This window comes from Corvus hawaiiensis, chromosome Z, assembly GCF_020740725.1.
Source record: "Corvus hawaiiensis isolate bCorHaw1 chromosome Z, bCorHaw1.pri.cur, whole genome shotgun sequence".
Classification (NCBI taxonomy): domain Eukaryota; kingdom Metazoa; phylum Chordata; class Aves; order Passeriformes; family Corvidae; genus Corvus; species Corvus hawaiiensis.
In genome coordinates, this window is record NC_063255.1 from 4,384,509 (window position 1) to 4,456,597 (window position 72,089).

General features: G+C 40.4%; 1 long non-coding RNA gene across 1 annotated transcript; it reads right to left on the reverse strand.

Moving 5' to 3' along the window:
- Window positions 1-2,274: 2,274 nt before the first annotated feature.
- LOC125320314 lies at window positions 2,275-29,833 on the reverse strand. Its single transcript, XR_007201072.1, has 4 exons — window positions 29,746-29,833; window positions 12,865-12,976; window positions 4,228-4,339; window positions 2,275-3,086 (listed from the first exon to the last, which is right to left on the reverse strand). It is a non-coding gene; the product is annotated as an uncharacterized LOC125320314 (long non-coding RNA).
- Between the last annotated feature and the right edge of the window lie 42,256 nt (window positions 29,834-72,089).

The window sequence follows — 72,089 nt, forward strand, 5'->3', positions numbered from 1 at the left end:
ATCCACATTATTTCCTCTCCAGCTGACAGTGGCAGAAAAAGAGTTGTTCTTTTTTCTGGCACAATAGCGATAATGGGCAGTTTAAATTCCAAACAGGAGAGGGTGAAAAAAATAAAATGAGAAAAGTAATGTAAGGTATATGCAGGCTGTTGGCAACTAAAAAACTATGCCAGCAACTGGCCTTGAAGTCTTCTCAAGCTCAGCCTTATTCATGTGATACGAGTAGCTTCTGTCTATGACTCATTTTAGATCTGTAGGTAGTCAAACTACTCTAATCCCCAATAGGTGTCAAGGCACAGCATGAGGTGATCCTGGCAGATCCTTTTATATCTCAGCATAAAAAGAAAAGGAACTTGTACCAGCTGATGGTGGGCCGTTATGGAGGTTAAAGGCTTCTCTTGCATGAACAGTGTTCAGGTTGCAAACAGACATTGAAACCACTTCTCAGCTACCAGTCAGTTTACCCTTTCAGACAGAGCTCTCATGTTTCTCACATGCACAAATTTTTCTGGTATCACAAACTGCATGCTGATTACTGTGAGGCTATGTTAATTAGTCCTCAGTAACAAAGTGAAGTTAGTTCCACCATTTCCACAGGCTTAATATCATTTTATGCAACATCTCTTTCGGTTTGTTTTTTCTCACAGTGTGCGGAACAATCCATCATGCCTTACTGTACTGTCACAGTACTACAGAGTCTTGGGGTGACTTTATGATGCTGTACCCCTTTCGCCTGCTTATTGACCAGACATGAATCCTGTACCTTTCTGTGCCTTTAAGGCAGATCCAAGAAGGGGGTCAGGAAAGGTGGTGGAATTCCTTCGGCGGCTGTGTTCAAAAATGCAGATAACTCTCTTGCTCTCACCTCAGCTCTTGGCTCCGCAGCAGGGAAGATAGTTGCATTCCTTTGCTTTTTAGCTAGCTTGTTGTTCATTTAGCTGAGGGAAGAATTTTTCCTGGGACTGTGGTTTCTTCTTCTTCTCCTGTTCAGCTTTGCTCTGGTCCAGAACACCATCACCAGGAGGCCCCACACTGTGGCCCAGAGGGGCCCACGCCACACCCCACCTCTGGAGAGAGCAGAGCCACACACATAAAGAGGTTTTATTTATTTAACATTATTCAACATTATTCATTCTCTAGTGCCTGCGTGCACCCTGCTTGTTAAATAAACAGCTTTTTTTCACCTTCCTCCAAGAAATTTCTTTCCTAACCTGGTGAGGGAGGGGCTGCTGAAACCTGCCTTCTATTAGAGGATACGTTCATTTCAGCCGTTTCCTCCTATTTGTCTCAAACCGAGATAATAATAATAATTAATAATTAATAATAATAATAATAATATCTGAGTATCTGAAACCCAGAGTTTATGCTGAATATGACATAATTACAGCAAGGATTATAGAAGGAGTTCATGGTTGTATTAAAAATTTAGCACACACAGTAGTAAGAATTAGGATCTTTTAATTTTGTCATACACTGAACTTATAGTCATAACTGTTGATTTTGTGGATACAAATTTCAGAAAAGAGAGGTTATTATTTAGTCAGAGTTAATATTTGGTACAAATATGTAGTTTTCAATACAGTATTCCTACTGATTTTCTAGGAGAAGAGAACAACCATAACCTGTGCAGTGAATCCATCTATAATAGATGTTCTAGAGCAATTATTTGCAGTGGTTTTCTAGCAGAATGCAGTGAATACATCTAGAGATTAAAACAAAAAATATCATCAGATCATGTTGTTCTAAAATTTAACCATGTAAAATACATATATAGGTTTTAGACCAGCATTAATTTATTTTACTAACCCTCTTCTGTGGCAGTTGAAAAAGACAAAAAAATATATAAAACTAAGAATAGATGCTGACTTTACAGGGATAGATTTTACTTGCTGAGTAAAAACTTAATTTAATTTCTATTAGATTGGTTCAGGTGGAAAAGACCTATAACAATCATCTAGTCCAACTGCGTGATCACTTCTATATATATTATGGAAATACATGAAACACCCAAAAAGACAGAAACACCAGGTAACATCAACAGAATACTTTAAACTGAAATAAAGAAAACAAAAAAAGGGGTACCACCTTGAATTTCATTAAAAGAAACACAGATTAGACTTCTTGGAAAATCATTCTTTCCTGAAAATGAAAATTTTAGGATCATTTTCACCCTCCAATATGTCTTGCAGGCCACCACACATATTTCACATGTATCCTAGAAAGAAAATTCAAGTGAAATTGTTTAGTTGGTCACTGGGTAGCAGCAGGCAGCTTTGTCCTACAGTCAATCCAGCTCCCAGACCACAGCTGGAGAAGAGGAACACTGTCACACCTTCAGCAGCCAGACAAGAAGCAGTACCCAGCATCTGACTGGTATTTGACTCTTCAGTTACTACTGGTATCAATTTGTGTGATAGCAACATTTTGGAGGTTTTAATTAATTAATCTGTGAATAAAAAAAAAAAAAAAGAAAAAAAAGAAAGCTCAGTTCCTCTGGCTCTTGACCCCAGCTATGAGTCATATCAGGGTATTGATTATTTAAAGCAAAACCTGTGCTGTTATTGCAAATATCTCTCAGGTTTTTTTCCCACATCTTTATTTTTTGACAAATTAATAAAAATAGACTGCTGATTATTTAAAATATGAGCACGGAAATGCTGCTGCTTTGGTGAGTCAGCTACACATAAAGAAGCTAATACCATTTTGGCTAGAAAATGAAGAGGTAAGATTAGAGACCAAAATAGTATCTTTAATCTCATTTTTCACTGCAATAGTATATGTATTTGAAGTCTTAGATATGATCTTTTTCTTTAATTATTGCTCTAAAACACTTTAGAAGCTGAAAAGGGCATATGACTCTCATAAATATGCAGAATTGCAAGCAAATGAAAGTTTAAAATCTCCAAGACTTGAAAGCCTTTTTCACGGATTGGCAGAACAATACAAATGATAAGTATACTTTATAAAGTTAAAGATCACTTAGATTTGTCTTCCCTTTGAATGCCTATCCTGGAAAAGGTACAGCAATAATCTCTGATCTACAGGTGTATTTCTGGAAGATGGGAACCAGCAAAAGATTTTAGGGTCTAAAACAAAGCAGAAAAGAAGAAATGTTTACAAAATATGAACATGACAGTGAAAAACAAAACCAGGTAGCAATATTATCTTTCGTAAAATACCCATGGATGATACTAAAATGTAAGTATCAATTTTATTTTTCCATATTAGTACCTTTCCAAGTCTATAAATACAGTGGACTATGCTTTTACATTTAAATTCTTATTCCACTGTAATCTATAAAGAAAACAAAGTTAGACGTTACAAGCATTTATAGTCAAATCAGGCGTATCTACTTTTTCTTTTTACTAAAACTGGACAATCAACTTTAGAAAAAATAGTCTGGATTTTACATAACCCATCCAAAATGTTCTCCTTTTCCACTGCAAACCTCAACAATTCCTATTTGAGTAGGTAAACGTTCAGTACAAAATGCAAGCAAGATCAGTAGACCGCAAAATAGGTACAGAGTAATATACAAAGAGATATTTAAGTAATTATTAAATTTCTTGGGCCTGATTTAGAGCACCTTAACTCTATCTCTTGGATTTACAGAATATCTTAACAGATTTCCAACTTTATTTTCCCAGAATTCAAGCTTCTCAACTTAATATCCTGATATAATAAACACATCTATAGCAGTGTCTCAGCTGCAAATATAATCTAAGCATGAAAAATTGTATAACTGAATGGCATATAACTCTGAGTAGTGCAAACTGCCTCTAAAGCTTTATTACTAGAGCAATTTAAAAGAAAAATTGCTGATTGAGTGTTTCAGACTTTAATGACCATTCAACATTTCTTTAATGACCTCTAATATGCTTCAAAGTGAGCATCTTTAAACCCTGGCCTAGATCACTGTACATCAGCTGTAAGGAACATTTCCTGTCAAGGTGGTTTATGAATTTGGTGACTGTTACAATAACATACATCTTAGCACTAGCTAATAGTAATGTGAAAAAAATAATTGAGATTCACCTTTAATGCATAAACAGGATGGACAACTTTCAGTGGTTGTGCCAGATCGAAAATAGTGCACCAAATTAATTTGAGTGAAAAAGCACAGGTTTTGACTAAGCCTGCTTTAGGCAGTGGTGAACTACAGCTACCCCAGATTTATATTACCTTCTTTTCCACTGATGCAGTTATTGAGCCAGTGTAACCACTTACTTGACAGCAGAGGTGAATCTCAGAATCAGGAATTCTCTCTTTCTCCATGGTCCATGATGGAAGTGGATTATCTTCTACTGCAGCCCCAGCACCTGTATGTACAGCCTAGATTCTGACAACAGACCAAATAAAGCTGTCCTCATTTTTTTATAGCTCTCTATTCACTGTATGCTTAATTACAATAGCTTAACAACATCATTTCATACCCCAAGGACAACCAACAATACCCTTGAATTTTTAATAGGCTTTGTCTTCAAACAGAGATGTTTCTCAACATCAGTTTCACCTCTTGTTGCAGTTCTTATACCTGGAGAATCAGCTTCCCACATTCTTACTGAATTTAAGGCAGATCTCGGCAGATTCTTCTAAGGGTCAAAAATCAGACACCATTAAAATTACTCCTTCCAACCCTAGTGGCTGGCTCTGATAATGAAAAGAGCCTCTGTCATGTAAAAATGATGCAGAAAGGATGTTAAAAGACAAGTTTATTTGCACTCTTGTGTTCTCTTCCTTTAAATGGGAATAACCCTATTAATTTTCAATGGTGATACCAAGATTAAATTTATTGAGGTGGATGACCAGGAGAATTTAATTAGAAGTCACATTGCAATAAAGCAAAACAATAGTTATCTTGGACTAGAGTTATGATTGCAATTAATCTCCAATGACTCTGCTCTCTAATAAGCACTGCATCCTTCAGCTGCTCCAAACATAATACCTTTGCAACTGAAATGCATTTTTTTTAAAGCACAAATTCCTGCTAGGGTAGCTCAAAACTTCATTTTGTGTAACATTTTTACATATTTCTTAAGAAGGTAAAGCAAACTTTGTGTTCTGCACAATTCTTAAGGACTTTGTTCTAGATGCAGTTAGTTCTAGGTACAGTGTGTAGATTAGCAAAACTAGGCAAGATCAATCCTATTGAAGCTGGCACTGAACCTGGCAAGGGATGCAAAGTGTCACAGGAAGGGCTTCTACAGATATTTAGTCAGAAAAGGAAGATGAAAGAAAATGTACCACCCAATAACGCTGTTAAATTGTTAAAGACAGAAGAAGACTGAGGCACTCAGTAATTTTTTTTGCCTCAGTCTTCAATGGCAGTCTCTCTTCCCATACCTCACGCATGGATGGACAGCAGGATGGGGACTGAAGGAGCAAAGTCCCTCTTAGTGTAAGTAAAGATCAGGTTCATGACCATCTGAGGAACTTGAGCATACATGAGTCTATGGGACCTGGTGAAATGCTTCCCAGTGTCCTCAGGAAATTGGATAATGTAGCTCCCAAGCCACTCTCCATGGTACTAGAAAATTTGTGGCAGTCAGGAGAACTCCCGATGACTGGATAAGGGGACACATTGTACCCATCCTTAAAAAGGTTAGAAAGGAGAATACAATGAACTACCAACCTGTCAGCCTCACCTCTGTGCCTGGGAAGATGATGGAACAGATCTTTGTAGAAGCTGTGCTAAGGCACATGGAGGACAGGGATGTGACAGCCAAGGATAAGTCTTGTCTGACCAACCCAGCGGCCTTCTATGATTGGGTGACTCCATCAGTGGACAAGGGAAGAGTTACAGACGTTATTTATCTGGACTCTCTAAAGCCTTTGATACAGTCCCCCACAACATCCTTCTCTCCAAATTGGAGAGATGGATTCAGTGGGCTGTTAGGTGAAAAAGAAAGTGGTCGTATGGTCACATGCAGAGGGTAGTGCTCAATGACTCAGGGTGGACATCAGTGACAAGCAGTTTCCCTTGGGGCTCTATACTGGGACAACAGTTATTCAATATCTTCATCAGTGACACAGACAAGGGGATCAAATGCATCCTCAGCAGATTTACAGTTGGCCCCAAGCTGAGTGGTGCAGCTGACATTCCTGAAGGATGGGATGTCATCCAGAGGGACCTGGACAAGCTGGAGAAGTGGCCCATGGGAACCTCATGAGGTTTAACAAACCAAGTGCTGGCGCTGTACCTGAGTCAGAGCAAACCCCAGTATCAATCCAGGCTGGGGATGGACAGGTCAGAGCAGCCCTGCCCAGAAGGACTTGGGGGTGCTGGTGGGTGAGAGGCTGGACATGACCCAGCCATCGGCACTCACAGCCCAAAGAGCCAAACGTGTCCTGGGCTGCATCCAAAGCAGCACGGCCAGCAGGGCCAGGGAGGGGATTCTGCCCATCTGCTCTGCTCTGCTGAGACCCCACCTGCAGTGCTGCATCCAGCTCTGGGGTCCCAGCACAGGAAGGACATGGAACTGCTGGAGTGGCTCCAGAGGAGGGCCAGAAAAATAATCAGAGGGGTGGAACCTCTCTCCTACGAGGAAAGGCTGAAAGAACTGGGATTGTTCAGCCTAGAAAAAGAAGTCTTTGGGGTGACCTATTTGTGGCCTAGCAGAAACTGAAGGGAACCTACAATGAAGATGGAGAGAGACTATTTACAAGACCATGTAGTGACAGAACAACAGGGAATCAATTTAAACTGAAAGAGCCTAGGTTTAGATTAGGTATTAGAAAAAAATTCTTGACTGTGAGGGTGCTGAGGCACTGGAACAGGTTGCCCAGAGAAGCTGTGGATGCCCCATCCTTGGAGGTGTTCAAGGCCAGGCTGGATGAGGCTCTGAGCGACCTGGTCTGGTTAAAGGTTTCCCTGCCCATGGCAGGAGGGTTGGAAGGAGATGATCTTTAAGGTCTTTTCCAACCCAAGCCATTCTATGATCCTACATTTTTATTTTCCTGGACATAGCAGAAATCTCATATGAGTCCTGAAAAACACTTTGTTGATTATCTCTTCTGATATGCCATCCACAGCTTTTGCCACACAAATGGGCAATTTAGCTTTACTTTACAATGTGAGAGAAAAGAAATATTTCAGAATTGCAATAGTAGCCATAATCTGAAATCATCAGCTTTTAACAATATATACAACACAATTATATAGTGGCTTTAATCCAGTAATAATTACTGATATCACAAGAGGAAAATATCAGCATTAGAAAGAAAAATGGCATGACTTTACATGACTTGCAATTTTAGCAAGATTGCCTAAGGTACCAAACTCTCCACAGGCTGACCCTTAGCAACAGAGATGTGCCATGTTCTTGAAGAGATACAGATTTTTGTTAAAAAAAAAACAAAACAAAAGAAGAATGTCATCAGACAATCCTCAGAAAAAGAAGAACACTGATCTGGGCACAAAATGAGTCAGCACTCTCCAACATTAAAATATCAATTAACAAATATCAAGATGTCAGTAAATCCATTTCTATGCTACAAATAGATGTAGCCAAGCTTGCTCAAACCTGTCCTTCCTGAGAGAGAGTGGGGACTCTGGTAATTAGTTTTGAAATAAATTTTTATTTTTATTCACTGCATGTCAATAGGAATTCAAGTTAAGCCTCACACAATTAAAGCAATATAACACTGCACAAGTTATTGAATTTCTGCAGGGATACTTAATAGTCTATATATTACAGTGTAGAAAGGACGTAATGTATCATATCATTCCAAAGTACAGGCAAATTTTAAAGGGCATTATTTCTGCAAATAGAAAGTATAACTATTTTTTTAACTACTGAAAGAAAAATAATTCTCTCTGTGTGTATATGTGTTATAAAGTATATTTCTATGTTTACATAACTGTAATATTTTTGGGCACTATTTCTCATAAACTAGATCCAGACACAGAATTCTGTTCTAGGAAATCTCCATGGATTCCCCTGAATAGTTCTGGTCTTCTCTGTGCATACAAAATTCTGCAATGTGGAAACCTTCCCTCCTTCCTTTATAAGAGTAGGATCTGAAGCATTTATCTCAAATTTAAAGACAAGATTCATGAATATGATAGTGAAGTTTATTCAGGGTGGGGAGGGTGAGTAGATCAGTTAGAAGGATTTATGAAACTAATAATGTTCTGCTGCTCAGTTTAAATTCTATTGTGCTATGGGCTTACACAAAATTTCTGGTACATATTGAAATAAATTTCATAGATTAGAAGAAATTACGAAGCTGCTGCTGTGATGCAGACTTAAAAAATAAAAATAATAACTCAAGAAACAGTGTATAAAGATTTGACTAGAAAGTAAAATTGTAGGCAATAAAGATGTAGAGGTAGTAAATACTTTGCCTTATTTTCAGTCTGCTATTCTCCATGCAATGAAGAACAGTACAAGGGCAAGTGCTGAAGGGCTACAGAGTACTGAGGTAGGAATAGTTAAATATCACCCTGTAGTCACATCAATCACAACAAAGTTCCACAGATCAAGGAGAGCTATTTAGAAGATGTGGTATATTTACTTTTCAAGCCTAAACTAAATCAGTTTGCTGAATTGTAAGTGAAAATTTGAAATGATAGATTTTTGAAGTGCTCAACTTGATCTGACAAGAACATACAGACGTAGAAAAGTTTTAGAGATGTGTTATTGAGTCACTGGAGGTGCTCAGGGTGTGATATCCTTTTGCACATGAGACAGGATATGTGCTTATCCATAGAGACCTCCTGTGCTAGCATTAATATCCCTCTATCACTTGGTATGCAGGCTGGGGCCAAATCTTCACCTTCTCTTCCTCTCCACTGAAGACTCCAGGAGACAGTTTCTGCCTTCCTCATGGAAGGGAGAGTGGGAGAGCTGGGACTGTTTTGTAGGTGGTTTGTCCCACAGAGCCTCCAGATCAGGCTCTGGGCAGAACTCAAGGTTTCCTTCTAAACATCTCAGTCACAAGGGCGTGGGATTCTCTTAGGGATCTCAGTACTGAGCCCACAACCCTTTTGAGTCCGCTCTAAAGAAAAGTCTCTGTATGATGTCAGAGGTGGGAACTGACACACATGAACCATGGGAAGGAGTAAAACCATCACAGGAGTGGATCCCAGGCTGATCAAGAAGTTCACACCGACAGAAACTGACTTTTGGTTGTAAGAGAGTAACTCTACACCAAGCCAGATGTGAGCCTCACATGTTCAGCAATTTATACCTCCTGTAGCTGCTGAGCAAGTATGAGAACACACCCTCTCCAGGCAAAGTTTTTGCCTTTGTGTATATACACACTGCATAAAAAACAAGTGTGTTTTTCCTGAATTTCTTGCAGTTATTTAAAGAATTTAAAATATGAGTATGTTGTTTTGTTTGTTCTAGCTCATGAGAGAATGAGAATACCAAAAAGCTACTGCCTTATTTTACTTTTGACTGAAAATGTAGGAAACAAAGAAATGTCATAATCCAAAAAGCATATCTAAAAAGCATGGTGACCACAAACAGTCAGTAATATGTGTCAATTAACTTTTTTTTTAAATTTAATATGCCTACTAGCTTTATATGCTATGTTCATTTTCATAAATGTACCTTTTTCTGTCTATATATATTTAAGATATCTTTCCTGAAGCTCTTGCAGTAATTTTAACAATTTTCAGTTCATTTTAATGGTTCTCCAACATAAACCAAATGTAAGCAGACAAATATTCATAAATATATTCATAAATAAGCCACTAATAATCTGAAAAATAAATATTCAATTTCTCATTTTAAACACAAACTGTGAAATTTTATAATTTTAGTAAATACTTGCTGAAGTAAATATATAATGATTCTGTATAACCTTGTGCTTACCAAAAATTACTGCAGTTATTATAAAGTATAAAATGATTCTGTATGAAATGATGGTTACCAAAAATTACTGCGGTTATTATAAAGGCAGTATTTAACTTGAAATCAATACATCTTTATAGCTATCAATCAAGTTTTGTAAGCAAACACTTTAATGACAAGATGCAAAGCAAGATTGAAATTGATGTTGCTGATGTAAATCAGTCAAAGACTGACAAAATCCTTTTGGCAGCGTTACACAGCAATCACTTGTGTAACTCCCTCTGAGTCTTTCTGCAAGATGAAGCATTTGGTGCTGATTTTCAGTGCTCAGTCATCTCTCCAGAAAGCACTTAAGAGCAGCAATTGGCTTTGCAGTTATTTCTGTCACTGTCTTTCAAAGCGATCTTAATGGACCATGTGTTCTCAGTAAAGGGCTTATTTCTCTTCAGAATTCCTCTGCATACTGAGGAAGGATTATCCTGTCACATCACTGGGAATTATAACAGAGTCTCATAAGCAATCAAAACCCAGGTGTCTCCAGCATTTTCTTCCACACCCAAGAGACAAGGTCGTATCTACCAGATTACACTAAAGGGACTTGCAGTGGAGCAGCATTGCTCATGGAGTCCCTTAGTCCCAGGTACAGAGCAGTACCACAGTTAGAGCTCTGCTATCTGCCAAAAATCACCCTGAAGGACATATTTGGCCAGTTCAGTGACAGCTGTCCCCACTTGAATATGAGAAGTAGCATGTTCCTCACCAAATACAAATTTATTTTTTCTTGACACAAAATGTATTGATTATTCACATAGTTTTCTGCAGCCTTTCTTGCTTGCCTTGGCCTTACATGCAGCTTGGCATCTTCCCTCTTCTCCAAAACTTCCCAACAAGAGACAAGAGCCTACCCTAACCAAAGCAAGCCCTGTAGGGATCCAGCTACAGAGATCACATCTGCAAAATGCGGTATCATTTCTAGCGATTGTAGAACTTCTCAGTAAGAAACAGTGTGAGTGTGTAGAGGAAATCTTAACTACCATCTTGTTTTCTAACTTCAACTTATCAGCAACTTAACTCTTTTCCAGAGCTTAGAGAGCAAATGTATATATTTAATCACCATTTATGTATATTCAGTTGGTAATTTCCTGGTATATGATAATTTTGACTATGTTAATGACAGCTGTAACTTGCATAATATGTCTGAATTAAGAAAATCTGTTTATTTAGCTATATATGTACTTTCCATAAATTACACTCCCAAGAGTGGGGATACTGGTCTAATGCAAATATATCTCACAGGGGAGTTATCTGCATATTTGATTATGCTTTTGGTTTTTTTTGGTTTTTTTCCTAAGACAGAGGCTTTTCTTAAGCAATCTGCCTAAATTATTACATTATGCTTAATGTGATAAAATTTGGTTACAAAACTCACATGAAATCTATATCACTAGATGTGTTCAAGTTAGTGTCTTAATGTAAGTCTTTCAGAAACCCTGGGGACCAGATCTTTACAGGTTGCTCCACTCAGCTCAGTGACACGTGAACTCCTGCCCTACTAATGCCAAAGAGCACTTTCCGTGCTGGGGAGACTCCAGTCCCTGCCATGCAATGGGAAGAGGGAAGCAGGAGCTGCAGCAAACCTGCTTGTGAGGAGCTGCACAAGCAAAGCTCAAAGGAGAGAAAAGCACTCAGGAATGGGAAGGGTGCACTGGATTTCAGGGGAGGAAGATAGAAGAGGAAGAATCTGCAGACAGATTCCAGAGCATGTGCATGGCCTGGGTTCAGATGCTTGCCTGCTGGGCATCCCAGCAGAATGCATCCTCTGGAGCAGTCAGAACCTGGAGCCATACAGGAACAGCCAAATCACCCTCCTGACTGTAGTTTTGCAGCCCTTGATAGTGTCTGAGCAAGAGAAAACACTTGGCTCTTTCATGAAGAATGAAAGAAAACTCCTGTTGGGCTTGACAAAACCTTTACTTTGCTGATTTTAAATTAAATATTTTGTTACCTGTTTCAGGATTTATAATCAAAGGGCTTATTTATTTTTTCCTTTTTTCCCCCCTTTTTTTCCTTTATTTTTTTTTTTTCCTTTCTTTTTTTACACAAATTTGAAAACATTTGTGGTATCCCACTACTTCTAATTTGGTACATAAAATGTTTAGAATCAATTGCCCAGCCCTAGCGGTAACAGGCAGGGGAAAAAATTCTTCAGCAATGGTAGGGATATTAACAGCAAGGCCCTAGAAAAAAAGTAAAAAAAAAAAAAAATCATGATGCTATGCTCCTTTGTGAGGATATTTGCAGACAGCAAAATGCAGATAAGGCTGCAGTGGCACCTGGCTTTAGTTAGGATAGGCACTGATGGCAGTGAAGACACTTGCACAGACTTTTGCTTCTACTGGCAGACACTCCTACCTTCTGTGTGTTTGCTCTCCTGTCACAGGTGTTGCATGGCTTTATTGGCTATTACTCATCCCACAGTGCTGTTTCTTCAGGGATGTTCTTTTACCCAAATGAAGCACAAGCTAGCTATCATGATACAGATAGTTTTATGTGCCATTGACCCACCTATCCTGCCTCACTACTGGAATCACTTACCTGACATACTTCTCCTGTCTCCCAAGGGTATTTTGACAATTAATTACTTTGAATTTGCAAACACTTTCACCCCCATTTTTTTATCATTTATGATGGAATTGCATATATATCTGAGAATGGTGCAGTGCCTGTAAAACCTGTCAATGCTCTGATTTCTGTGATTACTCAATAACATGCTTACACTACAGCTATCAAGACCCTAATTTTCTGAAGCAGAGGGCTTGCTGTTGTAAATCTGAAATAGGAATTTGAAAAACATTCACTTAAGTTGTCACAGTGTTTAGATAGCTGTTGATCAGGCTGTTCGCTCCATATATTTTAACAGCAGTGTTCTTCAGCAAGCAAACTCAACAAGCCAGAGACCTTCACACTCTTCCCTTTGAGTAGCACTCTCATGTTGCAGCACCAGTAAGCTCAGTTTACATCCCCTTACCAAAGTATAAGATCCAGATCCAATAGCACTTACCTCTTTGGAGTACTATGTTGCATTCATCGAGTCTCCTGATTCGTGAACCCTCCAAATGCCATGATAGGCAAGGTGTGAGATGCAGAGCCCTTCTGCCAGCAGAGCCAGTTTTCTGGAAGAATAAAATAGCATATCTGAGCACCAGCTTCCAGATGAGGCAAAACAAATGATATTTACACTTAGAGAACTACTCCAGCTCCCTTCTGTTGTTTGCAAAACACTTCCATAGGAAAGAATAAGAGAGAAGTATTGAAGAGGAATATAGAAAAATTAAATATTTTAGCTGCTTAACTTATATCATTATAATTAATCATTATTTAACATAGTTTTATATCATGTTAGCAGTCTGCAGCCTTTGTCACGAACAGCTGTTCATTATACTAATCACTCAAAGCAGAGCTAAAAGTAGTTGCCATTTGAATGAGATTTGGAGTGCTGATGGGGAAAAGGAGGCTGTAGTGGAAGAAGTGGAAAATGGTGGTACTATCAATGCTGGAGAAGTTACCACAGTCCATTTGGTATCTGATATCTGAAAAAGTGAATTATATGGAATATGCAGCCATATGCAAACAACATGTTCTGCGTTGCAACCAGCACATCCTAGCACAGTTCTCCTGGAATACTTCTGCAGCTGCCTTTTACCAGAAGCCACTGAAGGCAGCTTGAAAAAGGGATTTCAGCTGCTATTTTTCTTTCTTTTTTGTGTACTTATTTTTTTGTCTGTTCTGAAGAAAACCAGAATGCTTTCGTATTGAACAATGATATATATTTCTTCACATAAAATAAAAGCCTTTTTGGTATTTTCTACAGATTGCTTGGCTTCAAAGCCCAGCTTCAAGATTCCCAGTTGTTTCAGCTGGTGTAACAACCCTTTCTCATTTCCCTTAGCATGCTACTATTTTTCCTTGTCAGGGAATTGCTTTGAAAATAAGCAAAAATAAACAATTTTTTTTTCTTCCCCCATTGAGTCATCTGAATGGCCAAGTCACAGCCCTTTGTCAACCCTATTGAATATTTGTCCTTCAGTATTTGCTCTCACTGAAGGCAAACATGATATTGCTAACTTCTTCTGGTAACAGCAATGTTTGATGCTTCACATAAAGGCACAAAAATCTCATTCCGGAGGACAGATCCTCAGCCAAAAACACTGGGTGTTCTTCCCAGCACTTATGGCACATATAAATAATTATAGAGAGCTGGTGTTTCCAACTTTATCCCGCATCCCTTAAGAGCCTGTAATTTTGTAAAAGGTAAAATGACAAGTGCCAAGACAGTATCATTCTTTTAGGCTTTCTCCAGCCACAAAGACTAATTTATGGAATAGAGGTGAGCTACTACAACTGTGCAAGGAATATTTCTTGGGAAGACTCTGTGGCATCTGAATTCCTATCAAAGACACACGTCCTAGATAATGAGGCCACAGAAACACAGTTCTTACGATTCTGGTAACTAGAAAAAGAAGCAGAATTTCAGTGTTCGGTATTTCTGACAATACAGAACTAAAAAGAATAACTCTAAAGTGCTAGTGTGTTTTCTTAGTGCCATGAATGTTATGATAATTGCATTACCCCAAAAGATCACTTTACTCAGACCATAATTTTCTATGCAATTTTGCATTTTGCTGATAATAGAGATTCATATATAATAGAGACTGTTATTAACTGCAGGGAAATGTCATGCCTTTCATTGCCACACGACATCAGAACAGAAAGGGAGAACAGCATTGTGACAGGGAATTTAAACATTCTGGGTACCAGGTTCACAAATCTGAGGCATATTGTGCAGAGTTTGTCAAATTATTTCAGATCTAGTGCCTTGCTTCTTTTCATAATGTCCTATAAAATTCTAGCCAATTTTAAAAGTATAAATTATTCCTCAACAATGAGGTAAGAATCACTTCAGAAGGGTAAAAATTGAGCTATTCAAGCTTAGATATATGGCCTATGGGAACCTTTTGGATCAAACATTTGATTGAAAATCACTATGATCAGCTCTTAACCACTTGAGACTGGTCTGTCCATGCTGTGGACAGGCACCCACTACAGACATATCATGCAAACTGGAGCCAGGTATGTTACCATTGCAAGTACGGTACAAAAGCTGCCTTGCCTCCAGAGCCACCTCCCAAAATGCCACAAGAAGAGACACAATGGAGAAGGGGGCTCACAGGAAGGAATCAGGGAGGAGAACAGGGGGCCTTTGGTACAAGCCAGGCCAGACTCAGGTCCAAGGAGGAGCTTGGCTGATGGGCAAGTGAAGGGAGGGGTGATTGCCCACAGACTGGTGGAGAGGATGGCAGAGATCATCAGACCCAGTAGGGAAAGGACACCATAGAGGACATGAGCGCTGCAGAGAACAGCCCAAAACTTAAGCCAGCTAAAGGTTAAGACTTCATCCTGAGTTTTGGTGTAGTGACTGCTATAATGAAGTGCTAGGGATTTCAGACCATTTCCAGTGTAATTCTACATGACTGAATCCAAGGAGAGTTTACCTGACTTTTAAAAACAAAATAGCAAACGAAAAGTATTCCCTTATTAAGACAATAGTAATAAAGTGGAATCCCTGCAGAACACCTTGGTTAGATAAACCAAACAATAATCAAACATCTTAAACCACCCACCCCAGTGTGCACAGCCTTTAATTTAACCCATTGAGACTGACTGAATTTGTGCTTATGCCCTTGCCAAGAGACTGGAAACAGACTGCTGCAAGAAAAGCAATTAGTAAGATGACATAAAACCCAGCCTTTCATTTCCTGGAGAGTAATGTAGACTAATACAGAGTGGAAAAAAATCACAGGTGGAATAATTCTGTTGTCACCCACAGCAGAAGTAAAAAAGCAAAACAATAAAAAATGATATTTAGAGGAAAATCAGAAGAAAATCCTGCACTTCCTCCCACACTAAAGTAAGCCAACAGAAATAAAAATAATACTTATAAATGCTTTATTGCATCTTTTGGATGCCACCCCTATCTCCTCTTTATCAATAACTGGTTTGACACTGGCACTCAGAATTTTCCATGAATCTGTCTACAGACAGGCAGTTCTTTTGTCCTCAACTCTGCAATCCTCCCTGCTTGTTCATTTGCACTGAGGGAATCCTATAGTCTTTTTTCCCATTCATTCTGCAGTGAGGTATTGTTTTTATTCTGGAAAGGAAAACCTGTCAGAATCAGTACAAAATGGAAAAATGTCAGGTGACAAAATCATAAGGAATATAGGGTAAGGGAAAGCTAAAATATTTTAAAGTGTGTTAAACACTTAGCAGCCCATTGGCAGCCACTTAAAAAACAAACAAACAAACAAACAAACAAAACAATAAAACAACAGATTAGTCTGTTGCTTAGAAGATGTTTTAAACTGTAACATAAATTGAATATAACTTATTTTCCCCTTGTCTGAAGCAAACAAGTTTATGATCCCCAGGGTAGATCAGTTATAAATAAACCAGCTTCAACACTTGCTCACCAGAAACTGCAGAGATCATCACTTTGCGAGCAAAATCCCTCTAGGTATTATCAATTAAGCAATGAAGCTCAGAAAAGTAAGAAGATCAGTGGGTCACAGAAGAAGTGGGGTTATTTTTGAAAAACTGAGATTTCTCAAGGATGTTTCACAGGAAGATTTTTTTAGACTGAGAGGGAAGTAATGCCAGAAGAGCTAATCATTCAGCAGTGTAGGATAGCAGGTAAGCTGGCTCCTTCTGTACAGAAAGCCTCCATTTACAGTCTGATGATGTGCCATAAAACAGTGTTCTTGTTTATCAGCCAACCTTTCTCCCAAAATAAGTACCAAGTTGGAGACATCAGGTTAACTTTTCTGAGTTACTGTTACTTTGAGATCAAGATCAGAGTGCCACTTGAAAGTATTTCTGAAGATTAAAGTAAAATTTAAAAATTCTGAGGGTGATCAGAGTGTCCTGACCAATTTGAATTATTTTATTGAAAAAGAGCCTGGAAATATGAACAGGACAAAAGGTGATTCCTTTCCTTCTATTTTAAAAATAGTATCAAAGGGATTTCAGACAAAACAATTACAGAAAAATAGATGTTCAACTTTGTAAATGTTCCACTTGTTTAATGTAAAAATTAACCACTACTTAGATGTTTCTAGGTGTATTTGAGCTACAGATCACAGCAATGAGCACAGTGCCTATTTTCAATAGGCAGAAAGGAAACAAAGATTTTTTTCATTTAATTCATCATTTATAGCTTGCTTCAGAGATTCCACAAAGAAATGTGTTCTGGCCATCCATGCTGATACCGAGAAGAGCAGCCCCTGCATGCCAGACTCTTACTGACTTTGCAACTCAGTATATCACAAGCTGCAATGACTTTTGCCCATAGCAGAAAATAAGAAATGGAGTCTTAGGTCTGGCTTGTTAGTTTCTCTCTACTCACAAATTGTGGGTGTGTTTTATTCAACTTCACTACTGATGCCGCAAAAACTTTGTCCTTGCTCTCATCAGCTGTTGTGTGTACAAACCTGAACACCTCTGACACTGCTGCAGTGACCCAAACCCTAGCAAAGCTCAGCGTGTCAGAGCAGGAAAAAAAAGTAACAAGAAAATAAAATGGTCTCCTCCAGAACAGAAGAGACAGGACCTGATCTCTTCTGCAGTGTCCAGCCCAGGGACTTGGTAGCTGCTCAGGGACAGAGTGGTGGCAGAGCTGTTCAGTCCCAGGAGCTGAAGCCGAGACACTAAGCAATGACAGTCCCCTACATACCTCTTCTGTGGCATTTCCCATTGAGACACCAGTCATGGGACTTCCACTGGCTGATTCTTCTTTTCAGGTGTAAGTCTAAAAGCAGACGGGGCAGGGGGTAAAGGGCTGAACAGGCAGGCAGAGCAGGTTTCCAAACCCTCCTGTATTTCACAGGAAAGTGTCTAGTGTCACTGGTGTTCATGTGCTTTTTTTCAGGTCCCTTTTCAACATATTTTCGCCAAACCAGCCTGTCAGACCTCTAGTTTCTAACTTGTCTCAGATAAGTCACTTTTTGAAACAGGATGACAGAAAAGTAATAAAAATGCAGAGCCAGAAGGGACTTTAAGTCCTATCCTGTCCATCCTTCTGTAAGAGTAAATTGCAACCAAGCCACCTCAGAGCAATGCTTTTTTGCTGTGATTTCTCTGCATGGCTTGTTCTAGTGCACTGTTTCTTGGCAGCAGGAATCTTTTTCTTAACAATTCTTTTATTCCCCAGATAAACTCAGTTTTGTCTTGTACTATCCCACCAGAATTAGTCTTTCTTTCCTTCTATAATAAACTTTGATAAATCAGAAAACAAAACAAGGTCTTGTAGGTTTGTTCATTCTGCTTTTCTCCAGAGACAGCTTTTCCTACCACGTGTTGTTTTTTCTCAGACTGTCTCTATTTGCCCATATTTTTCTTTGACTATACTCCTCAAAACTTAGGAAACTTTTTGAATAAGTCTTCTCTACTTCCAAGATTATGTTATGTGAGCTGCTCCATATATACTTCCCTGCTGAACTCCTGCCAATAACTCCAGTTATTCCCAGTTCTATACCTGAAAAGTAATTTTTTTGTCTGTCAGTTGCAGTTGTCCTCTCTGAATTTCATCTTCTTCATGTCATCTCTCCAGATTATGAAGCTTATATGTCATCTAGCCCTGTTCCCTATTCTTCTTCAGAAAGGCTCTCACTTTGGTGTCAGCTTGCAAGTCACTCTCTGGACATAAATCAGGACATATAACCTGTGGTGCCCACTTGAATTCTCCTGTAGACAGCTTTCTTCAAGTACTTTCCCTGTTAACTTGTGAAGTCATTCATACTGAGTTACCTTTTGCACCTATTTTTCAAGTCTCTCTTTTTCACAATGTCATATGAGACAGTATGCAGAGCCTCTCCAGTGCCTGTTTCTGCCCATCTAGTACTGTAACACTGGTGGGCAGTGAACAACCTGTGCTGGCTTCCATCTTTAGTTTATTGGCACCAAAGTTCTCTTGAAATGATTGAAAGTACTGGAAAAAATATTATACCGCATACTGAAAACAGGCAGACTGACTGTCATCCTTCTGTTACTGCTAATCTTTGACACTTCATCCCTTGAAACTAACACAGCCGTAAAGACTTTCCTATGCATTTTTTTCTCCAAATCGTCAAAACAAAAAATTAGTATCCCAAGACCTGCCTTGCATGGAGAAAAATGGACTCTCAAACTCCAACAAACCCATAGCAAAAAATTGTATTACATTACTCTGTAATGTGACAGTTCAAAGGTGCTATGCAGAAACTATGACTCAGATTTGAGTTTATCAATTCTATGCCTAAACCAGCAATGCAATAATACACACAGTGTGTGTGCTGAAAAGAAGCTAGAGAACAAACAGAAAAGATCCTAATTTCTGTGAATCACCACAGCCAATGAAGCTTTCAGAGGAAACATACAGAGTTTGACAAAAAGGAACTTCCTTCAAGCAGAGTAAAAATCATTAGGAATTAGTGGTTTCATTAGAAAAAGGGGATTCAGAAAAATGGAGGAAGATGATTACTGAACAGGAAAACAATATTAGGGAAAAAGAAAACAAAAACAAACCAGAGAAGAATTGGAAGAGGGTAGCACTGAAGGTATCTGAGAGAAGAGTGCCCACAGTTGCTCGGCATCAGTGACATTGTCTGGGCTCTGTGAAGTCCAAGCTGCAAAGTTAACACACACTTTAAAAAATATTAATGGCAATTAAATGTTCTGAACAAAGCAAAGATAGCAAGTTCATGGGGTTTTGTGTCATATAGAGCATTCAACCTTCTATCTCTTTTGAAACAACACTACATCAGCTCCATTTCTTCCCACTTTCTACAATGTGATAACATCTATCTAGCTCTTATAGCTTACTCTCCTCAGGCTCTCAGTTAAGGATGTACAGCAAATCAAACCTTCTCTGTTGGTCTTCAGTTCTTTTGTGTTTGACACACAGACATGCACGATTTTGGATAAAGAGTCAGACATCTTCCTCCTTACTGAATGCATAGTGAACACCTAAACTGTGGGTTAGGTGAATTACAATAAACTGAAACATCCAGTACCTGGTTGTTCTTTTTTTTAATGGTTCAGACAAATTCAGTGGTACTTGTTATCTGGTAACTATAAAATTCTGTATTTTCATTCTAAGAGATGGTGATGTACACCAGGTCACATTCAGTCTGCAGTTGCCCCACAATACAAGCAGTGTCTCTGGTATCTTCAAGTTCATCAAAGCAGCACTTTTAGAGCAAGAAACACTTCAGTACTATTACAGGGTACTTGTACAAAAGTTGTGCCCAGAAGTTCAGGGACGTACATGAACCAAATCAGTTTTCTTCATGAAGACCTTGTGCCATGAGAGAAAGACAAACAACGTAGAAGAAAGGGATAAGGCAACAGAAGCAACTAATACAGGAATCCTCCTAGCTGAGCAAATGCAGGAAACTCCATGATTTTCTGTAGGTAGAATTAAGCTAAAGTAAATTATTATATTGGTATAAAAAGAGCTGGAGGATGGCAGAACAGCCATTTGTACAAGGTAATGGAACACAGGTGAAAATATATTCAATAATGTGAGAAGAGGCAGGATAGACAAGGAAATCATACAGCTATTTGCATGGTGCACATGCGGTTAACCCACAGATACATGACTGCAGAACATTTATATACATGTGTGTGTACATGTGTGTGTACATGTGTGTGTTTGTGTTATATACATGTATATATGTGTATGTATTTGTACAACTCCATTTCCTTTAAAGAAATGATTCTCCATTTAAAATATTACACACACAGCAGCAAGATAACAGCATGTGCATTATTCTGAAAGTGAAGGCATATAAGATCTTCACTGTCCTTTCTTGGTTTGGAAGAGTATCTTTACTAGCGACCATGCTGGACCTGTGGCACACTGAGAAGGTGGTGCCTCTTCCTATGAAAATCCCCTACAGCCCCATGCACTTTCGAAGTCTGCCTGTTTCTCTTCTACTGAAATTTCAAATCTGCACAGCACCATATTAACTACTCAATGACAGTTTAAGAAGTGCAAATGGTACTAGCTGCAGGGGTCAACAGGCTTCACACTTGGGACCAAGTGCTTACTGAAATCTGCAAGAAGGAAGTTAAATAAGTAAATTCGAGCTCTGACACTGCAGTGCACCTCAGCCCTGCTGAAAGGCTACAGGACAAATCCTGTGGTAAAGCCACACACAGAGATAGCAGCCTTTTAACTTAAGAGGGAAGTTTTGAGGGGCACCTTTCAGCTCCTGTTCTACAGATCTTACTCCCTGTCTCACCTTCCCTGCTGAAAGCCTGTGAGTGCTCAGGCAGCAAAAGCAGGAACCAAGGCATAGCCACCTTCTGCTGTTAAGCCAATCTCAAAAGACTTTTTTCCCCTTCCCTTTGTCTCCAAAGCAATAGTTGAGCTTCAACAGATATTCCCAATGAGCAGGGATTTCTGAGGACAATAACTTGCAGTAAGTCAGGCTGCAGGGATTGTAGCTGTGCTACCCTAAAGCCTGTAAAGTGAGGGGCTCAGTGGGCAAGCCCTACTGTAACTTAGTGGAATCTACAGTGACTGAAAGCACAAGGAAAAACATCCTGCAAATCACAGGTCTGGAAAAGTGGATATAGAACACAAGCAAGAGACAAGAACCTGAAATGTTCACCCTTTTTCTCCATAGGTTTGGAAAGTAGAGCATATACTAACATGAGCAGACAGGTTCCCATACACCTGCATAATTCTTGAAGAATTTCACATAATTCCAGAGGAGGCTAAGGAGATCTGAGTGTGCTCTAACCACCCAGATCACCCCTGGAAGTTGAGTGCATTCAGCACCTGAAAGATTAGTTCTCCCTTCTTCTCCCTAGGGATGCAATCAGTCCTTGAGTTTGCAGTTTCTCAACTGGCGTTTTAATAAACAGAATAGAGAGGCACCTTCTTTTTTCTTAAACATAGTTGTGCTAGATAAATGATATTAAGCACTCATCTGTGTGAAGCTAGGAATAAATCTCCACAACTGGTTAGCCAGGAAAAAATAGTTCAAAATAGTGCATTATGAGACTATACAGAACACTCTGATTGCTTATCACTGTCATGGTGTAGTGGTTTGGTCCAAAATACTCATTACTGTTTACCTTCTGTGAGGTAAGAATTAGGAGAAACGCAAAGCAGGCACCAAACTTGAAAGAATATAAAGAAGTTTATAGACCTAAAAGACCTAAAAGAAGAAAAAAAAATCATACCACACCTTCAGAACACTTCTCCTTCCCCCACCTTTCTCCCTTTCTCAATGACAATGTAAAAAAGACAACCCTTGAGATGTTCAGTCTGTTTACCACTTCCATAACAACCTTGTTCAGTCCATTTAGGAAGAGGAGTCTCTCTTGCCCATGCTATGAAAACATTATCACAACGAGACAGCTGCCCAGGTTGGTTCTCTGCTCGCATGTGATTCCTTCCCACGACTTGCAGCTTTTCCCACAACTGCTTTCCAGGGTCCACTCTTGAATTACTGGGGTACAATTTTAAGGTTGAGCCATTCAGAAACAAAAGTTCTCTTCACCCATATCTGGGAGCATTTCATCTCTAACAGAGGCTCTTCTCCTTCCCTGGGAGCAAAGGGTCCTCATCTTCATCTCTAGGACTATCTCTGGGAGCATCTCTAGGAACAGAGGTCTTCTCCTTTTCCATTTGGAGCAAAAGTCCTCATCGCTTCCATCTCTCCCTGTTCAAACTTCTCATGAAATTACAGCTGCTTCAGCATCTGCCTATCTCAGCGCAGGTGCTTTTGCTCACAAATACAAGTTGAATGCTCCACCCCCCATGCCTTCATGAAATTACAATGGGTACTCGGATGCATCATAGCTTTACAACAGAATTTCAGCTTTAAGTATCTCCTCTTTCTTCTCCCTCAGGTTTTCAGCTCTTCACAGCACTAAAAGGGTCAATCTCACCTAGCCCTTGCAGCTGGAATGTCGATTATCGCTGTTGGTCACATGATCTGTGCCGGGCAGCGGTGCAGCTTCAGCTGAATCTTGGCTGCCCTGGAGAGGGGGAGCTGAACCGCTCCGGCTGCCCACAGCAGGGCTGTGGGGGGGTTCCGCGGGTGGAACAGGGCCCATCGGCTCCAGGATGGCCGTGGCCTGGCCCCCGCACGGGGCCCGCAGCCACCTGTCCCAGCACCGGAAACGAGAGAGAGCTGTGGGGGGGGTTTGTCTATTCTTAAATGTGGATCACAGAGGTGGTCACAATTTTAAGTGGCTTAAAGAATTGTCCATATTCAAACTGGCCAGCTGATAGGTTCTGTCAGGTCACAGAGGAAGCTGTAAGCACCCCTTTGCAAGAACATCACTTCCAGGACTATGCTTGCTAACCCATGACAAATGGTGTAGCATAGTTTGGGTCAGCCGTGGCCAGGTCAGCCATGGCGTGGCTTGGCTGAGTTCTCAGCCGCTTCTGCTCGCTGGACACCTGGCACAGCCCCCTCAGTGCAAGCCGGGCTGGCCAGGAGACAGCCACCCCGGAGCCCCCGCAGCCCTGTTCCATCCGCAGTCCTGCTCCGTGCAGGTGGCCCTGCGGCTCAACCAGCCCCTCCCACTGCAGCTGCTGAAATAAAATGCTACACCAAAATGAGCTGCAGCCGCCACCTGGCAGAAATTAGGTGACCAACAGCAAAAGACGAATTCCAGCTGCAAGGCCCGGGTGAGATTCACTCTCTTAGTCCCGAAAAGACGAAGCCTGTAGACATCAATCCTCTCCCAAGTCAGAGGAAGAGGAAAGGTGAAGGCACATGAAGAAAACTCCATAAAGACACCAAAGTCACTGAAGCAGGAAGAGCTGAAATCCTGAGGGAGGAGAAAGAGGAGATGCTTCAAACCTGGAAGCTGAAATGCTGTTGTAAAGCTGTGGTGAGGGACTATGATACATCAGAGTACCCACTGTAATTTCATGAAAGCATAGGGTGGTTGGAGCATTCAAATTGCAATTGTGAGCAAAAGTATCTGTGCTGAAACAAGCAAATGACTGTAACTGTGAGCAAAAGTACCTGTGCTGAAATGAGCAAATGTTGAAGTAGCTGTGATTTGATGAGAAGCTCCAACAGAGAGAGATGAAAGTGATGAAGACCCTTGCTCCCAGGGAAGAAGAAGACCTCTCTTCCTAGAGATGAAGATGCTCCCAGAGATAGGTGAAGAGAACCTTTGCTTCTAAACAGCTCATCCTTAAAAGGGTACCCCAGTAGCTCAAGATTAGACCCTCAAAAGCAGTTGTGAGGAAAGCTGTAAGTCAGGGGAAGGGACTCTGTCTCGGTTTTGAAAGACAGGTGTCTGCTAAGGAAGGCAGAGGCCCCCCTTGAAGTGGCAGATATAACCCCTTTTCCCTCCAAGTTATTATATTTTGAAATCAAGGGCCTTTAGGCAAAGATGTGGGAAATAGGAATAACAGTTCTTTACTATATATATATATGTATATAACCAGTCAAACAAAACAACAACAACTCTGGCAGTAACAGCAATCACAAACCCAGTCCCAGCCTTCTCGGCTGCCGGGCCCTTTCCCCTCGGGTGCAGTTCCGCTCGCAGCCGGCAGGGGCGCTGGCGGCTCCCGGTGAGCAGGGCAGGTGCGATGGTTCCCCCGCGGCTGCAGGGGGCGCTCCGGAGCGAGCTCGGGAAACCCGCGGCTCTGGTGCCCTGGGATCCCGGGAAGGATGGAACAAAGGCTTCACAAACCCCTGGGCAGCTGATCCCGGGCTCTCAGGAACAGCAGGCTGGAATGGCAGGGACGAACGCAAATCCCGGGTGGCAGGCGAGATGTATCCAGATGGGAGAACCCCACGGAGGCCCAGGCAGGCAGAGCGAGCAGGGCTACAGCGTAGCGAAAGCTCGAAGCAGCAGCGGGGCAGGGCAGCCACAGCCCGGTCTCCAGCAGGGCAGGGAAAGCGGCTTTTGGGGTCCCGGCGTTGTTTCCAGCAGGAAGAAAGAACGGCCAAAAAGAAAGAAGCAGCAGCTCCTTTCTCTGCAGCTTCTCTCTCCGGACGCTCAGAGCGAACTGCCCCCACACCCAGGTGTAGACAAAGGAGTAGCCAGGCCCGCCCCACTCCCCTTTTTGTCTTTCTTAAGTACAGCTATTTGTCCCCTAGCAACATGCATATGGGAGAAAATTCCTTTAACAGGAAAACCTAAGACTAAACTAAAACCCCAACAGACTCTCACATGTGAGCAGAGAACCAACCCAGGCGGCTGTCTCGCTGTGATACTGAAGCCATGAGAGAACTGTTTCTTGTGGAGATGTCTCCATAGCATGAGCAAGAGAGACTCCTCTCCCTAAGTGAACTGAAAAATATTATTATAGAGGTGGTAAACTGACCGAAAATCTCAAGGGTTGTCTTTTTACGTTGTCAGTGGAGGAAAGGAGAAAGGTGGGGGGAGGAGAAATGTTCTGAAGGTTTAGTCTGACTTTTTTTTTCTTCCTTTTAGTTCTGTTAATAAAGTTCTTTATATTCTTTTAAGTTTTGTGCCTGCTTTGCTTTCTCCTAATTCTTATCTCACAGAAGCAAAGTAAGTAAATAATGGATTTTGAACCAAAACCACTACAATCACACATGAAGTTTCTTCTTCTCCAGAAAATTCAAGAACTAGTGCTTTGCCTGCCCTGCCAAAACAACTTCATCTCTTGAGGTGTATTTGTTACATTCCAGAGCTTATAACTGATGTAAAGATAGGTTAAGAGTTTTGAATAGACACAGTAGAGGTAAGAATGAATGACGATCAAAAAACCTAATTAAACTGTTTTGGGAAAAGTGACAACTTGAAAGGGAAAATGATAATTTTTCAGCAATTTAACATGCTATTGTGATGAAAATTGCATTCTACATAAGATGAGAGAAGTAATTTTCAAATAAAAAACATCACTGAAGTATCAAAGCTTTCAATATCTGAAATGTAATTTATTTTTTCCATCTGATAACAGAGCATATTTGATCTTGTTGTTTGGAATATGATTCTATCTCAGTTAAAAATATCCTTTTGTTGAGGATTTATTCTTGAAAGATTAAGAGGATTTCAATCAGTTTTGTGGCAAATATTAAGACTTCCTTTTTTCTTTTCTTATCAATATTGTAATGATCTGCCCTGGTCATATCTGCACACCGGAAGACACTGGGCTATCTGCAATGCTGTCCATTATCTACATTTAGACTTGAAAGAGAAAACCCAGCTGTTTTGTCTCCCATTTAGGCATGGAAAACACTGTTACAATCTACTGGACACCAGCAACACAGAGGAAAACATTAATTGATGGAACCCTGTTTTAGGCTAATGCTACTGCTTTGTTTCCACAAAAGATGTGGTTTCTGCCTGCCCATTCAGGAGGCTGCTATGCTTCAGGAGATTGAGCCACCACTGCCCTGAGCTACCTACTACAAGGCTGAATTTCACCCACCTTGGAACATGGCTTTGACTAGATCCCTTTTTTTTCTTAAACAAGTTAAAATGTCCTGCTTCCCCGTATGGACTTTTATGGGTTGGCAGTGCCAGTGTCACCATACAAAGAAATACACTCTACCATGACATAGCCTGCCAAGACTTACCACCTGACATGACCTTCCAAAGGATCCTTGCTCTTCCCTAGAGCTGTGGCTGCTTTCTCTAGAGCAGCTTAGCGGATGACACACACTCCTGAAGGGCCAAGAGAGGCACTGTGACAGCAAACTGCTTGTTGATGTGAGCTACTGGAATCTCCTAGAGGAAGGGAGAGTTTGGTATGAAAGCTAGGTACACGCAATGAGTATGTGGATCTCTGCTATGGCAATGCAAACATAGCAGTCAAATATTCAACAAGAAAAATTCTTTTCTGTCATGAAATATCTAAAAAAACTTTATCTTTCATGACATTTTAATGAGCACTGTTTTGCAATTCCCTTCTAGTCCTAATCTCATAGAATCGTAGAATCATCAACATTGGAAGATACCTACAATATCATTAAGTCCAACCATCCACCCAGAACCACCACTGTAACCCCTAAACCATCACCCAGCACTGGATCCAGATACGCCCTGAAACACCTCAAGGGATGGTGACTCCACCCTCTCCTTGGGAAACCTATTCCAATGCCTGACCACCCTAACAGTGGAAAAATGTTTTCTAATATCTAATCTGAATCTCCCCTGTCTCAGCTTAAGGCCATTTCCTCTAGACCTCTCACTGCAGGCACTGTAGGAGAGACCAGCCCCCACCTGGCTACACCCTCCTTTCAGGGGATTGTAGAGAGCGATGATGTCTCCTCAGAACCTCCTTTTCTCTGAGCTGTCCTTTATGAGACATATTTTCTAGACCCTTCATGAGCCTTACTGCCCTTTGCTGGACGCTCTCCAGGAACTCAAAGACTTTCTTGTCATGAGGGACCCAGAACTGGACACAGGACTTGAGGTGCAGCCTCACCAGTACGAAGTACAGTGCCAAGATGATCACCTCCCTAGTCCTGCTGGCCCCACTAGAGGCCAAGATGTCACTGGCTGGGCACACCCTGGCTCATGTTCAGCCACTGTCAAGCACCACCCCCAAGTCCCTTTCTGTCCAACAGCTCTCAAGCCACTCCTCCCCAGCCTATGGAGCTGCCTGGGGTTGCTGTGACCCAATGCAGGACCCTGCACTGGGCCTTGTTGAACCTCCTGCAGCTGAGACCTCATCCCACTGACAGAGTCTGTCCAGATCTCTCTGCAGAGCCTTCCTACCCTCAAGCAGATCAACACTCCCACCCAAGTCGGTCTTGTCTGCAAATTTACTGAGGGTGCACTTAATTACCACATCAAAATCATCCATAAAGATGTAAAACAGGAATGGCGCTGATGCCTTAGATTTTAGCTTTCATATTTTTCAAATCCTGTACTGCCTAGAGTGTAACTCTGAAGTTTCTTGTAGCCTGTTAACTTCTGCTCTCTCATACTAGGTAGACATAACAAAGCCTCTCCAGGCCTGCTCTCAAGGGACACTCAGTCCGTCCCAGGCCCAAAAAGTATAAACCAAAAGCCTCTAAAGGCGGGGCAAGCTTGGGGAAATTACATCATTCACTGAAGCTTTACTTGGAGAATTAACCCTGATATGCAAATGAACCAAACTTACAAAAGTGCAAAGAACGCATGTCCTGTCATCCATTTTGGGGTCCATCTTGGCAGTAGCCTCTGGCTCCCCAGGGTGTACGTTTGAAGGCCTTTCAAATAAATACCTTCCTTTATTCCCTTATTCTTGTCTAGCCTCTGTTTTCAGGTGGCCTCTCAAGGCATCAGACCCAAAACTGAGCTTCCAGCTCCTCCTGTTTATTACCCTTACTGCATGCATTGGTGTAGATGCTTTTATTATGCATTTTTTTTCTGAAATGGTATTTCTGTCTTCTCTCTGGAGATTCCTACCCACATCTGGAACTGCTAATCCCACAAACCTCTGCTTGCTATTTGACTGGTTTAGAAAAATTTAGTGAAGGAGTGTCTTCCAACATGACACTGCCTAAAAGTCTTGTAAACATGATTAGTATTTATGAGATTATTGTCCCTCTGTAAATTAAAATATATTCCATATATATATGACATTTGAATCATAAATCAGCTCCTCTTTATCTGTATTGTCACATACAAAAGGAGAACATTAAAGACCATTTCCACATAAATAGCAAATTATGGGGCAAAAAAACCCTATGCCACTTCAAAATAAATGAACTCAAGCAGGATCTGTGTGCCAGTTTCATCAAATCTTTTAACTGTTGGACTCATTTCAGGAGATGCAGTAAAACAGCAAATGCCATACACACTCTTAGGTGACCTTCTAGATGCTGGAACGACATGTTTGAAGCCCTTCCTTTGACAGGTGAGGAACAACAAAGCCAGAACATACATCTTCCTCATCAGTGGGACTGTCTGTCTGTGGGGATATGCCAATTCAGAACTCCAGCTGCTTGGGAAGACAGACAGGGCTCTCATCCTTGGGCAGCGGTGGGTGTAAATGCACACAGCAAAAGCCATCAGCACTTTTTGATCATTCTTGCTATAGTTGCACAGGATCCTCATCAGAAACATGACACTGTCAAATAGTCTAGCAGCTTCCCTTGTACATCAGTGGGGCAGACAGAAGTTCCCCTGATACTAGACAGTTCTCTCTTTGATATTATTCATGCTGGCATCTGCTCTGGCCTTCATCCCTTGCTTCCCTGCAGTGATCTCTTTTTGGTCCATTTGTCTTGAGGCCTTGTGTCTTTGGGCAGTACATGGCAGAACTGCCTATCTCTGGGATAGTGCTGCCAGCCCCAGAGGAGCCATCGGCTCTGGGTGAGACAGGCCTGTGCCCACAAATGCTAAGGGCAGCTGTCATGGTCTGCATGCAGACCATGACAATAGCTCCTTGGCTGTTGACTTCAGTGATATTTCATCTCTCCCTATCTTTCTGCTTAAGGCCTCACCTATCAAGGTCCTGCTGCAAACGGTTCTGTAGGCATCCTCCACCTGGCTTGCACAAAGGGAGCCCATATGCCTTGGACAACTCTAAAGACAGTATCTTCCTATCGCCACTGAAATCGTCTTCCCTGTTCCCTCCTATTCGCATGGTCAAAGTAAAACAAAAGGAGACTATTAAGGTGAGCTGTAATGGCTCTACTGGACACACTGTTGATTCCCACTCCCTTGGCATTACCATTGCTCAGCATCAGTACTAATGACTGTGTTACCAAATTGACCAGTTTCCCACTACCTGTAAATAAGCTTGAAGTCCCATCTGAAACATATATCAGGAACCCTTCTTTACAATGAAGAGAATCATGCAATATCTTTCACTCATTTTGTGAGCCTTCTGCGCTCTGCTGTGGTGATAGTTTTTCTGCAGGAAGTTTTCCCAAAAGCTGGGGCAGTCTCTCACCGTGTTTTTTGTTATGCCACCTGGGTGCTCTCTCAGGATGCTGGACTTACGCCAATGTCAGATGGTTTGCCCAGTCCGAGGTTCCTGGCACTCCCTAACCAGGAGAAGAAAAAACGAGTGAGACCATTAGCATGAGCATTAGCATGAATGTGGCCAACTCTTACAACCTCACTCACTCTCTTTCATTCTCACAGGCACACCCAGACCCGTTGCCCTTTCCAACCACACACCAACATGCAGACACATGCACACACTCACTCCTGTTTCCTGGGTATTTGCTTAATGCATTCTATGACTTTCAAATGCCCCTTAATGTGGCAAAGGCACAAATGTTCCACTATCTTCACCCAGAAAACCCTCGCCCTTCTCACATACAGGCTTTGAGAATACATTTTGGGTATGTTTTTAAATACTGTATTCAAACAGGTAACCTTTTCGCACCATACTTGATAAATGAACACTCATTATCATTTTGTCTCATCCATGAGAACAAATTTCTTACAGGGTTGCCACTTCCTTCTATTTCCTCAGTGCCTAAATATGATGGGAATTCAAATGTTATACAGGACCTTTTCCCATATTATTAACCTGCTCATTCCTGAGACTCCTCAAAATAGCAGGAGGAAAGGAATAAACACTGCTCATTCCTCAGACCCCCTGCAACAGAGCAGCAAGAGAAAAGGACTGAACACTTGTTTTGTAACACCTCATCCATTCAGCTAAGTCTTAAGTCATGGGAGAAGAAGAAATCCAGATGAAGTCTGGAGTACTGGATCATCAAAGGATGGGCAAAACAGCTTCATGACAAAATAAACTGTAGAAGAGCAGAAAGTTTTGAGATAGAGGAGGAAGAGGAACTGCAGTATTGGGGGATAGAGACCAGTTCAAAGGACATGACTGAAGTGGAACAGCAGTGCTTTTTTTTAACTTCTCAATAATCTTTTTCAGGATCATAAAAATCATAGAATACTTTGGGTTGGAAGGGACCTTAAAGATCATCTAGTTCTAATCCTCTTGTTGCCATGGGTGGGGGCACCTTCCACTAGACCTGGTTGCTCAAGTGACCCGGAAGAAATTCATATATTGTTGTCCTTGTTCATCTCTTCAAATACTGTTAAGTAGACTGTAATATGTGAGCCGATATGGAGGTCAGAAAATTTAGGCCTGGCTTAATATATTTTTGTTTTTCAAGTCCCTTCTTAGTGTCTCTGCTGCTAATGATGTTAGTATTGGAAAGAGATAGATCAACACAAGGAAAATATAGCATCCATCTAGGAGTTCTTTTAAGGATCTCACGAGGTCCCCCTGTGAAAACTGGAAAAGATACATTTAAGGATTAGATTTCCTTAGATGCACATTCTACAGCTTCTGATATAACTCCCAAGCTCATGATGTTAATATAGTTTCATCAACAATATTATAAATGTCAGTGTAAAATCTTAAAATAAGAAAAAAAGCCACATCCCCCATTCGACAGACTGGTTTTTTCCTGAATTTCTGAGTCAGGAAATTGAGCTTCCTTCCAATATTTTGCTTTCAGCCAAATACTTCTACCTGAGATAAGAGAAAGATGCTGAGTTTGTTTCTACAACTTTGTTACATTGTTCAGAAAAAACATATACAAACCCAATATGTTTTAAGGGTTGAAGGCTTTTTTTGTATTTATTATGGCAACAAGTACCAAAGAGAGGGATATTTAAGTCTTTCTCTGGAGTGGATTTTCTCTGGAACACACACTCCCGTTCACAGACTGTGCCTTGAACTTTTGCAGACTAGCAGTGAAAGTCAAAATTTCTAGAGTGAGCAGCAGGAATCCATTTACCATCAATAAACATTATAAATCTCTTGTGCACCTCTACCAGACTCCACTGAAATAACATAGCTGGATAGCTTGGAAAAAAAATCCTGCAAGTATTCATTACTATATTTGCCTCTACACAAGCAGGAAAAATTCACAATAATATTTCCAGACCTGTTGATTAATTTTGACTAAACTATTACATGGTGTGGGTTTTATTAAACTTTGTCCATTTGGAAAATTAAATTGCTCTTCCCAATATAACGTCAAGTTTGCACCTGTAATCCACTTTTGAAATTCGTTGGACACAAGCCCTCTTTTAATGATAATACATTTAATGGGAATATTTCTCTTTTTCTTCAAAGACACACACATTAGACTAATTATTGCAATGACTATGAAAGAATAAATGCATTGCCAGCAATATGGAAAAATTGTGTTTCTACTAAAGAACATACTTAAAATATCTTAAAGTTTATTCACAAACATACTTCTAAATATTACTCTATATTTTTACATTTCAGAATGTATTTGGGGATAAGTCAGTGATGTTATTGTATATGCAAACTGTTGTGTTTTTGTTGTTTCTGAGTTACTGCAGGAAGAACACCACATGGAACCGTTTGAACTACTTGCCAAAAAGCAGTATTTTTCTGGTCTGTACTTTTTTTTTTTAGCTTATTTCAAAAATTAAAGAACTAGCAGAGATCTGACTGGAGCAAGCTGAGTTCAAGACTGTACAGCCAATAAACATGGTCCAGATCTATACAGTTTGCAGCAGGATGTCAGTACATATCTGTGCCTGAATTTCCCTGATAAGGACCCTGTGGGGAGAATCCTGACTGGATTGTTAAACCAGCAAAACAGAAAGAACTCAGTACAGAATTCAACAGCAGTATTCTGCATAACATGAAAGACTACTTCACTGGTCAGATGTCAGTGCAAAACAGAAGTTGAGAACTTGAACTATCTACTTCTGAAACTTCCTGCCCTCTTTGAAGTCATCCAGTGAAGATTATTCTGCAGCACTAATTATGTTCATGTTACAGGTGAAACTAGTAATTTAAAATTCTGAAGAAGTATTCTAAGAAACAAGGGGTGAATTTCTATCAAATCTCCACGATGTTATTAACCCATGCTCCCATTTTGCAGCTTTATAGGATGAACAGAATAATCCCCAGGCACACACACAAAATAATCTACAGCACATCTGCAGCAGGATAATATGCTATATTTCACTGATGTAATAGCAAGGAGTACTGAGCAACACCAATATATTCCACTTTATTCAAGAAACATGCTGCTGCCAAACTAGGATATTGCATTTCAACCCAAATAGGGCCACAGCACATCAATCATGATGAATGCTAACTTTATTTATCTCTCTGTATTGCTGATGACTGTTCCTAAGGGTATTTTTTCTCAAGTAATTTCTCTGAAATTCCCCAGGGCCTTACTAATTAGGTTTAGTGCATTTGATGGCAACTTCTTTTGATAGAGGAGCTACTTTTAGTGGTAGGATTCTTTCCTCTAAAGTCAGAAGTTCTCCTTCAAGATGGGTGAGATGGTGAAACAACAGGCAAAATTGTTATGGTAATAAATTAGGTTTGTTTGGGGCTTTTTTGCCACAAATATTTCAGCAATGAAGAACTTAATGTGAAAAATAGTCTACCCTCACCCTCAATAACTGAACAAAAAGTACAGGATATTAGGTTTGTAATGCATGGGATTCAGAGGTTTTCAGATAATCCCCATTATTAAAATGACAAGAAAAAGGTTTTGACCTTATATCAACACAGACAGTAAGTCGTGTTACAGTGGTATATTTTGTGATAACATAACATTTTGTACTTTATTATTATCTAATGTGTTTTATTTTAGTATAACTGTATGTTTCAGGAAGAGCTGTTGAGATTAATGCAAAAAAAGCTCACTGATGACAGCAGGAATTATATAATATAAAGCACAAAGCACTCATGCTATGTTACAAAAGAGGAGCCCACTCACAAATGGAAGTTTTTAGGAATGGAAGTAAAAATATATAAATATTTTTACTATCACACAACAGAAAAGGTACCAAAAATGCACAACACCTCCACACCTGTGTTTGCTTTCTCACTGAAAAGCAGACTTCATGCAGCTAAAGTTTGTCTCCCATTCCACTGATTACTCTCCAGTTGCCTTACAAACAAAACAAAATTGAGCCTGAATCAGGCAATGTCTTCTTCTTAAATGTGAAAGTTATGTCTATTTGTTTCCACTCTTTCTTTTCATTAATGGCTTTGCACTGCCTGAAGCTGACTGACAAGTACTCCTAGATACACCATTTTATCTCAGTGTTCCCTTCTGATTTGTATACGTGCAAAATAAACTATCCTGATACACATGTGAGAAGTGATGGTGAATTGGAGGAGAGGCACCAGGCTTTAATGCCACAGTTCCTCAGGGTACTGTCAGAAAACGTGCAACCGATCACACTCTGCCATCATGATTATGCTATGAGTATTTCAATTACAATTTAACTTTCATCTACAAATCAAAACATAATTTAAAGAGTAATTTCCAAACCATTTCAAGTCTCTCATTAAATGCTATTATCTCTCTCCTTTGTTCATTTACAGCTCAGTGCCTTCAGCTTCATTTCAACCAAAGCTCAAGTGGTATATTTCACTCCTATGAAACCTTCTACAGAATTCAATGGATTCATTCTGAAATGCCATCCCTCTGCATCTCTGTGCTCCATCTGAGTAATTCCTTGTTACAACTGCATAGCTCAAGCTACAGGATACAACTTTAGCCCTTCAGTATTAGATATGGCTGTGACTGTTACATACAACAACAGTTTAAAAAAAGCACCACAGAAACACTACATTTTCTTCTTCATCGTTGAAGAGATGACATATTGTATTGGGTTTGTGTGGCAAGATTTCAGTAGCAGAGGGATTCCAGAAGCTGATCTCATGTTGGATGGAGCAAGTTCTGACTGGCTTCTGTAGCTGGCCAAGCTGACCCCATCAGTGACAGTGACAGCGCCTCTAGGATAATGAATTTAAGAAAGGAAGGGAAAAAAATCTGCGCAACTGCACCTGGGAGAGAGGAGTGAAAATACATGAAAGCAACAACTCTGCCGTCACCAAAGCCAGTGAAGAAAGAGGGGGAGGAGCTACACCAGTCACCAGAGCTGAGTTTCTTCTGCAGCTCATGTGAAGACCATGGCAAAGAAGGTTGTCCTTGTGCATGCAATAGAGAACCAGAGAGGAGCAGAGATGCACCTGCAGCCTATAAAGGACCCCATCCTGGAGCAGATGTGACCCTGTGGGAACTCCATGTTGGAGCAGGATCCTGGCAAGGCCCATGGTCCTGTGGAGAGAGGAACCCATGCTGGAGTGGGTTTGCTGACAGGACTTGTGACCCCATGGGGAATCCGTGCTGGGGCAGTTAATGAAGAACTGCAGCCAATGAAAATGTCTCACATTGGAGAAGTTCATGGAGGACTGTCTCCCATGAGAAGGATCCCATACTGAAGCAAGGAAAGAGTGTCGGGAGGAAGAAGCAGCAGAGTAAACATGGGATGAACTGATCACAGCCTCCATTGCCCATCTCCTTGTACCTCTGTGAAGGAGAAGGTAGACAAATTGGAAGTGAAGTTGAGCCTAGAAAGAAAGAAGGGGTAGAGAGGAGATATTTTAAGGTTTTGTTTTGATTTTTTTCTCATTATCTTACTCTGATTTGGTTGGTAATAAATTAATTTACCGAGTTTGAACCTGTGTTGCCCATGACAGTAGCTGCTGAATGATCTCTCTCTGTCCTTATTTTAACCGACAAGCTTTTATTGTTTTTCTCTCCCTTGTCCAGTTGAGGAGGGGCATGATAGAATAGTTTTGCTGGACCCTGGCTTCCAACAAAGGTGAACTCTCCATGGTTATGTATACTGAAATATGGTTTGTATTTACTGGAAGCACCTGTATTGCCTCCTCTAAGTTACTTATTTTGTCAAAACCAAGGGCAATGGTCAGCTTTTTAAGGCCACAGAATCAGACACCAAGGAGTTAAATTCTTTTTACTTTCTTCCTACTCCTCACTTTCAAACATACAAATAAAAAATCCATTGATACACAAGTTACTTTTCACCATCTACCAATTCAAACAGTATCTCTTTCCTAGCCTCCTAGCTCAGCCTGGGTCTAAGATGTGTTTACCAGGGCTCTAATCCTACTGTAATTAAAAGTTCATGCTCTCTTCTTACCTTTGTTGAATTATGATCTCATTTCTTAATATGTAATTATAGAGCTTTGGTCAAGACTTCTGTATATTCCACATGAGCATATGTATTTCTAGTAAAGCTTCAAATGATGGCTTGCTGACAGTCATATAAAAGTATGCAGATTGGTTATTGACAGTCTGCCTAATACTTCATCTCTGCCCTGAAGAAATGAAAAGGTTGTTTATTTTAGTATTTGTATGGAGTGGAGCTCTCTCATCATACTTTGTGATAGGATTTGCCAGATGATCTAGCACACTCTTCAGCATCATGTCTGTGGGGCCTGCAGTGAGACTCAAACCTGTGTCTGCAGCAGAAGAGCACAACCAGTCCTTCACAGAGCTGTGGGTGATCTCAGCTGAGTACTAAGGGCCAGATTTTATTAAATGAATGATAACATTTTCTCTTGGGTTCAAGAAACAAATATTTCAGACCAGCTGCTGCAATGAATGTGGGCAGCAGCAATGAATTACTAAAGGTGAAAAGAAAGCAAAACTGATTTGTGTAAGTATTGCTAATGTGTTCAACATGTTTTCATAGAACACTGGGTACGTTTAATCAGCATTAAAAGGCACAGAAAAGAAAATGTAAAGCTCATGGGATTTCAGTCACCAGATTTTTGCAGTATGTGCAACTGATTTAATACTAGGTACTATGTGCATGCCAAATAAAATTAATAGCAAGTAAAACAAATCATAGAACATAAAACACAGCCTTAACCTTCTCTGTCTTTACATGCATTAAGTGCTAAATTAGGAGATTTGAAATGGTTTTGCTTGGAACACAAATTAACTAGCAGTCAGCAACTATCTTAACACTTGTATCTAATAGCAAACAGTTTGCCAAGGAGCAACCTAGCAGTTACTCTGCTACAAAACCAAAATTTGACTGTGATATATTTTAACAGAAAAGTACCAGGAAATGTGTAATTTATGGACAATTTCAAGAGGTTTTTATTTTTCTCATTAAATTTAAAAGCGTAAAAATCAGGAAGATGAAATGGTAACATGAAGTAACGTGAAAGTAAAAAATAAGAAGCAATTAAAAGTGCATTTTTACAGAGTCAACAAGGCATGCTAATTCCTAAAATAAATATTTCTCAAGTTCAGAAACATGCCTAAAGAAATGCAATGCAAATGGATTTTGTTCCTCTCATGCAGAGAAGGAATAAAGTCCCAAGAAGAATTCTAACCAAATGAAAAATATTCTGAAACACATACTGTCATGATCTAAGTTGCAAACATGAGTAGCAACTGCACTCCAATATTTAAGACACACTAGAAACTGAATGACTGGATAAAGAAGCCATTTTTTATTTCATATATTTTGGATGCCAGAGAGAAATGAAACAACTGCAAAATGAAAATGACCATAAATACAAGTGAGTAGGAGAAGTGGGGTTGCAGCCCTCCTACGGAATTTTGAAAAATATATTTTAGCTAGAGAGTATGAAAGATGGCTAAAAATTCAAATCTGGAGTCACATTTCTGGGTTGTTTATATACAGGATTTTTATCAATTGTATTACAGAGATGAGCTACTCCCTAAAATTTGCCTCTGCATAGACATGCTTCATCAAGGTTACTAAGTAAGTTTTGTTTGCCCTTTTCCTGCTTCAAATTCACTGCTTTTTCAGGCCAGTTTCTTCATATCCATTTCTGCACCAGTCACAGAAGAAATTTACATTCTGTTTCATTTCTATTTTCTTCACATACCTCTGCCTAATGCAGTTATGAGATCCCTAATGAGGTGGAAATGTTCATGCCAACGAAGGAGGAAACAAGACATTAGGCCATGTATGAATAATGTGTGAAGAATCAGATACAAAAAACATTATGCTAGAGCGGGAAAATAAAGATGCATTCTCAAACAATTTACTATTCACTTTTCTGGTCAGCTAACAGCAACACCAGAAAGGCTCCAGGGAAACGTGATGGTCACCATTATCAAAATCACCTAAGTGATGCATGGGCTGAAATACCATTTAGACATAAAAGGTACTTCAGCGTCCTTAAGAAGCGGGAGCTTAATTGCGCCAATATGCCGACATGTGCACCTGATTGATTTCAACCACTTTCAAGAACACAGTCCTTAAACTCTTCTGAAGCATGACTTGGACTCCTAAACAACTTCATGCAACAGTGCCATGTAAAAGCTACTGGTTTCAAGAGGATTTTGTATAAGACATATAAGACATGTAAGGCGTTTAAGAGATATGGGATAGGATTTTGAGCATACTGCACAGAAAGAAAATGGAATACAGGATACAAGGCCAAGTCATAACTTCTCAAGTATAAGGATGCCAAGGATTGTTAACTTACCAGGGTCTTAAAATGCAGAAATGGATAGAAATACAGCAAAATACACTCCAAAAGTTTTACAAACTCCTACAAAAGGTTCTATCTTCACTAGTGGTACCTGGTATTTGTTCCAGCTTGGCCAAATTTAGAAATATATCCTCTGAGAGAAGGCACAACCACCCCTCCCCCACCAGGTTCGGGAAAAAATAATAAACCCCAAGACAGTATTCCAAGTGGTAAGGAAAGTTTTGTTCATGAACAGAGGCAGTTAGTGAATTGCCACATTAATTAGCACAGAAATGTGGGGTAGGCTTTGCCTGGAACAGAAGAAATCATTTTCTGGTTGGTGAGAAAACTCAAATGAGAAGAACCTCAGATTTCCAGAAATTATAACAATGGCACATGATGAATTAAAGCCCCAATCCAACCCACAGTTAAATTCTAGATGCCTAGCCACTGAAGTCATTAAAAAAATCTTAGAAAAGCCTCAAAACAGGTAAAGTAGTCTTTGATAAGAATAAAAATTCTTGACTGCCAATACCTTACTATAATGATAGGTCCAAAAATTCCCTAAGAATCAAAGAAAAAGCTGTGCCATGGTCACAGCTATTAGCATCAAACAAAGATGGTACACCAGCTGCAAATTTTAAGACAAGCCCCTCAGATGCTGCAATTTTGTCCAAGTATATAAAATAAATGTCAGATAATGTAACAAAAATATTTTCTTACCACAAGTCTTGACTGTGGTTTTTTTTCAATAGTTCTTTAGTCGCAACTAGCCCCTTGTCAGTAGGTTACTGCATCGAAGAGAGATATTGACTTCATGAATAATTTAGTTGAAATACATTACTTTTTATCACGCCACAGCTTTGCAAGGAAGTGAAGAAATCACGCCAAGATTCTTGATAATTCTTATCCTTCAAATAAAAAATCAGACCTCAAACTGAGTTTGTGAAAATCAATGTGCCTTTGTACAACTGAAATTATAGAGTTAATATTTAATTCCTGAAAATCTAGTTTACCTAATATCAAAATCTGAATTGGAAAGAATAAGGGGTACCTAAGGAGCTAAAGGTAAATATCCCTTGGTAATGCTGGTATCTATTAAATCCTTTCACAGTTTTTTGCCCTTTTAATTCTACAGCAAATGTGTATCACTCTGTAAAATTTTCAGGTATACTCTTTTTTTTTTCCAAATCATAATCAACAGGAACAAATATACCCCGCAGTTCTGAATTCTCAGATCATCTGCAAGTTCAAGTAAATTGAACTGCACCTACCAGCTTTCACTGGAGGTACTGAATAATTCTAAAAATCAGACCCAAGAACAGAGGAAAACAAAGAGTAGATGCTTTTAACATGCAACTGTTTCAACAATTTCTTCACTGTCCCTATTTTGAGACATTTGAGGAATCATTATTTCCAAGAAGACTAGGTTCTCAGGAACCTGCAATTCTACAGAATGTAGTATTTTTTCTCTTTCTTCCTATTTTTATATTTTTAGTTAAATATGACTGTTTCATAATACTTTCTTTTTTCTGCATTTTTGAGGTACACTTGAATATTGCAACTAAACATTTGATAGATGCTATCAAGACTATTTAATCTAGAAATGCATGAAAATGCATCTTAGAATTGAATACCAATTCTAATAATCTAAGTCTAGGTAAATGTATGTTTTTATTAGAAAGTTTATATAGGACATATTTCTGAGTTTTTCAAAAGGATATTTTTCCATAAAGATGCGATACATTTTTTGTAGTGGGTTCAGTTTGTAAACCAGGCAGAAATACCAGTTAAGTGTAGTGGTTTTGATGAGCAGAAAAGACTCCACTACTAGAATAAGTAGTAAAGTAGGTATGTTTATTCCAGCGCTGGGACACATGGGGGATTAGTTCCTCCAAAGCCATGCGTGCCGACAGCTGCATTGAGCTTGGTATATATCGGGTTACAAGTTCCATATTCATTAAGTTTCCCAATGCGTCTATACATATTCATTACCTAGCCCCACCTAGCCTCGCCTCATATTACAATGAGCCCAAAAGTCATTCACATCTGCGTTGCGGTTGCGCAGTGCTGTCTGGTGGTCGTGGGCAGGGGTCTCCAAGATGAAATAAGAGTCTTCCTCAGATGAAGTAAGGAGTCTTCCTCATCCTGAACTTTTCACCTTTCCTCCCTGCACATGCTCTTTATGCCCCTGGCCTAAGTCCAAACTTTGAGACTGGTTTGAGCCAGTTTTAGGTTAAAAACCGGATCTTTGGTCAGGATTCCTTCACCTTATCAGTAATCTCTTATCTTCTCATCCTGCTTTGGTATGCACCGTAAGTGCTGGGCAAGCTGTATGCATTGCTTCTAACAAACCAATTCTTAGTAAATCATTTAACCTCTGCTTCCCCATCCCCCTGATTCAGTTTAGTTCAAAATATCTATTACTTACCTATTTTTTTCTGTGAGATAAGAATTAGGAGAAAGCAAAGCAGGCACAAAACTTGAACGGTTGCAGTATAAAAAAAGAGTTTTATTACTAATAGAATTAAAATTAGGAGAAATAACAAGAAATTAAAGCAAACCCCCTCCCCCCCCAGCACTTTTCTCCTTTTACTCAACTCGCACAAAGATAACAGAACATGGGATTTTAGTCAGTGTTACAGTTCTTGAAAAGTCTCTCTCTTATTCTTAAGGGAAAAAGGGTTTTCTTCTGCATCACATGGTTCCCAAACTGCCACCAACAGCAGACCCACCCGGAAAAAAACAATCCGCTGTGGTGTAAAACATGTCTTCCATGAAAAATCTCACAGTTCCTTCACACTGCCAAACACAGGCTATCACATGTGGTTATTAATCTTTTTAAGGATGAGTTATTTTGGCCAGAACAGAAAGGCTTTTTTTTCACAAGTTTCTAAAAGCCTCTCGCTACTTCTGTATAGCCTGGCATAGGCACTCTTCATAATCTTCACGGGCCACACATGAATTCTCCATCCCCCCATGTTCTTCAACTGGATTAAAGAGACAAACAGTTTGTGATATTACAGTTTCTTACCATGGCATGCAAGAAGGTTTTTAAGCTACGCTCGAGAATCGTGGCACCGCCCTCTTTTCTCCCGTCGCCATGCTCAGCTCCGTCTCACGGGACTCACTTCTCTTTCTCTCTGGCTCTGAAGCCGCCATGTTGAAGAGTGTTCTTGTTCGGGCTTTACGGTGGGGAAAGCCTCGCTCCCTCTGTGCTGCTGGCTGCGTGGTGTCCTCTTCAGTTCAGCACGAAGTGTGCTGGCTGCAGACAGGAGGCTCTGCCGGCTCCTGTTGACTCCGCGTGGAGAGGAGAGGATAAGGACTCGGGGGTCCCAGGAAACCGCGCCCGATGGGTTTAGCTGTGTGGCAGTCCATGGCTGGTTTGAGCTGCCTGCGGCTCTGGGACAGTTCCCCCTGCCCCAGTGACCCAGGGTCTGTGCTGTGGCGTTGGGAAAAGGGGAGGGTGGTAGGGGCTCTGGCCCGGCCCGGTGGAGCCTGGAGGCTCAGAGGTCCCTCTCACCTTCCAGCAGGCAAGTAGGGACAAAAGGCAATTCCCGCCTTTCCATGCGGTTTAAATATGTAAATTGTGAGAAGCATCATTAGCCTGTCTATCAGACTCAGGTTGACTGTCCATCAACTCAGGTTAAACCCACTGCAACTTTTCTTGCAAAAATACTGATCTCTGAGTAATTGAAGAACTCTTTTTTTTCTCAATATTTTTTTTCAGGTGCCATTAAAAAGTTTAGATTTTTAGAGTTCTTGTTAATTTAATGATTTTCTGCTTCTTAGTGCTTCAATTCCATTAGCTTTAAATTTGCTTTGTAATAGCACTTCCACACTTCCATTAAGGTCTGAATCAGTTAGTTGTATGAATGTTTTCAGTTTTAGTTCTGAGCATCTGAAACCAGAGGGTCTGGCTTATCTGGCTGAACTGATTTTGCCTGGGATAGAGTTATTTTTCTTCATAGTAGTTTTTATGGTGTTCTATTTTGAATTTTCACTGGGAAGCGTTGATAATACAGGGATGTTTTAGCTGTTGCTGAGCAGAGCTCACACAAGGTCAAAGCCTTTTCTGCTCCTCATCCCACCCCATGAGTTAGGAGCTGGGGTGGCACAAGGACCCACAGTGATATCCCATCCCCTATGACATCATGCTCAGCATAAAAAGCTGGAGGAGAGGAAAAAATTTGCATTCCCAAGTAACCATTATGCATGGTTGAACAAAATGCTCAGATTGTTTATTGCTATGTAGTGCTGCCCAGCACAGAAAAACAGGTTTATTCAGAACTTTGTACAACTGTGATTGGCTGATTTTGGGGATTTGGGTATTTTAGATTGTGTTCATGCATTGCAGACCTGTGATTTTGACTGCAAAAGCAAGTTGTGATCAAAAGTTCAACTGAATCATAATAATAATAGCTCTGGGGTTTTTAATGTACAGAAAACTCCACCTCTTGCTCCCACTTGCCTCCCATAATTTTAGAAAGTGTCACCATCATGGGTCAATTGTATTTCCAAGCACTCCAGATAGTGGCGTAATCCACATCAATGAAAAAACTATTCTTCAAACTAGCATAGACGAAGTACTAAAAACCACCAACAGGGTTTTCCCTCTCCCTTCCTATTTAGCTCAGGTTAACACACATAGGTGGTTCAATCTCCTGCATCTTACCTGGTGGAGCAGTGTCCTTCTACATTCCCAGATGGTTTTTTTCTCCACAAAAATGAAAATGTTTACTTAGTTAGAAAATTATTTTCCTCAGCTACAGAGTCTTCAGACTCCAGTCTCTTGTCATCTGGTATGTCTCAAAGCAACTGGGAAAGAAAGTGAGACAGTCCAAACTACACCACTACAATTTAACACATGATTTAGCTGGTGTATCAGGAGCAGCTGGCTGATTCTGGACACAGGCAAAAGAGATGTACTGCTGTCAGAAGGAGGTAGAAAAGGGCAAACTCATCCAATTTCCTCTCATTCATCTGTTAAGTTTAATGGAAAATATGTCACAGAGTTTGAAAGGAGAATTAATATTAAAACAAGTAAATAAACACCATAAAACAGAGCAGGGAAAGAGAGAGAGAGAGAGAGAGAGAGAAGGAAAAACTTTTTTTTGACACCAGGGTAATTCATTCAGGCAGATTACTCTAGAGATATCATATGTCTGTCCAAACCTTAAATGACTAAATATCCTTACAGGTTCCACTATGTGCTCTCACATTAAGTCACTCTATTCAACTGTGAAATAATAAAGTTTATGTTGGAGAAAAAAATTACAGATTTATATATTGCAGTGTATAGTGGATTGTGTGTACAAGGAAGCCTTGTTCTACCCATCCTCTGAGCAGGATGATGGACGAGTGCCTGGAAACCACAGTCGAGCTACAGCATGGTACCCTCCGCCTCACAACACCTCCAGCAACTACGTAAAGCTTAAAAGACTGTTCAGTGATACAGAGAAAGTACTATGTTACAACCCACTGACATCTCTGAAAGTATCAGTTCTTACTGCCCTAAGACCACAGGCCATATGGCAACAGATCACAGTTTTGATTTTCAATCTGAAAAACTCTAACTCCCAGGGAAAGTAGTTGTTTCTCTTGACAAAAACTCTGGCAGAATAAACCTCCAGCTATTTAACACAGTTAACCACTAATATCCAATTATTCAATGTCGTTTTTGTTCTCTCTCTGAACTCTCACTCCAGAAACCTGCCACGAAAAAGAAAGATGTTGCATTACAGTATTTCCATGGTAACCACCACAGCCAAGCAGGATGAGGTCTGCATTTGGAAGCAAAGGCACAGGCTTTGGCTTGGTCTGCCACCAGTGAAGCTCCTCAGACTAAGCAAAGTGATTGATTTCACAAGCTGCTCAGATTAAAAAAATACCAACCAACCAACCAACCAACAACAACAACAAGAAGCAGCTAGAAAGAAGTAATTTCTTTTTCTAATGTTAAATGTTTGGGAGAAAGATCCTGAGATTTGATGGCAGCTTGGAAATGGAGACAACATGCCCCTTAGTCCTGGTGGCTTTGAAGGAGAGGATTAAAAATCATTATTCAGGCAATAGGTTATGGTAATATCTCTCTTTGATCTTCTCTCTGTGTCATTCTTTTAGTTCTCCATGTTACAATGATGTTTTGGCAGAGTTAACATTCATTTATGAAATCCTCTATTTCTTTACTTTATTAAAAATGATTTGCAATGTAAAGTAGAAATTTGTTCATCTGCCTTCTCAAATAGAGTTCATATGCAAATTTCCTATTCATCTCTTCTTTATTCAGTGTTGAATCAGCAGTGTTTTTCCAGCATTAGAGGATTTTCTTTCTCTTGTTAAGGCAACTGGCTGTAATCCTTATTTCCTTTGAAATGTATATTATTTTTATAATTCATTCTTTCCTGCTATGGGAACTGCTTAATACTTTATAGACAAAAGAAAAACGGCTAACTTCATCCATAGAAATAATAGGAAGTGCAAAACCATTCTCTCCTATGTTGTTAAAGACTTATATCCAGAGAAGACAGGGCAAGTGGATGTTGTTTTATCTCTACTTGCCCTCAGAAGTCCAATAAAAACAGTTTCTTTTTTCCCAGAGGGTTATAGGAATTTATTTAGTTGATACTAGAGATGTACAGAGACAAACATGTACCTGTATATCCAGGGCTCTTAAAAGGTTCTTGCAAAGCTTTACCTAGGTTCTGTCAGTGTTAACTATTTTAAATACAGGAAATTACCTTAAATCCCACAAAATGTATGTTAAGTGTTGGAAACACTTTAAGCAACTGCAGTCTGGACTTGGAGTTGTTTAGTTTGCATGACCAAAAATATGCAGAATACAAGGTGAAAGGAAAATAGACCAAAAACTGCTTGACTGACTGTGAGGGTGATAGGAGTGGCCAATGATACATTATGTTAGAGGTTAAATTGAGAGCTTGGTTTCTCTCTCATTTTGGTTCCTTCAGGTACCTTCCCCTGCTCTGAGCCACACAAAGCCTGTAAACAGAGGCAACTGCAGCACAGAAAAAGTATTACATTTCTCTGGTTTCTACTGGAATACATCTGAACATAAGAACCTTCCTAGCAGAAACTTTGTGGGGAAACAAGGAGGACATAGTGCAATGATATCAACTGCTCTTTTCTAGGAAGGTTCTGGATGCATTTGGCTTAGATTCTTGGATGTACATAGTGGTTTACACTTACTTTTCTGCCCAGAATTTCTTGATCACAGAGTCACTGGAAACACAGCAGTCCTACCCTTTCTTTACAAGCTGTTGAAACAACAACAAATGGCTCACAAATAAAAGATAACCACCTTTCTATTTCTCTATAAAAACCATGCAGTATAGGCCTCAGGAACCTAGGCATCTTGATAAAACACTGCTATATTTACAATCCATGGTTTCCTTATGGTCTGCTTTTGATGTTTTGGTTTTTTTTTTGGTTTTTTGGTTTTGTTTTTTTTTTTGTTTGTTTGTTTTTTGTTTTTTGGGTTTTTTTGGTTTTTGTTTTTTTTTGGGGGGGGGTTTTTTTGGTTTGGTTTTTTTTTTTAGTTTTGTTGGATTTTTGAAGTTATTATGGTTAATAGATAAGCACCCAGCCTGGACAGAGACATTTTTATAATCAAAAGTTCAGGAATTTCAGAAGAACGTACAGCTCTTTCTAGAGGTTAAACAAAGCCACTGCCTAAACAAACTTTGTCATTTGGGGCTGGCACTGTTAGCAGTTACCCCAACAGTACAGAGCTGACATGCTGAACACTGTTATAAATCCTCTTCATATCTTAAAATTATCATCTACTGGGCACGGGCTCCCACTTAGTTGACAAAGTCGACATTTCCTATGGAAGAAAGTGCAGCCACACAGGAGAGACAGATTAATTATTTAGAGCAGTGGCTCCTAGAAATGCTCTTCTTTCTCAAGAAACTAAGCTTTTTTTCACTAACAATTTCCTTCTGGATTGTGGTTATCTGTTAAAGAGTGCAGAGACTTCCAATTAGACTCTTAAACTGACAATTCCTTTTTCATGTCAATAGGATTTGAATATTCAAATCCCCCAATTCTCTTTAAAGAGACTGCCATGGATGTGAGAATAACAGAAGTACTGCAAAAACATTTCTTACATTTTTTTCTGCTACAGAAATGACAGTTGTAGTTGCTTTAAATAAATTACCACCCACAAGCTTTTAATTGTTTTGTTGTTGATGTTTCTGTAATTCAGTGTTGTTCAAATATATCTGCCTACTACAGCGTTGCTTATCCAGGCCAGGCTAACGATTTCAGGCTCCAAGCACAACGTTTGCATCAATTCTAACACTCCTGTGTGCCTTTTACAAGATACAAACCCGGTTTCCTCTCTATAATGAGAACAAATGGACAACTCAAGTTCAGAATAGCTTTGTTCTCTTTTTAACTTTTGAATCCCCCCCAAGTAGAAAAAAAAGCCTTTTATTTAAAAAAAACACCAAAGTCTTTTGTCTAAAACAAACAGAAAAAAAATGAAAGGAAGAGCTACAGATGAAGTAAATTGCAATTTAGATGCAGGTCTTTCAAAAGGATTACCAATATTTCACTGTAATAGATCAGACACCTATTTTAAGCTCCAGGTCATTTAAATTTCATTAAAAATACAATGCTCATCCATAAAATAAACTGTAAACCAACTTATGCCTGTCTCACACACGCATTATGAAAATTTTTCTCTTTCTCTCAGCTTTTCAGATTCTCAAATGCCTGTTAGTACGTGGTAGCATTTCAATGTGTCTTGAGGATCAAAAATAAATCTAGGAGGAGGATAAATCAAAGCAAGGGCTAGAGCACATCCCAAAGGCACAGCTGCACTTCTAGATGAGTGACGGAACTATTCCTGCCTTGCACAGGAGAAGAGCCTTTACGAAATAATTCCTGAGGTTTTACAGCAAGTTCCTATTTTAAACAGCCCTGATGCTTCCTTCTAAAACGTAGTGGAACAGAGACTACTACACACTTTCTATTCTTAGAATAGAAAGAAAAAAAATCAGTGAAATTATAACACTAAGCACTGACATAAAATTACAAACAGAAGATTGAGCTTCAAACCTAAATAATTTAGAGATAAATAAAAATTGATCTCTACTGCCTTCTCCTCTTGCCTTTTTTGCAGTAAAGATGCAAGTAACTATGGCTGCCCTTCCCTCAGCTGGAGCAGTCCACATCACTACTATGTTATCAAAGGTGTTTTCATATTCATAAATCTAAGGTAAAAGAGAACAATTATTCTCCGGTACTTCTGGCAGAAACAGCATCTAAAAGCTATGGCAGCTGAATTTCTGATTCTCTCTCCAATGCTTCCCTAAACAGTTACCAAAACTGAAGCACAGTATAAGATCCCTCTGGAGTTCCATATTTGTGGAATTGCCCAAGCATTTTAATTTTCTTCCATAAACAATTTATTCACTGAAACTCAGGCTCCTGAGGACCACAAACATTTCAAACTAGTTAAACAGCTGAGACCTTTTTCTATCAAATATTTTTTTCATTACAAAATGGCATTTATTTAGAAAATTGCCAACCTTCAGTTTTAATTAAATTCCAACATTATTATTATACTTATTACCACAGAATCATTGAGGTTTGATGGCAGCCCAGAATCCTAACACCTCACTGACCAAAATGGGAAATCCTATAGCAGCCATTTGGGCAATTTTCAGTGTAGTGTTCATTGCTATTGTTCCATAAAAAAAGTTATTTGCTGCAGAACTCGTAACAGCCTAAAACCATATTCCAGAGTTACCGTGCTGAATCTGCAAGGCAGAGCATCTGTTTCATTGAAACAGAACAACGGAGACATCCAATGGACCCTCATGTTTATTACAGCTGATTATCTCTTCTTCTTACTATTACTTATGCCACTTCCACATCATATATCACTGCATCTCCTGCTCACACCCACGTGGTATGTCTTCAGTCACCATGCACCCTACCTGAGCTGCTCTCCACAGCTGAAAGGATTGGAGTCCCTGACACACTGCCACACATTTTCTCTGTTTTAGTGCACTTTGGAGTTTTCACACTTCTTTGAATACTGTAAGGTCCATCCATATTAGGAAAAAAAAAAAAAAAGGTCTTTCTTTCCAATTTATAACCTAGTATTCCTTTGGATGTGATTGAACATTAGGATTTGGTTACATCATGGCTTATTAGTTTCTTTCCTCCTCTAAGTGTTATTTGGTACTGTCCCTTTCCAAACTGCTACAATTTTTTAATAGAACAATTTTTTCATCTATTAGTATGTTTTCTACAGAAATATACAGGTCAAACATTTCCTCAATATACTGGAACCTCATACATTTACTTTCTCTATGTGAATCCTTAATCACAATCAAAAGTGAAGGCAAAAGCACAGGGCTGGGACGGCTGCGACAGTGAACCTCACCCTGCAGAAGAGGGCTCTCTGTGCCTTTTCCCATGCCAAGCTGTTGCTAGCATCAGTACCAATTCCACAAAGGAATTGCTATGGACAATTTTGGACATGATGGAGCCACAAGATCAGCAATCTGATTATGTTAGTTTTCTTTCCACCTTATAACTAGAGTTGCTTCTACAAGTATTTTCCAGGCAAATAATGGTATTCTGACTGTAAGTATTGCATAAATGCAGACCAACAGAGATAAGGAATATTGCTTTTTCATTTGTAAATTCCTTAGGAGAAGCACAAAAGAAGAGCAAAAGAAACATTTTTACATCCTTGCTCAAGTAATACTCTCAAGCATTTCATTAAATATAAAAACAAATGAAAATTTGGATTCAGGATTGTTGTTGTATATCTTAACTATAACTAGATAATTTATTCTCAAGTGGTTCTCTAGCTGTTATGGGAACCTCCCCTGCTGAAGCACAGATAAATATTGCAGAATTTGATCTCTTGTAAAATCTTTGCTTCGTATTGGGTTTCTTATATCTTTTGTTCTGGATTAATGTACTGATGCCTGAAAATTGTGCAGAGGCACTTACATGAGACTCAACTACTGTGGAAGGAAACAGCTGGTGTGCAGAGCAGAGGCAGGGCTATACAGAGTTAGTGCTCAAGGTACTTGTACATTTCAGCACACTAGTGATTTCTGCTCTTGTCATGCTGTGTTTTGACTTGCAAGGCTTGCACTTATGTTAACGTCATGGAAAATAAATGTTGACTGAAACAAACAAATAAAGGCATTTGTCATGTTGTTTATGACCCCAAAGAACTGTTCCATTTCTTTGTGAATGCAATTGCTCAGTTTCTGCTCAGTGTAAACTTGGGCAAAATTTCATGGCAACTGAAGGGAAAATATTCACCTTTGTGGACCTGAGTAGAGAACTGATGTCCAGGTGTGGCTTTTAAACCTTGTTTCTTCATCACTCTTTTACACTAAGTAGGCATCAGAAGGCAAATTTTTCTCATAATTTTTTCAAAGTTACATACACTGATTCAAAGAACTTCTAAAAATATACAAGCAGAGCATGCAAAAATCCAAAGGGCATAAATACATTAAAAATACTGAAGTTCCAGAAGAGGAAATGTGTTTTCAGTAGGTTGCATCTCCAAGTGAACTACCGTGCTTTCCTACTCCTGATAAATAGTTCTGTCAAAGATTTGCACAGGCTGCTGGACACAGACTCAAAAAAAACCCCAAAAACCCCACATCTAATATTCTTCTGCAATAGGGTCAGTGTGTTTGTTAAGCATTATTAGACCTTGTTACAGTGTTGACATAATGACTGTGAAAAAGGAGATTCACACTGCCATATAAAATCCTCTGCCAATGTGGCATTTAAGTTACACGTTATAAAATGAAGGCCTTGTTGCCTTTGTGAAATTATGGCCTGTTACTTCAGCTAGAGAAGGACTGTGAGACAAGTCCGTGAGAAGAAAAACAATTAGTTTTTACCCATGAGAATGTAGTATCAACAGAAGCATGAAAGTTAAACAGTAGAAGGAGAAAACAGCAACATATCTGCACCTGTTATTCTTCTGAATGCTTGAATGCTTATGCTATAGGTAGCCAATGGTAGTATGTTGTAGTTAGTACTAGTCAATGAGTCTATTGTAGTAGTTTAGCAGCCAATGAATCTGTAACACAAATGATAACATACAAAAGGTGTATAAAAGAGGCTGCTTTGTTTAATAAACAGCTTTTTGCCATTTGTCCAAGGCACTGTCTGTGTGTGTCATGACTGCCCCAACAACGACATGCCACTAAAACTGTGGAGGCCCTATGGCTAAACTGGAGCATATTGCTACAGAGGTGATGCCACTGAGATTGGCTCAGTTGGTTAGAGATGGTGCTAATAATGTTAAGGTCATGCCTTTGATCCCTGCATGGGCCATTCACTGAAGAGATGATCCTTGCTTGTCCCTTCCAGCTCAGAATATTCTGTGATTTCACCAAGGTAGCTCAACTTGGAGTAAGAAGACAGCTATTTTCAGGACAGATTTCCATGCTAAACAGAGAAGACCATCCTCTTGCACCACACCCAGGAAACTCTGGGTAGCCAACAGCTTTCCAGTTCAGCAATTCTTCTATTTGGCCCACAAAAAGCTTTCTGAATGTTTCTCCCCTTGTGATACGTGGCATGAAGTTTACAAAACAGAGATTTATAGTAACTATCAGTATCACATGTCCAGTTGAATAAACTCAGTAAATTCACATAGATACCTATGTTTTTTTCTTAGAATTCTATAAGCATTTTTACCATAAATTTTTTGAATGGGAGCTTCATTTCAACCTTCATTCAAGCTTCACTTCAGACAATAAAATCTTCCTAAAGGACAAACAACTTCCACAAGCCAACACATCTCTGCTGCACGCCACAATTTTCCAGAAGTCTCTGCTCTTTTAATGGCACTAAAGGGCAAAAATAATGACAAGAGAAGGTTCTCAATCATGAGGAGCAAAGCAGTTTTGTGGCAATGTACTCACATTTGTTCACAACAGAACTTATTAAAAAACAAGAATAAACAGTTACAGAGCTAGAGCCAGGTAATCTGTATTTTAGTATAAAGTGAACTAAAAGTAACTTGTGTTTCTCCTTCTTTACAAAAATAGATGTAATGGAAAAGTTTCATCATTCTGGAAGCCGTACTTCCAAAACACAAGGCAATATTACTTTAACCATAATAAAATCATGTAATAGCAAAAAACTACAGTCGACTGGGCTTTATCAGCTTTTCTCAAAAGAAAGAGCTCATAAAAATGCAGACTTAATGAAACATACATTTGATCCCCATCATAAGTTCCCAAATGAAAAGCAAAGATCACATAGGTAGCATGTATCACTAGCTTTCCACCAGTGTGCAAATACCTAGCTCTCAAGAACACTATTTCATTTCTCCCTCCTTTCCACTGCTATTATCTTCTCTTCTTCTTCTTTCCTTGCAGACTTTTTCATTACTTCATTTTTACAGTCACAACAAAGGTGTAATTTTCACTACTGATGATCTTATTTGCATCGAGTTTATCTGTGCTATAAAAGGATCAACAGAGAAACAGCACCTAGAAGGGCAGTCATTCCTTTAATTTTTCCAAGTGGGTACAACTGAGAAGGACAGAATTCCCTTTCAGGACCCATCCCTTCATTCATATAGCACTCACTGGTGTAACATATCTAGGATTTACATAAAGAACAGTAATCTCTTCCCTCCAGATTGGTGAGGTGGGAGCAATCTGAAAATCCCTCTCTTGGTTACATCCCACTCAGTCATCTCACCCAACATGTTTATCCTTCCTCTTTGCCCTCTGCCTTGCTCTTTTACAGATATTTCATATTTTTAGCTCAGTTCAACTATTCTAACTTTAATTTCTCCCTTTTTCTTTAACTCACAAGTGAGTTTTGAGTCAGCTTTATTCTTTATTCTTGTGCTTACCTTCTGGGCTCTGGAAACTATAGAGGGAAAAAAAGAAAATAAAAACAAGAACCTAACCACCCAGCAGAAATAAATACAGGTTTCTCTAAAAGCCACAGGCACAAACTCATGTTTCTCTAGAAGACATAGCTATGAACTGAGGCAGAAAATGAAGATCAAGGGTAAAGATGAGGGGAATTTGGCTGCAGCACACAATATTCCCCAAAAGATGTTTTTTTCTAACATTTAATTTTGTTTGCTCTTGGCTTATTAGTGTTTAACACAGTCATCCTTCTATAATCCTAGAAAAAACATAAAATATTGTGACAGGCTTTCTTTTTTTTTTTTGCCTCAGAGTGGCTACAAAACAAAAAGCTTTTTTTGTATTAAAGATATTTATCACAAATCACCAACAGTATTTGAAGTATATTTGCATAAATATTAAGTCTATTTATCTTAAATGATCCTGTATGCAAATACTTTAATTCTAAATATAAATGGATTTTTTTTCTGTGACATAAACATATCCAGTGTGCAACTTCTACATTTATTTAGTCGAATAATAGGTAACCATTTACCATGCTCACCCTTGCAGCATGAATATTGATAAGAAAAAGTTACACTATTTCTGCTGCTTGCTTCATTCCCAGCAAATCAGCCTGATGTCTCTGTCTTCTCTTAACTTTCTATTGTGAGTTGTTTTAAATAAGCATGAATGAGGTACATGGCAGACAGATAAACCAGTTCTTCACTTCCAAGAGCTGTGTGCAAGCAGATACTGGTAAATGCCTTTTTTTCTATTGAAAAAAACCCCCAAAACAGAGAGAATGAACCAGACTTATAAAGGTTATTTTTTTCCCTTACTTTAAATTACTTGCCTTTTACAAAATGGGGCATCAGAGAGAAAAAGTTCTTTTCCCCCATTGAAAGCTCATGGTTGTACAACAGTGTCACAAACACCACCACTCTGAAGAGCTGAAGGACAGAGGGACAGGATGGGCTTTCAGGTACTTAACTTACTCTATCTCCACTGGACTCAGAGGTCTGAATATCTGAACTGTCAATATTAAACACTCGACAGCTTCCACAATGACCTCTTGTAACTGGATAAAGAAAGCCTGAAATTAACAAGGTATGATGTAACTAGCTGATTTAAAACAATGGGTAAGCAAGTTCGTGAACAACAGCGTCCATAAATTTATGTTTACATGGGAAGAGGATCTAGAAAATGTGGAACAGTTTTAAAGACTATTCCTACACAGGGAAATGTCTTACTACACAACCATATAATCAGAAAAATCCTTTCAGGTTCTGCTTTTGCAAACAGATATACAGGGATGATATTTCACATGGGAACACCACAAAACTAGAATTCCTCACTTGCACTAGTGTCAGTAAGGGGTTCCAGGGGCTTTTTGTAATACTATTATAGAATTCATGTTAGGATGCAATTTTCCAGATGAAAGTCACATCTGAGAAAGAAATGGGGGAGAAGAAAGAAATATTATGTCTGCTGAACCATCGTCATCAAAAGAGAAAAATTAACACTCTTTCAAAATGGTCAGACTACTTTCCTATCTAGTTCATCATAACAAGATGACCTTTCATCAACCTCAATAAGGGCTTAATAATCCCATGGACTAGTTTATTGGTATATTGCTCCAGTAAGTGATTAGGCAACAGATGGAAAATAAATAAAATTGTGAAGCTCAATTAATGTGGAATAATTTACAGTAGACTCCATAACTGTAATTCTTTACTGGTTAGAGAGCCAGTGTTGCTAGTAGAGCAACAGCTGAGGGGAAAAACCCTGTCACAAAGAAAGTTTGCTGCAAATTCTACTTTCCCTCAAATATTTACACTTCAGTATCTTTTACATAAGCTCAAATATCCACATATCATAGACAAAATAATTTAAAGGAAATTATTTACTGTTTGAAAGAAAAGCATGAATCTATAATTTAAGGTGGTCCTCTTATGCTGCTCTCATTGAAGAAAAGTTTGTGTTTAGAATATAAGCTTCATAAAAGTCAACATGATCTCTCCACTGGAGATCCCTTTTCTGCTGCCTAAAATAAAGTGTCCTTTTCCTGGACCATATACGTGGAACATGGATACTTTGTAACATGCTTTAAGAGAAACTGTCTTTGCAACTTCAGCACGGTACAAGAATCTAGAATTGAGCATCGGCATAAGCCAGCAGCACGCTTTGCAACTTTATTCAGAATCTAAACAAATACTGACAAAAAACCTGTTCCGTAAACTATCCAGACCAATTTAATCCCAAAAATTTAGAGTTCCCACAGCACTGGAGCAGGAGAGGAATAATTTCAGAAAGACCCACAGTAACAGACTGCTCCATCTCACCACTGAGATCAAACCCTCTGAAAATTTTCATGTGAGAACAGAATTGGACTTAATATCAAATACATAACTGCAGTGATCATCAAGTGCTCATAAAAGTTCCTTCTCTGTAATGAAATTGCACGCTATTTTTGTTCAAGAAGCTAAGAATACCATGCACAACTGAATTTAACTATCACAGTGTTGTGTCAAAGGGACACATGGTATTAATTAGAAATGCATTTTATTTGCATTTTATAATACTCTGCATTCACCAAAAAAAGATTGCACTTTGGCAAGGTCTTGGAGTGCTATATAAAACTTCCCTTTGCAATATAAAAAATTATAGATCCATTATAATTGGGAAATAAAGGCTGTTTTCTAAATTACTTATTTACATTAAAAAAAAAAAATCTCCTGGGCTTACCATTTGACTGAGAAGGATCTGTTTAAGTATTAAAAAAAAATGCAAAATAGGTTACTTGCTGGTCACTTTGCATAGGAAAATAAAAATTCAGAGTGAGATTTTGATAATTATGTATAATGTGTGCATGCCTATGTGATTCCCTGAAGTATATTTCTCAATTCTATTAGCAGTAGAACACGTTTGCGTTACCGTAATTTTCTATTTATGTATCCAAGGACTCAACTCTGGCATTTTGCACAATGCAATAAAGAGAATCAATTCAACTGAGGGAAACCAGAAGTTTCAAAAACTGGAATGTAGGAACTATATAAATGTGAGTGAGTCTTACAGAAAAAAGAGCAGTGGCCTTGACATGGTTCCTCTGGATTTCTTCAAAGACCATCCCTGAGATAGATGACTGCTGGCAAGCTCTTTCACAGGCACATGCAAATGGTGATCACTGAAAATGCACAACAGGAACTAGTTGAACTTGGTACACAATGACATTTCTCAGCATAAATTACAAACGGAAGTCTCTCTGGTGAGATTCAGAGCAGTTGTGTTAGTGCCCTAGTAGGAGTTTAACATTCAGTGTGCTGTCCCGAGACCTCCACACAGGCATGCACAGAGTTGCTGTGACAGCAAGTAGCTCTTCTGCAGAGCACAGCAGACTGCAATACAACACCTTGGATGCTCTATGGGGGAACACACACTTCCAGCAGCAACAGTACCTTAGTAGTAAGATGGAGGCCTGTTTGGAGAAACAGGCTGGAGAACAGTCACTCACCAGCATTGCATGCCAGAGGAACACAGCTGTCAGTTCAACAAAATTTAAGAGTAGCTCCTACACAATGTTTTTTTTTTTTATTTGCATTTCTATGTAATGGTAGACAATCATCACCACACAATTTATCATCATTAATCATCACCTCCTTATTTTATGAGAAATCATTGCCTCTTTTTAGGAATCTTCAGAATGGGAGATTGAAGCACCAGAAACTACAGCTTTAGAGAATGTACTCACCTGGAAAAACAGAAGAGAGAGATTGTTACGAAATGGTCCTCAATACCATTTATTTAGACCTATCTGCTGGATCTGAAGAAACCTAACATGTCCTTCAGCTTTCACAAATTTGCAGGCATTTCTGTATCTCACATTTCAGAGCTCTCCAGAACAACTTTACAAAGAGATGTGTAAGTTGTTCTACCTCTAGAAAATCCAATCCACATGTGATTGTGTATCTGGCTCTTAGGATCCTTCCAGGACCAGCTTCTGAGCCTACAGGTACCTACAAACACACCACTGCACTTTTTCAGGGATGTACTGATCTTCATGATGATGGTTTCTGTGGTGGGGATGGGAAGGGTATGTCACCAAAGAAGGAACGGCCAAAAGCATTTATACTTTCAGGATATTCCTGTGTGACAATCTAACTTGTCTCTAGTTATAAACAGAATTCCATCTTAATCAACTGATGAATGTAGGTAAGTATCCCTACCTTAACTCCAAGTCTTGCCATAACCCCATTTTTTTTCAGTTTTTATTTAATGCAAAAGACCAATTTTTCAGTTCATTACTGACACTCCTTGTGCTGATACAACCAGTGGAGCAATGACATCCTGTCAGTGGGTGTCAAAAGGCAGAGAAGGCAGAATGAAATCTGCTCCAACCTGCCTTTGTGGTGCCTCCACACCAGTGTCCGTGGCACACTCTGTGGGGTGTTACTGACACCTCTCAGAAATGTCTCAAGATAGCTGATGAGTAGCCCTCTGGAGCTCCAGTTACAGCACCACTGTAAGGGAGTTGAGTGGCACAGCAGCAGCACACGGAGCTGATGCAGAGCTTGGTGCTTGGGCTCGCAGCCCTCATTTGTGTAAGGGCTCAGACACCCACCTATATCAGTCTCTGTGAACACAGAGTGTGCAGCAGCGTGGCAGTGTGACACCCTCCTTCCTTTGCTGCCCCTGGCTTATGCTGGAGCCACCAGTGGGGGCTGGGATGGCTGCATCCCACTTGTTTTTGGAGACAGATGGCATATAGTAGTCAAGGACTGTCTGAAATTGTGTCCCAGACAACCTGCAGGTGTGCAAATACGAGTGTAAATCAGTCATCTAAACCCTTAAATAGTGGACACTCCAGGGTCCACTGAGCTCTCCTGCATGTAAAGGGCAGGGTCTTCCCTTGAGAGGGGATGCCGTCTCAGGGTTATTGCTTGAGGTTGAGTGATTCCTTGCAGCAGCACATTATCAGTAAGTGATTAACAGCATGCTAAACTTTGACGTCTCAAGTAAGAGATACCAAGGAATGATTGTGCACATACAATCCTTTAGACATTAACTGTTGACCAAGTCTAAGTCTGGAGTCAGCGTCACCTAAACTCCTCTCTGAACGGACATTTAGGACGCAAGGGGGTCTTGTCTAAACGTCGTGACCCAGTGGAAGAATCTCCGTGACAGCTTTGTCAGACCTTGTCCTCTATGCAGTAAAGAGTCAAGCATACTTTGTCATAAAATCTTGTTAATCCACTGTCATATTTGCCACTGAACTTTGTAAACTCACTATTTTATATCAATAAAGTGTATTGTTGCTTCTCTGAGTGAAGTGCACCACTCCATCCATGACACACGGAGAGTAAGAGCTCAGTACAAGGCACCATCATTTCACACAGGTGTATGAAAAGTGTAAATCATATAGGAACATATAGTAATTTTTTGCATGGTTGAATCCCGAATATGGGGGGAAAGCACTTATTCACAAAAAAGGGTCTTATTCAGAGGTATTTATACTTTTTCAACAGCAATGTGGCACAGGTGGGTATAAAATAGATGCACAACATATTATTTGTAATACTAGTAATCATTTTACTCTGAAAAACAGAAAGCAGCAAACAAACATAATGCACTTCAGGATTCCAGACTGAGAAAGGTATGCAGACCAGTGCAGCAGCATTTTAAAGACATCTGTAGCCTGTGTTATCCATCATACAGTCAGTTTAGCCCCATCTCCTGAAATCTGTACTGAAAATTATTCCTGTTCCTACTCCTTAGAGAAGTATCCACTCTGGGGTTCTTTGTGGCAGTTTATTTAGTCTGGTGCTTCTGCAGGACACGGAGCAGATCATACAAAATACATAGGCAGCCTTATGTTGCATGTTCTGTGTTCAACATACCCAGCTGCAACAGAGGCAGTAGCTGGAGAATCTAAACCACTGTGTCCTCTCTACAGCCTTATCTTTGTGTTGGAGTCTTGAGAAGGACCAATATATGTATGCTTCAACATATGTGACAAATGAGGTGAAGAAAAATTCCTATTAAAAAAACTGTTGCCCTGTGTTGCCCTGGCAGCCAGTCAGGGTAGACCGGGTAGTTTCCGTGATTAGACTGCGAGCAGTTCCCTGCCCCCCGGCCCCCGCGCTTGCTGGTGAAGGCGAGTACCCGAATGCCCGCCAAAAATGCCCGCCAAAAACGGGCCCGCGAAGCCGAGTTTGGGGGAGGAGTTGGCTAGCCGCAACACCACGAGGTCTGGCTTGTCTTTTTGCTTTGGGTCGCTTGAAGGGTCAGCTTGACCCCTTCTGCTCCCGTCTTCGCGCCCTCTTCCCTGCGGTCCTGTTTCCCTGCCCGTGTCTGCTTCGCCCTGCTGTGCCAGTTCTAGGAACTAGCTTGTCGCCGAGAGGACCTCGTGCCCGCAGCCGCCGCCCGCACCCAGCCCGTGGCCGCCGTCCCAGCTGCTGCCTGCGCCCAGTTTCCAGGCGCTGCCCACACCCAACCTGCAGTCGCCGCCGCTTGCGTGTAGCCGTGACCGCCGCCGTGTTCCCCGTGTTGCCGGCGGCAACGAGCCCGAAGCACAGCCCCGCGGCCTGCAGCCACAGCAGCCTCTTCCCCGCCGACAGCAGGGACGCGCAGCCTGCTGCTCTTTAAAAATCGTGCCCAGCCTGCCACTGCAGCTACGCAAACGCACCGCGCTTCGCAACACGCTCCGTCTGCCGAACCGATGCTGACAATAGCCGGGGTTCCGTGGTAACGCTGTCCCCTGCCCTCTTTTCCCCCTCTGTCTCTGCTCCTTTTTCCTGTTCCCTCCCCGGTTTTTTTTTTTAATAAGAACACCTAGGTCTTTGTTTGTTTTTTATTTCAATAAGCGGTTTTCAGATATAATATTGCCATGTTAGTGCTTGATTTTTCGTCAGAAAAATCTATCAAAAGAATCTTTCCCGGCTTCCCCTTTTATAGTGTTTGAGGGACAAGCCTCAAACTCATTCCCCGTGAATGATCTTGGGATTGCAACTGAATCAGGGGGATGGGAAGCAGGAGAATTAGTTTGTCAGGAACAATGCATCCAGCTTGGTCAGCATATCAGGGCAGGAAGAAAAGATAAGAGAACGCTGATAAAACCAGGGGGGTCTCAGACAGACATCCTGCAAACTAGCTCAAACCAGTCTCAAAGGCCAGGGATACAAAAGAGCATGCGCGGAGAAGAAAGATTAAAAGTTCAGGACGAGGAAGACCGTCAGCCTTCCTCCAAAAGACCCCCGGAGACCCCTACCAAGAAAACACCAAACCACACTGCGCAAGCGCAACGCGGATGTAAATGACTTTTGGGTTCATTATAATACGAAGCGAGGCTGGGCGGGGCTAGGTGATGAATATGCATAGGCGTGTTGCAAAACTTAATGAATATAGAACTTGTAACCTGGTAAATACCGAGCTGAATGCAGCTGTCGGCACGCATGGCTTTGGAGGAGCGATCCCCCGTGCGTCCCAGCTGGAAATAAACATACCTACTTTACTACTTCTTTAGTAGTGGAGTTCTGTCCGCTCTTTACAACTGCTGTGCAAAATGGGTCAGCTGTAGGAGCCCTTTAACAGGATACTGCTTCTTATATGTTGCATTGGATTTCTTATTCTTCAGATAAATGCCCGCTCTTGACTGTAAGTCTAAAGCAGTGATGAAGACCATGAGCAGAAATGAAATTTGCTGAGTATTATAAAGGGATTATTAATGGAGAGAATGGGATGCAGTCATGCATGGCAATCTAAAGTCTTTCATAATAAAGATCTTTAACTAAGCATAAAAGCCAGAGACTAAAGCCTACTTGATGTGCTAAAATCTTAGTAAAAGAAAGTACTCATCTTCTATTTAATCAAAGAATAATCATGAAACAAAATAATCATCAATGCGGGGAAAAAAGCAGGCCACACTACAAAAGAAAGACTGACTGTAGGACTGAGAAAAGCTTAGGAAATTTTAAACTGGCACTAAAGTTAGATTCTGCTTTTCATAAATCATGAGTATCAGCAGAGACACATATTAGAGCAGTATACCTGCTTATTAAGCTACTGGTAAGAACACATCCATTGCTAATCTCAAAATAGAAATACTGTGCATTTTTAAGTTGCAGTATAACATAACACGATAGGAGCACTTCAAGCCTATAACAGCAACAGCAGCTCTTCAAAGCAGACAAGTGATGCCTGCAATAAAAGCTGAAAAAAACAGATATGGTTTTCTCCATCTTGCTTCCTTTAAAGGAGGCAAAATACAGATGTATATCATGTACGTTAGATATATATATATATAGAGAGAGATATATATATAATAAATTTAAGTTAAAAAAATTGGAGAGGTAATGCTCTCTTGAGGAATTGTTTTCTTTTCTGCCGTTTAGTGAGCCTGGAATTAAGTCCTTTTCAAATAGTAGTTAGCCTATGAGTAGCAGTGTTGCTGATTCTGAAATACAACTGGTTCTGCCTGTAGCAGAGACCTCTGTAGCCTGCCTATGGGTTCTCATGCTGTCTACAGCCTAATTTACATGGGAAAACTGAAAGGGTGAAACTATTTATATGTTACTCCTGCAATGGAATAAAAGAGAAATGAGTGTGTGAGTTAGAAGTACTCAAACAGACCAGAAAAAGTATCTTTAAGTCACTGTTTTATAAATAAGAAAGGGGTTTAAATCAAACCTGAAATCTCATGTGTCTTTCTCTGTCTCTCAAAATTATTTCTCTTACGGCAGCAAACCACTGCCCTGCAGTCAGAATGGCATTTTGCTAACACCATACAAACAGTGAATAAAATTACCTCAGTGAAAACGGGCTAAGAAACAAATGCAGGCTTCTGGAAGAGTACAAAAAAATGATGCACACACCTGTGTCCTATGGTGGAAAATCATGGGCAGGTCAGAAAGCAGACAGCAAGATGATAAAACAGTAGTACAGCAGCCTGGGCTCGTGTGTCCATAGGGGCTGGCAGCACAGCAGGCACTGCTACAGCTGCCATGTTAGGAACAGGGGAACAGCAACCCACAGCAGCAACGCCCAGCAGTGCCAGCCAGCCCATGCAGAGCTTGGCAATGCTGCTATAGCACACAACTCACAGATCCCATAGAAACCTTCTCGTCAATAAAAAAAAAAGAGGGAAATAAAAAACATCACCACTTCAGGATATCAGATTTAAGTACCCTCTGTGTGAATATAAATCTTCAAGAAAAGCTTCTGAGTATTTTTCTTCCATTGCAGAAGGAGACTAGACAAATATTTGTAATTTGCCTGAAAAAACCATGCATCTGATAGGCTATCAGCCAGCTGTTGTTCACAATTTTACAGGAAAATAACCTCCAGGGTTATTTTCCTCACTGTTAGTTTTGACTGCTCACTCCTTGTGTGAGGAAACTCTGGGAAGTTTTAAATGCTCTGCAGTGAATGAACAAGATGACGACTTCTATCATTTCTTGCAACAAAGTTATGGGAAATAAAAGGAAAAATAGGTAGTGAATATTTCTGAAATATTACATACACAGCTTGGCATCCAACAGTGCCCAAGTGATGTGGTGAAGTGGTGGATGGTGAATAGATGCCATGTCCCTCCTGAAAGCGTCCCACAGGGGATCTGCTCGGGGGTGCCACACACACACACTGAGACACACCCAGACACACAGTGCTGTGGAAGTATGCAGCCATACACACTCACACAAAAGTAGGATAGCTCTTCTAGTGCAGCCAGAGACAAAGAGGCAGGGGGGATCCTTTGTATGGAGTTCCAAGGGATTTATTCATGGAGGGATCCACAGACAAAGGACCAAGAACACAGAGCAGTCCAGGGTTTTATATAGGGCTGGTACAAGGGGTGGGCAGAGCATCGGAACCAATCGACTGAGGGCCAAAGGGTGGAGAGAACATGGGGCGACAGAACAGTAACCAGTGGGGAAGGCAAGGAGAAGGACAAGGGAACCAAGAACCAATGGGGTACCAAGCAAGGGAGAACTTTCCAGAACATGAATTTATAGGGAGTAAAAGGGGTGGTAGGCCAACAGGCCAACCAAAGGAGAATGATCTACATAATAGAACAAGGGACTGTGGGAACTCGCCATGCCCACGAAGGTGTCTTTAGACACCCACCAGCAAACCTCAACTGTCTTTGGGGCCTTGTGGCTCCTTGGTCACTCCTATGGTGGCCTCAACCACCACAACACCCAAGTGACTATAATCCATAAAAGTTTCTCAGTAAGTGGAAAATGAAGATTCATCTCAGCCCAGGAAGAGGAAGCAAACTGAAGGTCTTTACTGTTGGTTTTCTCTGCTTGTTAGCTATTTCAAGCAATTTGTCCTTGGCTGTGCGACCTCAGAAGGTGTTCACGCTTCACAGTTCCCAATTGCAGGAACACATTTTTCCTTTCAGTCTTTCAGATTTTTTAATGTAGGGTTCATTTTTTTTAATCTCACAGTGTCTTCCAGTGACAGAACATATATCTTTTAGAGTGAAGAACTGTTTTTATTCTAGGTTGGATTTCAAATCCTATTGCCACAGGATGATGTCTCCTGCTGCACTGACCCACTTGTTTTCACTGTGGGTCTGCTCCCATCCTGTATGAAAATGCAAATAGCAGTGGGTCAGTGCAGATGGAGATATCATCCCATTCCTTTATATCAAAGTGTAAAAAATAGAAGATATATTCAGGTCATGATGGAGGAGAAATACCTTTCTTAATGCTTCCTGTCTGAAGACTTAGAGACCACTACAAAAACAACACAACTTTCATAGGGATCTATTCATACCAATACTATGTAGAAATATTCACATACTCAGTTCATCTTGACACTGAAGTTACTTGAGAATGCTTCTATTCCCAGCTATGAAGATGGTTAAGAAACTGGAGAGTTCTTCAGTGCAGAGCCTCATGTACTTTCTTAACTGCAATACACAGAAGAAATGCTATGCATGTTAGGGACACAGACTCTCACTAGCGCTTTTCCACACAGCACTCCAATAAGTTGCAGGCCCTGCAGCAGGCCTCCTATGCAGCAAGTGAAGGTATTTTTTCATAAGACAAACCTTAGCAAAATAGCCCACTAACATTCTTTGTGCAAAACATGCAAGATGCTTTTATATGAGCACCTAATATATACTTAATAGAGTTGGAAATTACCTCCACACAAAGAGCGAATCATGTAAACAAGAACACAGTAATTCATGGATTCATGTGGCATTACCTTCAGCAATCACCTACGTGTTGGACAGTGTTTGCCCAAGTGACCCAGTAAGTCCATACTAAAAAGGGAAGTGAACTTTTCACCTTTTACAACATATTGCCTCCCAAAGATTAGATTTCCCCATCAGTTACTTCAATACAGAAGACGAGATAGAAGGTGTATTCCCTTCTGTTCCATTAGGAGGTCTGTAAGTTTGGATAATGTGTTATTTCATTAATGAGGAAAACAGCATAATATCTACAAGGAGCTCGACAGTCGTAAGTTTTCAGATCAGACAGGCTTATAGGGAACTTTGCCTCTGACAAAGTATCAATTGATAAGTCATGTCTGTATACAAAAGAAAGACTTGTTTAAGGCTGAAAAGCATATATGCCTCGGGTTGGTGACTCATTACTCCCTCCATTTTGTAACTATACAGTAAAACCAGAGGAGTATATAAAGGATGTCTTCCTAGAAATATTTTCACTTAGAAAAGTTAGAAGAGCATTGGTAAATAATTGTTAAATAATCTCAACTCTGAAATGCAACTTAAACACACTAATTATTTGATAAATATTGGATTATTTAAGCATTTGAATATTGATATAGTTAAAGTACACACTTTAGCACAAATTTGGAGAGCAGAAACACTTGGCTGAAATGTTCTGTAATAGTGTAAAAGCAGTAAAAATCTAGATATTTCTTATAGAAACTAAATAAAATTTTATACTCTTTGATGAAAACATAATAGAACCTTTCATATCCCATCAGGATTGATCTTCAGTACTGTCAGTAAAACATTTTCCCTGAATATATTGTTGTAAAATCACAAGATTCTCCTCAAGAATGTCAAAGACTTACACCTTAAAGCTGAAATTACCTTTTTGTCAATAGAAAATAATTTGTAAGCATTTCATATGATAGGCTTTCTTATAGAAGAGGGCACCTAAGACTTCTTCTCATACTTTTTTCTGCTGGAGTTACTTATGTCAGGTGCTTCAGTAGAAGGCAGGACACTTCTACAGCCCTCTCCAGAGAGGGATGCTGTACCGTAAAAGAAAATAATGTCTTCCAGACTGTCTGATGATTAGCTTAGGTCATGAAGCTTTTTGCTTCTGTAGTGCTGGAAAGATAGGTTCATCTTTAGGAGAAAATTAACTTATTCCTAGGTTCTGTATCTGCAATTTTTTATGGGAAATATTGAAGACTCTTATTTCCATTATAGCAGGGGTACCAAGACAGGGAACTTCTCAGCAGCAGTAAAATCCAAACATGTCTTCTTTAGTACACTCTTTCAACCCATAAAAACACACCATACAGGAACAGGTGCAGTTTAGAGCACAGACTAGCATTCATTTTATGTGTTCTTCTCCCCAGCCTCTCCTTTTGCAGAAACATAATAGTAATGCAATGTGGTTTCCAAATAATTTCTAACATGTATGGCACGATATTATCTATAGCACTGCTCATTAAATAACTTCACAGTTTTGACTCAGCACACAAAATTAAATTCTAAGAAATAAAAATAAAAAGAATTAAGCAGTGTATAAAAGTTCTCAGTGACCAAAAAGCACCCTCTACTTAAAGTTGCATTTGCATGTTACTGAGCATCTCCATTCCTTACAAAAACTCCCTATTAGTTCAAAATCAGAAAAAGAAACTCACTTTCTAGAACCAATAACACTCATTTACACCTTAGCTCCTGGAGAATGACCATCCCTACTATGCAGCTTCACCTGGTGAAGGCTCTTTAAACCACTTGCACCCTGCACTAATAAACAACTCACAGCAGACAGTGACACTGCCAGGAGTAGCCTCCAGGCCAATGCCGTCGCAAGGGACCAAATGGGTTGGTATGTCAGTGATCAATAGTACAGCCAGAAATCCACAGCTTTTCAGCCTCTTATTCTAAAAATCCTGGAGAAGTCAGAAAAACAAAAGCTTTTGAAAAGGCTGATCTTCTTTCCTGTTCCCCATTAATGTATGCAATCTGGAATGTATTATCCACCCACAGTTCCTGCTCCATACAGAAATCCATGGGATCAAGTAGATAAATTGGCATATGGGTACTGAAAGAGACTTCTTTATTTCTTAAGAGCTGCATGTGGCAAGTGACAGGATGTAAATGTGGATACAAGCGTGTAAAATATGACAAAAACCAATTCCTCTCCTGACCTCAGCACTTAAAACACTTAGAGCTTCAGTACAAAAAATGTGTTCATTGCAAGGCAAGTGCCCTGCGCAGTGTACAGAGAAAGGAGATGGGGGAGGCACTTCAGCCAGAAGGCACTGGTACTGGAGACCATCAGCAGCTGTGGCAGAAGGGTGCTTTACTTGGGCTGGTGTTAAAGGCTACCTCCAAGCCACCATGGACATCGTGTCTGCTCACGAGGGCCTCTGAATCCTGTTGTTGTTTGAATACATAGCAAGGAGCTTCCTGCTTTCCTTCCTTCCTTCCTTCCCTGCTTTACTTGCTGTCTGACATAATGTACATCTGTTCAGAAGATTATTTTGGGAGCAATGCCAGTGGTACTGCTGTACTCAGTTGAGGTTGTTCTAAACCAACACCATCACAACTCCACACTCCTAGAACTGACATAAAATAGCAGATTTCTGCTATTTTCTCTCATAAATGTTTTCTCGTAAAGTGCAGAGTATGTGTGATGTTTACAGTGTTCCCCTGGTGTGCATACAATGCTATGGGAAAAAAAAGTCTGCAGACACTATGCATTTTCACTTTTACTCTTCTAAATAATTCCCTCTCATTGTATCTGGGCACTTCTGCAACACAATACTTACTGTGAGTATTGCTCAAGGTTCTATACTATGGCAAAATCATGTTCGTGTTTAATGCCTGCTAAATTAAGAATCCTATTCCAAAGTTGGTATAATGCATACACAGGCATCCTCTCACTAGTAATTGCAAAGGATTTTATTCTTGTTTGGTTGATTTCTAGGTTGCTTGCCTCGGTTTTTAAACACAGCCAAAGGGAATTAAAGGACTGTTCTATAACAAATTTCAAACCATGAGTATTCAGCAGAGAAATATGTATTTTAAAACATTTATATCCTGGATTAACCAGGGGAAAATCTTACCTCTTTCAAGAATAAGAGTACTTCTCAAATATTTATCCACTGCCACTGCAGAGCTGGTTAGCAGCAAACTTTTGCAGAGCTTAATTCCTTTCGTAGCGAGATAATACCACAGTTTTTGAGCTTGAAAGAGAAATGTTAAATTAAACTGGTTTAATGTCATAGGTTAGCAAGCATAGTCCCGGAAGGGATGTCCTTGCAAAGGGGTGCTTACAGTTTCCTCTGGGAACTGATAGAACCTATCAGCTGGCCAGTTTGAATATGGACAATTCTCTAAGCCACTTAAAGTTGTGACCACCTCTGTGATCCACATTTAAGAATAGGCAAACTCCCCCTCACAGCTCTCTCTCGTTTCCGGTGCTGGGCCAGGTGGCTGCAGGCCCCGTGTGGGGGCCAGCGGGCCCGGCCATGCCCTGCTCGGGCCAGGCCGGGCCGGGCCACGGCCATCCTGGAGCCGATGGATCTGTTCCAGCCGTGGAACCCCCCCTACTGCCCTGCTGTGGGCAGCCGGAGCGGCTCGGCTCTCCCCCCTCTCCACTGCGATAAGAAAAATTCAACATTCCAGCTGCAAAGCTGCAAGGCCGAGGTGAGATTAACCCTTTTATTGCTGTGAAGAGCTGAAAACCTGAGGGAAGAGAGAGAGGAGATGCTTAAAGCTGAAATTCTGTTGTGAAGCTATGATATATCAGAGTGTCCTGTTGTAATTTCATGAAGATATGGGGGGTGGAGTGTTCAACTTGCAAGCAAAAGCACCTGCGCTGGGATAGGCAGATGCTGACGCAGCTGTAATTTCATGAGAAGTTTGGACAGGGAGAGATGGACCAGATGAGGACTTTTGCTCCAAATGGGAAAGGAGAAAACCTCAGTCCCTAGAGATGCTCCCAGAGATAGTCCTAAAGATGAAGATGATGAAGACCCTTTGCTCCCAGGGAAGGAGAAGGGTCTCTGTTTTTGTTTCTGAACGGCTCAACCTTAATATTGTACCCCAAAAAACTTCAAGAGTGGACCCTCGAAAGCAGTTGCGGGAAAAGCTGCAAGTCGGGGGAAAGGACTCACACGCAGGCAGAGAGACTCCTCTTCCTGAATGGACTGAACAATATTTGGAAGTGGGCGGCTGTCTTGTTGTGATAATGTTTTCATAGCATGAGCAAGAAGAGACTTCTCTTTCTAAATGGACTAAACAAGGTTATTATGGAAGTGGTAAACAGACTGAACATCTTAAGGGTTGTCTTTTTACATTGTCAGTGGGAGAAGGGAGGAAGGTGGGGGGAGGAGGAGAGTTCTGAAGGTGGTATAATTTTTTTTTTCTTCTTTTAGGTCTGTTAATAAACTTCTTTATATTCTTTCAAGTTTGGTGCCTGTTTTGCATTTCTTCTAATTCTTATCTCACAGCAGATAAACAGTAATGAGTATTTTGGACCAAACCACTACATTTAATTACATTGCTTTTGAAAGGTTAATTTTTATTCTTAATGCAATTAAGTGCATTTTTGGAAAGAAAGCATCTCGGCACATGCAAGATGATGAGGTGATCCAAGACAGCCAGCATGGCCTTACTAAGAGCAGATCATTCCTGACCAGTCTAGTGGCCTTTTATGACGGAGTGACTGCAACAGTCTACAAGGGAATACTGACCAGTGTCATCTATCTAGACTTCTGTCAGGCCTTTGAGAGGGTCCCACACAACATGCCTATCTCCAAATTGGAGAGACATGGATTTGAAGGGTGGACTTTTCAGTGGATAAGGAATTGGATGGATGGATGCAGCCAGAGAGTTGCAGTCAATGGCTCTATGTCCAGGTGGAGGCCAGTGATGAGTGGTGTCCCTCAGGGCTGTCTTGAGGCTTGGGCTCTTCAGTATCTTTATCAGTGACAGAGACAGTGGGACCAAGTGCACCCTCAGTACATTTGCAGGTGACAGGAAGCTGAGCAGTGCAGGTGACACAACGGAAGGATGGGATGCCATCCAGGGGCACCTGGACAAGCTTGAGAAATGGATCCATGAGAAATTCATAAAGTTCAACAAGGCCAAGAGCAAAGCTCTGCACCTGGGTCAAGACAATCCCAGCAGACATGAGTACAGAACTGGAGACAAACTCACTGAGAAGGTGTATTGGGTTGAACCTGAGTTGATGGACAGTCTTTTAGACCAATGACGCTTCTCGCAATTTACTTATTTAAACCGCACGGAAAGTTGGGACTCCCCCTTTTGCCGGAGCTCACCTGCTGGAAGGTGGGGGGGCTCCGAGCCTCCAGGCCCCGCCGGGCCAGGCTGGGGCCACTGCCCCTTCCCCCTTTTCCCAACGCTGCGGCACGGACCCTGGGTTGCTGGGGGGGACTGTCCCAGAGCCGCAGGCAGCTCAAACCAGCCATGGACTGCCACAGCTAAACCCATCCAGCGCGGCTTCTGGGGACAGGCGGGTCCCTCTCCTCTCCATGCGGAGCCGGCGGAGTCAACAGGAGCCGGCAGAGCCTCCTGTCTGCAGCCAGCACACTCCGTGCTGAACTGAAGAGGACACCACGCAGCCAGCAGCACAGAGGGAGCGAGGCTTTCCCCACCGTAAAGCCCGAACAAGAACACTCTTCAACATGGCGGCTTCAGAGTCAGAGGGAAAGAGAAGTGAGTCCCGTGAGACGGAGCTGAGCATGGCAACGGGAGAAAAGAGGGCGGTGCCGTGATTCTCGAGCGTAGCTTAAAAAACCTTCTTGCATGCCATGGTAAGAAACTGTAATACCACAAACTGTTTGTCTCTTTAATCCAGTTGAAGAACATGGGGGGATGGAGAATCCTCATGTGGCCTGTGAAGATTGTGAAGAGTGCCTATGCCAGGCTATATAGAAGTAGTAAGAGGCTGTTAGAGACTTGTGGCGAAGAAAAGCCTTTGTGTACAGGCCAAAATAACTTATCCTTAAAAAGATGTGATGGCCCATGTTTTGCAGAGTGAAGGAACTGTGAGATTTTTCATGGGAGAGATGTTCTACACACAGCAGATTGATGTTTCCGGGTGGGTCTGCTGTTAGTAGCAGTTTGGGAACCACGTGCAACTGAAAAAAACCCCTTTTTTCCTTAAGCATAAGAGAGAGACTTTTCAAGAACTGGAACACTGACTAACATCCCATGTTCTGTTATCCTTGTGCGAGCTGGGTAAAAGGAGAGAAGTGCTGGAGGGGGGACAGGGGGGAGAGGATTTGCTTTAATTTTTTTTTTGTTATTTTCTCTTTACTTTTAATTCTGTTAGTAATAAAACTCTTTCATTGTACTGCAACTGTTTAAGGTTTGTGCCTGCTTTGCTTTTCTTCTAATTCTTCTCTCACGGAAGGAAAATAAGTAAGTAATGAATATTTTGAACCAAAACCACTACAGTTAATTGGTGTTTCTGCCTGGTTTCGAACTCAACCCGCTACAGAAGGACTTGGAGGTTCTCATGACTGAAAAGCTGGACATGACCCAGCAATACCTTCGCAGCCCAGAAAGCCAAACATGTCCTGGGCTGCATCCAAAGCAGCGCGGCCAGCAGGGCCAGGGAGGGGATTCTGCCCCTCTGCTGTGCTCTGCTGAGACCCCACCTGCAGCGCTGCATCCAGCTCTGGAGTTCCAGCACAGGAAGGACATGGACCTGTTGGAACACATCCAGAGGAGGCCACAAAAATTATCTAAGGGCTGAAGCACCTCTCCTGTGAGGACAGGCTGAGAGAGTTGGGGCTGTTCAGCCTGGAGAATAGAAGGCTTTGTAGAGACATTACAGCACCTTCCAATACCTAATGGGCACCTACAAGAATGCTTCTCAAGAGCATAGGGGCAAGTGTTAGGACAAGGAGGAAGGGCCTTTTAAGCTAAAGGAGGGTAACTTTAGATTAGCCATAGGGAAGGAACTCTTTACTGTGAGGATGCTGAGGCACTGTAACAAGCTGTGGGCGCCCCATCCTTGGAGGTGTTCAACACCAGGTTGGATCAGGCTTTGAGCAACCTGATCTAGAGGGAGGTGTTCCTGCCCATGGCATGGGGATTGGAACCACGTGATCTTTGAAGTCCCTTACAACCCAAACCATTCTAGGATTCTATGGATTTGACGGTTGTCACATGAAAAGAAGCCTCTTTACGATACAGGAGCTTATGAAGTTTCTTTCCTGACTCTTTTTCATATCATAAGTTTTTGTATAAGCCAAACTAAAGATAATATTGAGCTCTTATTGGGCTTCTTAAATAACTAGTCTGTACATGCCATCTGCCATAACATTATTATAGAAGGCTATTCTATAAACTTAGCCAACCAATTTACATTTTTTCTCTCGTGTACCTCTTCCAGACTTTAAACCAAATAATTCCCTGTTTTAGAAACTCCATCTGCCATCTTCTATCATCTCTTCTTTTACAACCCTCTTCAAAATGCTCTTACTTAATCAGACCTGAAAATGCCAGTCTGCCCTTTTAAGATATAGTACGGCAGTTTATTTTTGCTAAACCCATAAAGTATGTATCACTCATCTATGCCAAAAGGTGAAGTTGCTCATGGCCACTTTCTCACATTCTAGTAGACTTCTAAATATTTTTTTAATTCTCTCATTTTCTGCTCACTTTTATCATGGAATGAACTTTTTTGAAGTTTAATTATCTGAAAAAGTATTTGCTAGAACCAAACATTGGTTTGCACAAGACCTGAATAAAATATTGCCTTTGTCAGAAAGAACTAATAGAATAACTCGGAGTTTCAAAGACAAATATTTGCATTATTATGGTGTTTAGTCTATAAAAGCCCAAACGTTTTTGTGCTCTTCCATCAGAACCATTTGAAATTTGCTTGTTTCAGATCTGAAGGGGCGTTGCATGGAAAAGTTAAGCCAATTTTTTTTCAGCACTACCATCAATGTCCAAAGGATACTCCCTCTCCCAACATCCCTGCTTTTATCACAACATTGCTGAGAGACTGCTAGTTTACGTACAAAAATATAAAATTTAAAAAACAAATTAGAAAGACATAAGATTAAAATATTACTGCTTGTGGCAGTTTGACACTGGTTAAGTGCCAAGCACCATGAAAGACTATTCACTTATTTGCCTCTGCTATAGCTGAGCAGAGGAGGGGAACTTAAAACTTCATTTTCATGAGGTAAAGTAAGGATTTTTGAGGAAGAAGGAAAACTTCAAGGCAAAACAGGTCCAAACTCAAACAATATGAAGAAGATTTATTACTGAAGTAAAAACAGCAATGAGAAACCAAGGCAAACTTTCATAACACCTTTCTTCCCCAATCCTCCCTCTTTCCACTAACCACGCAAGGAAATGAACATGGGGTTTTGGTCAGTATTTAATTTCTTAAGTCTTTCTTTACGTTTAAGGAAAAGAGTTTCTTCTGATGTGCCATGGGATCCTTCCCACAGGAAATAGTTCTCTGTGAACTTTTCTAGTGTGGTTTCAACTTTCACAAGCAACAGCCCACCCAAATCTGCTGCAGTGAAAATCCCTCCCACGAATCTTGCAGTCTTCCCCCAACTGCCAGTGTGGGTCATAACAGTACATGGGGTTTAGTCTTTTAAGGATGAGCTGTTCTAGCCTGGAAGCAAAGGTTCTCTTCTTCAATCTTTAATCTTCTCTCAGCATCTGTGTGCTCTAGGGTGAGCCCTCCTCTTCACGGGCTGCACATGAATCTCTGCACCCCTCCATGTACTTCAATGAATTATAGGGAAAACAATTTGCTGTGTTATAGTCCTCACCAGGGCTTGCAGGAGAATTTCAGGTCTGGTGCTGGGAGGGCCTCTGCCCTCTCCCTTCCCCCACTGACATCAGTGCTGCCATGTTGGTTTGCCCTCACA